The 72089-nt window shown below is 42.9% G+C and overlaps 2 protein-coding genes across 6 annotated transcripts; both read right to left on the bottom strand.

Moving 5' to 3' along the window:
• Nucleotides 1-14690: 14690 nt before the first annotated feature.
• On the bottom strand, nucleotides 14691-35817 carry LOC146058884 (gastricsin-like). 5 transcript variants are annotated; one of them, XM_083171093.1, is made up of 10 exons: nucleotides 35759-35817; nucleotides 32515-32671; nucleotides 31938-32055; nucleotides 31093-31211; nucleotides 28875-29074; nucleotides 17829-17840; nucleotides 16484-16591; nucleotides 15480-15627; nucleotides 15288-15386; nucleotides 14691-14843 (listed from the first exon to the last, which is right to left on the bottom strand). In XM_083171093.1, the coding sequence occupies exons 1-10, from the start codon at nucleotides 35815-35817 to the stop codon at nucleotides 14691-14693; spliced, it is 1173 nt and encodes a 390-aa protein (XP_083027219.1). The 5 variants fall into 5 exon arrangements, with proteins under 5 accessions (XP_083027219.1, XP_083027221.1, XP_083027218.1 ...); XM_083171095.1 differs by lacking the exon at nucleotides 17829-17840 and adding an exon at nucleotides 17921-17936 and having other exon boundaries at nucleotides 16484-16587; XM_083171092.1 differs by lacking the exon at nucleotides 17829-17840 and adding an exon at nucleotides 17921-17951 and having other exon boundaries at nucleotides 16484-16578.
• A 10766-nt stretch (nucleotides 35818-46583) lies between these two features.
• LOC146058885 (gastricsin-like) lies at nucleotides 46584-56115 on the bottom strand. Its single transcript, XM_083171098.1, has 9 exons — nucleotides 56060-56115; nucleotides 49809-49965; nucleotides 49525-49642; nucleotides 48607-48725; nucleotides 47864-48063; nucleotides 47635-47742; nucleotides 47356-47503; nucleotides 46981-47079; nucleotides 46584-46736 (listed from the first exon to the last, which is right to left on the bottom strand). Exons 1-9 carry the CDS (start codon nucleotides 56113-56115, stop codon nucleotides 46584-46586), a joined length of 1158 nt encoding a protein of 385 aa, XP_083027224.1.
• Nucleotides 56116-72089: the final 15974 nt, after the last annotated feature.

The raw sequence follows: 72089 nt of genomic DNA on the forward strand, positions 1-72089 counted from the left end.
CAATTACCAGCGAAACAAAAAGGCAGACTGAAATTAACATATGACTGCAATCAACATCTTATTGTCTGAGGTGTCGGTCTGTGTCTGAGTTTGGAGAAATCTACTGTATTGTTGCTGAAAAAAAACGTTCTCTGTAGCGCAGTACAGTATGTACAGTATGGGTATTAACTATCGTTTTTGTTTGTGGAAAAGTCCGAAAGATTTTGATAAGCACCAACTACTGTAACTGTATTAGTTTAAAAAAAAAAAAAAGAACGTTTAAAAAATAAAAATATAATGTAACCAACTGAGGATCGAACTACTGATACTGAGATAGTGAAGCCGTGCCTCTACCCGCTAGGCCACTATTGCCTGTGATTTTACTGCTGGCAGATGGTTAGCATGGCTTCTGCACCAATCAAATACAGTTCATGACCATCCAGTACGTCACTGCGGCTGCGAATAAAAGAAAAGAACTCTGTCCGTAAAGTAAGGACAAAATCCGTAGTGTAAAGTATGATACTGTAGGTCCTCAAATAAAGTTTTAAGTAGTCATCCAGCAATAGCAAAGGTTAGCATGTCTTCTGTACCAATTACATAAATGACCGTACGTAGCTGCTTCTGCGAATAAATACAAAACAATCTGTCCGTAAAGTAAGGACAAAATCCGTAGTGAAAAGTGGCTGGTTAGCAATGGTTAGCGAATTTTATCCCGAAACACGGTCCTCAAGGCAAGGAGTTTTACCTGAAAAGCTAAATCTATTTTGCGAAAAAAAACGTTTAAAAAATAAAAATATAATGTAATCAACTGAGGATCGAACTACTGATACTGAGATAGTGAAGCCGTGCCTCTACCCGCTAGGCCACTATTGCCTGTGATTTTACTGCTGGCAGATGGTTAGCATGGCTTCTGCACCAATCAAATACAGTTCATGACCATCCAGTACGTCACTGCGGCTGCGAATAAAAGAAAAGAACTCTGTCCGTAAAGTAAGGACAAAATCCGTAGTGTAAAGTATGATACTGTAGGTCCTCAAATAATGTTTTAAGTAGTCATCCAGCAATAGCAAAGGTTAGCATGGCTTCTGTACCAATTACATAAATGACCGTACGTAGCTGCTTCTGCGAATAAATACTGTACTAACAATCTGTCCGTAAAGTAAGGACAAAATCCGTAGTGTAAAGTATGATACTGTAGGTCCTCAAATAATGTTTTAAGTAGTCATCCAGCAATAGCAAAGGTTAGCATGGCTTCTGTACCAATTACATAAATGACCGTACGTAGCTGCTTCTGCGAATAAATACAAAACAATCTGTCCGTAAAGTAAGGACAAAATCCGTAGTGAAAAGTGGCTGGTTAGCAATGGTTAGCGAATTTAATCCCGAAACACGGTCCTCAAGGCAAGGAGTTTTACCTGAAAAGCTAAATCTATTTTGCGAAAAAAAACGTTTAAAAAATAAAAATATAATGTAATCAACTGAGGATCGAACTACTGATACTGAGATAGTGAAGCCGTGCCTCTACCCGCTAGGCCACTATTGCCTGTGATTTTACTGCTGGCAGATGGTTAGCATGGCTTCTGCACCAATCAAATACAGTTCATGACCATCCAGTACGTCACTGCGGCTGCGAATAAAAGAAAAGAACTCTGTCCGTAAAGTAAGGACAAAATCCGTAGTGTAAAGTATGATACTGTAGGTCCTCAAATAATGTTTTAAGTAGTCATCCAGCAATAGCAAAGGTTAGCATGGCTTCTGTACCAATTACATAAATGACCGTACGTAGCTGCTTCTGCGAATAAATACAAAACAATCTGTCCGTAAAGTAAGGACAAAATCCGTAGTGAAAAGTGGTTAGCAAAAATCCGTAGCGTAAAGTCTTAACGTGGAGCATTAGTCACCCAGTGGTTAAACTATGTATTGCATGGCGTGGTACATAACGCAGGACATAACGTGATCTGCAACTCGCGAGTCAGAGCCCTCAATGGCGCGTTGTAAACCACGATGTACCAGGCCATAACTGTATATCTTCTCACTTCGAGATGGAGGCACAAATGGTACATGGGTGCCATCCACAGCCCCTATCACATTAGGGAAGCCAGCAATTTGATGGAAGGCCTGCTGGCTTCTGCGCAGGGTCTCGGTGGCAAATGTCATGGCCATGAAGTGCCCCTTGCGCCTGAACATGGCCGACGTCACACGCCTCAGGATTCGGCAGAAGGCCGGCTGAGATATTCCAGCAAGTACTGCCACTACTTGTTGGAATGATCCTGAGGCGCAGAAATGCAACACCGCCAGCAGCTGTGTGTGAGGCGGAATTGCTGTCGTGATCCCGTGTAGAGGTTCCAGATCACTCTCAATTAACGAGAGCAGATCCAGAATTACATGTGGCGGTAACCGGTACCTAGTAAGTACCTCATCATCGGGCATAGCAAACAGAGTCACCCGTGTGCGATAGATTCTAGCACGTCCTGGCCTCCTTGGGCGACGAGTGGGGAGAGCCGCAAGTGCCCTTAGCCTCCTTTCCATGTCCCGCATCATTGCTTCAGCAACCTATAAAGAAATGAACATAAATACTGATGCACCTATGCACATAATGGCCATATCCCACTACAAATAGATTTGTAGGCTTCAATACGTACAATAGATGGCCGCCCTGTAAAATCCCGAAGATCCATTTGACTCTATAATGATGTAACAATAATATGAACTCAATACACACCGTCCTAAACACACAGATGCTTACAACATCGAACTACTAAACACTACTTGAGTATCAAAGGTGTCTGCATTTGTTGCCGACATCATGTACTATGAGACATTCCAGCTATTGCTGGGACATGTTGTCCTGCAATAGATGAACACACACAGGTTTAAGACCTGTGAGTGAAATAGTGAACATGTGACATGTTGCAATAATGCTACAAAGACTTTGCTGGCCCAACAATCTGTAGTCAGTGAGGCAATGGTGCATACATTCATACACTTACATTGTTAATGGATATCATATCTACAAGGACCATGGAAGAGCTTACCTTAGACCCTGACAAGTCCAGATCTGGAGACAAATGATTCTAGCAGCAACTCACTATTTATAGGCCTGTCACATGTGTGGTCTATAACAGTAGTGATGAGTATAGCATGACTTGTGGCCTGGAATTTCTAAGGGATTGGGCTACTTTTAGCTTGCAATCAAACGCCACAATACCACAGTAGTCATGAACCAAATGTCATGTCATGCTAGCAAATAGCATGTGTATTGTGCGATAGTCACAGGTGTATCAGAAGATTCTATGCAATGTTAGAATTGGTGACCAGTATTTCATGTAGAAGTTTCGCCAGGTTTTACACAATGGAATTTCCGCCACCGTATGCGGCGCGAAAAAACAGCGACGTACGCTCGTGCACGGAACGCAGCTGCCGCTGATGTCCGCCAAACAGGATACACAAACAGTATATAAAGGTGTATTAGAATGTGACAATGTTGTTGCTAACATGTCTGGATCACAACCAGAGGTGGACCAGGAGCTGCAGCAACTATTTGACCAGGTGGACTCCAGCACCACCTATGTGCCACTGCACATGCGGCCAGTGGGAAATGAGGAGGCTGCTGGCCCTTCTACAGCAGGGCAACCTGCACCTGACCATTCTACAGCAGGGCAACCTGCACCTGGCCCTTCTGCAGCAGGGCAACCTGCAGCTGTCTCATATGCACCATCAGAAGAATCTTTTGGAACACAACCGGGGACTTCACAAGATAGTACCATGGCCAGCACTTCAAGTGCAGCGACACGTGCCAGGGGGCGTGGCCATGGACGTGGCAAGGGGAGAAAGAGGGCAACAGAGGAACCAACTACAAGAAATAAGGCATATGAAGCACAGGAGCTTGCCATCCTGGTTCCCCGAGCACGTGATTTGATTGAGTGTCCATCAGAGAGGCTGACACACACACGCAGATGGAAGATTTGGGAAGAGATAACGGCAGAGATTAATGAAGTTGCGCCACAAGTTCGTGAGGCCGACCATGTCAAGAAGAGGCAAGTTGTTTTGTGATACATGTGCCCAGTAATAGACAAGTAATGATTGAATTCATGCTTAGATGGATTTTGCAAATGGCCGGTGAGGTTGTTACCATACACAGACATTATTGACATGTTATTTGGTTGAGAGTTAGAGTAGGGTGATTGTGAATGTGTATTGTAACGGTTGATATCATAGTTGCATGTAATGTTATCTTTTGGACATTAAGCACATGTCGTAATATGTAGCACAGAGCAATGGCAGCAACAGCAAACATCTGGAGTGACATGTATTAATATGTCAACTTACATTGCAGGTGGCAGGACTTCAAAACCAACCTGAAGAGGAAGATGACCAAGCGGTGGGAACACAGCCAGACATCTGGGGCCGGGCCCATGCCATCAGGGCTAGAGTTCACCCCCCTGGAGTTGATGGCCGAGAGCTGTGTATCACTTGAGGAGGTCAGGGGGGTGAGCACGATGGATAGCGAGGCCCCAGCTGAAGTGTTTGCGTCTTTTATTGAAGGTAAATATTTGTCATGCCATAAACTTGTGCAAGTAATTATCTTAGAATGTGTCCTAATTGTGTTTATCATTTTCCACAGACACCCCACTGCTTGGTGACGACTCTGGTCAGGAGGTGGAGGAGTCCGTGCCACCTGGCCCCAGTGGTAGGCCTGTGCAGCAGCAGCCATCGGCCCAAGCCGATTTGGCCAGGTTGGCCCAGATGCTTGGGGACATAAACCAGCAGGGAGAGTTGGCATCAGAACGGATGCATAGGACCGAGGAGATCATGGCGAGCTTGGTCAGCACCCAGCAGGCCATCGCTGGGAGCCTGCAGGCCATGGCTGAGGCGCATCAGGCCATGGCTGCAAGTGCTCAGGTGCTGGCCGAGCAAGCCACCCGCCAAAATGATCTCCTCCTCCACCATAATGAGCTTATGGTGGAGCTAGTTACCAGCAACAGGGTCCTAATGTCATCCGTTTCTGGTGCATTACCACCAGCAACACTCCCTGCTGGCAGGAGGGGTAGACCAGCCAACCCCTCACCAGCATCTGCTCCACCTGCCCCAGCATCTGGCCGTGCCCGAAGAGCTGCTGCACAGGCCAAGGAGCCTACCAAGGCCAAACGTGGTCGAAAATGAACTTGTGGCTGCATTAATCTCCACCGTTATCTCATCCCAAATCTTCCATTGTACTGTGTGTGTCAGCTTCTTGTGTCCAATCACGTGCTGAGGGTAACCAGATGAGCCCTTGCTTCAAATGTCCTTTTTGGTTCCCCTGTTGCCCTCTTTTGCCTGCCATTACTGTCAGCTGCACTTGATGTGATGTTGCTAAGTCCCCGGTTGTGTTCAAAATGATTCTGCTGATGGTGCATATGAGCCAGCTGCAGGTTGGCCTGCTGCAGAAGGGCCAGGTGTAGGTTGCCCTGCTGTAGAATGGTCAGGTGCAGGTTGGCCTGCTGTAGAAGGGCCAGCAGCCTCCTCATTTCCCACTGGCTGCATGTGCAGTGGCACATAGGAGGTGCTGGAGTCCATCTGTGTGCAATTATATTTGTTTTGTATTATAATTTATTTTGGGACATTCCTGCCATGGTTTGTATTTTTTGGTATCTTCATTTTTTTGTCATTGCATCACAGTGGCATTGACTGTGAAATGTATATAAATAAATTTCTTTACTTTACAACAATTGTGTGGTTTAATTAGTACATGTCGCATACACATGTGTATTGCTAGTATTAATATTCAGTCATGTCCATTGTTAGCAGGTTTAAAGTGTGTCCGAAGTACAGCATATGTGGGTGATTAGTAAGGTTTCCTTGAAGCAGCAATGGTTTCAATTAAAGCACTGACAAGCGTCCTATTAGTGAGTAATGAGTAAAGGAGTCGATTTTATTGGGTTCAGGTGTTAATGCTTGTAGTCATTAGGCGGTCCGTTCGCCTCCCGCAGGAACGAGTGGTGTCCGCAAAGCAATAGTGGCCTTTTGGACACCGCACATTTCTATCCTTTTTGTTCGCGTGCATTCGGAGTGGTATCCGAATGCACGCCCCCCAACATCAGTGTACTCCCCCGTGTCCGCCCATGTTTCCGCCCCGTTTTGCCCACTTTGAAACTACGCCCATGTGTCATTCCGCATGACGCCCATAATACGCCCATATTTCCCGAATGATTGCGGTGACCAGTTTTGTACGGGATTTGCCCGAACAGGTACGGAGTCAAGGCGTGGCACATGCGCGTAGCGTTCTCCACGCATGCGCAGATGCCTTAAAGACAAGATCCGAAAGTATGCGGTAAAGTACGCGTCAATCAGAATAAGGGCCATTATGCCACACATCAAAATGCCCCGTACACAATATGCCACACACCATAATGCCATATGACATTATGACACACATTATGCTACACATAATACCCCGAGTAATCCTGCATATGCCCACAGTGTTATCACTGCTTATTCATAACACCCACAGTTGGCTAAAGTAGCAGCGCTGCTTTTATATATAGATAATACCCACGGTTACGACAGTAGTAGCGCTGCTTAGACATAATGGCCACACCAGTTGCCGAAAGTAGTAGCGCTGCTTATACATAAGCCCATACCAGTTGGTGACAGTAGTAGTGCTGCTTATACATAAGCCCATACCAGTTGCTGACAGTAGTAGTGCTGCTTATATATAACGCCAATTCTAGTTGCTGACAGCGGTAGCGCTGCTTATACATAATACCCACATTAACCGACAGTAGTAGTGCTGCCCATACATACAGTATGCCTACACTAGTTGCCAACAGTAGTAGCGCTGCCTATACTGTACACCAGTTGCTGACAGTAGTAGCACTGCCTATACATATGCCCAAACCAGTTGCTGACACTAGTAGCGCTGCTTATACATATGCCCACATCAGTTGCCATCACTAGTATCGCCAGTTACTGACAGTAATAGCGCTGCGACAATAGTAGCGCTGCCGATAAGCCGGGAGGGAGCTCCCTCTGTGCTGCCAGTGCCACTGCCTCTCACGCTCATGCTCATAACAGGCGCAGAAGCAGCCAGCAGCCACAGAGGACAGCAGAGGAAGCAGTGCTGAGAGAGTGCCTATTCTGCCCGGAGCCTACCTGCTCTGCATCCTCTGCTGCACGAGGAGCATTGTAGGCTCTGGATAGTATTTGACTACTTTTGGGAAGTAGTTTCAAGAAGTTTATAACACAGTGCACTGTTGAGGGGGCATGTCTTAGTCTGGTCAGATGGTGTGCCTAAATCCAATTATAAGCGCATGTTCTGCACTGGCAAGTGAAAATTAACGTACTAAGATAAAGACATGGCTGATACTACTTGATAGATCTGCTGAGATCTAAAGAAATCGTACAGCATACAATGCCCAGCATGTACCTCCCATACCCTTAGTGCTCAGCATGCAGATGATATCCATTTAGATATCCATATACACTCCCCATACCCACATATATGCAGAGCCAGATTAAGGTCTAAATGGGCCTGGAGCTGAAAATTATCAAGGGCCTGTTATGCGCAATAATAGGGGAAGTGGCCAGCACCTAATAATGTGGGGGGGTGACCAGTGTTCTGGTTGGGTGGTCTGCTCATGGGTGTGTCTCTATTTGTGCACATACTTTTAACTAATTTAAACCATAAAATTCAGGTAAGAAAGTCCACAATTTTCAGTAAAGTAAGCAAAGACGTTGTTCATCCAAACGGCATATTTATTTGTTTCTTTGGATGTTGGTACAGAATATAAAAGTTGATCCTCAATCAAGGGTACATAGCAAAATCCCTTATTTTTCTGTTGATTCTCTGGCCCTCTGGGAATCTACCGTGTTTCCCCGATAATAAGACACTGTCTTTTTTTTTTTTTATCAAAAAACACCTTATTTTTGGGGTAGGGCTTATTTTAAGCCCGCAGTCCTCCTTCTTAAAATGCCCCCAGTCCTCCTTCTTTAACATGCCCCTAGTCCTCCTTCTTAAAATGCCCCCAGTCCTCCTTCTTTAACATGCCCCTAGTCCTCCTTCTTAAACATGCCGCAGTCCTCCTTTAAATAACATACCGTCACAGTCCCCAACAATAAAGAACTTTCCAGTTCTTATTGGCTGCGCCACTGCTCTGTGTTGTGCTGCAGCCACATGATGTGCGCGATGATGTCACGTGCCGCCTGCAGTGCATCCCTGGGACCAGAAGCTGAAGTGGAGGTGAGGGGGGTTAGCGGTGTTAACTGGGGTGGTGACGGGGTAGGTCTTATTATCTGGGAAACACGGTAGTGGTTGGGCTGCCATATTCTGAACTATTAGTCTATTCTTAAATTGGAAATAGGAAAAATGCAAAGTGTTTTGCATAGGGTAGAAAATGGCAAAGAGGTTGGCATATGCAAGGGCCTGGCACAGAAAAGAGGGACAATAGAATATACTTACCATCCAGCGGCGGCTGCAGATTTTGGGCTTCAGTGCCAACCATGCATCGCCATCCCTGAGAGCATTGCATGATATATATGAACACTCCCTGTCCCAGCAAAGTAGGCAGCACACATAAGGCTCCAAATTTATTAAGAAAAGTGCTGGTGCAGTTTAATGCATGCATATATAAATTATAAATGCAGACACTCACAGGATGCAGGGAGATATATTGCCAGGTGCCCTCCAACGGTGCACCTGCAGGATGCCGCCTCATGCCTAAGATACTTGCGGCGTGAGGCGGCATTCCAGTCATAAAAAAAATACTGAAGGCCAAAACTTGGTAGACAACATTTCAGCACCTTTTATGTGGTCACATAAGTTTACCACACCATATACCCCTTATACAAATCATGCAACACAATAGATTAACCCCCTAATACTGTACTTGCCTCTTACACATTATGCCTCATGGAATGATCCAAAATGCACACCGATTGAGCCAAAATACACACTATGGCACATGGATTGAGCCAAAATTCACCTTATGCCACACTGATTAAGGCTAAATTAACATTTCACCACATGGATTGAGCCAAAATACACACTATACCAAACGGAGTCGAAATTCACAATATGCTTCACAAACAGGGACATTGCGCACCAAAGGCGCGCATTAAAAATTTACACCATAATGCCCATTATATGTTAAGCCACACACCATAATTTCCATTATGTATTATGCCAAACACCATAATGCCTATTAAAAATTATGCTACATAAGTGCTGCTTACCTACGTGCTAATTGCCAGTGGTTCCATGCTCTTTTCCATGTGGCATTACATGATCATTGCCAAGGGGGAATACATGCTCGTGGTAACAGGGGGACAGCCGCCACTGGGCAGAAGTGACAGCCATTGACAGCCGGGCAGAGAGCGGGTGGGCTGCCCGGCTGTATTGAGAGCACTGCAGGTCCCGGCTATTTAAAATAATAACCCTTTCACACCAGAAAATGCAGGGACTTACCCAGGAATATGGTCCCAGGATTATGCAGGGACATTCCTGGGCTGGCCAGCCTAGTCCCTGCATTTTCTACTGTGAAGGGGAGAGAAAACCACCACCGTCTATACTGTATCTTCGGAACCAACTGACTCATTTACATGAGACCAGTATCATATTGAAGAACTTTTAAGTGGGCTTTGAATGATTTTGGTCCCATGAAACTGGGCCATTTGGTTCCAGAGAAATCTGCCCTCAGAAACATGAACAGCCATGAAATGATCGGTTTAACCACAATATCTCTGGAACCAATTAACCCATATAATCCAGCCTGGTTAAAGGCCCAGCGATTTGGGTTTGAATGAGATCAAGCGAGCTACTGTGATGCCAGGGGGACAGCCGTCGGAACTGGGTGGGGGTCGGAATTAGTGGGTCCCATGTTATCCTATGGGGAAAACGTTCCAGATTTGTCTGGCGGTATCTCCGGTTCCCGGGAGGCTAGTGATGCATGGCTGGGCTCGTTGAAAAGCCCCAGTCCTCATCTACAAAATGGGCCTATTTGGAGAGTGGGCCTGGATCTATAGCTCCATCAGGCCCATTGTTAATCCGGCTCTGCATATATGCCCTGTCCCTATACAGTGGCCAGTATATACTCTCCCACCCCCATACCTATTCAGTGCCCAGCAAAACCCATTATACCTTCACAGCACCTAGAATGCACCCTCTCATACAGTGTCAAACATACAACCCCCATAGTGTAGTGGCCAGAATACACCCCCATACCCATGTAGTGCACAGAATGCTCCCCCTATATTCACACAGTGTCAACAAACCCTCATTCCATACCCACACAGAGTCCATCATGTGCCCCCCAGCCATTTTTATACAGTGCACAGAAGGCACCCCCAAACCCACACAGTACCCAGCATATATCCCATACTCAGATATACCTGTCCTGTAAAAGAGCCATGCATTTCCTGCAATAGCCCCTGAGGAGCAGTACTGCAGAGCAGGGACGTCATCAAGGGGGGAATGACAGTACAGCAGTACCGGGCCTGGACACTATGACCCAGAGCTATGACCTCTGTCTGGAGGGCCATGGTCCCACCACCAACCAGTTGATGGCCTGCTGCTCACAGTCACTGCACAATAAAGTTCATTAGGTGTCCCGACTCATGACACGCCACTGGAGAAAACAGGAGCTACGTATCTTAGAAGCAGGGTCGCCATCAGGGGAGGTGGCCACCACAGTAATCTACTAAATACAGTTGGGCATAGGCAGCCTATGGAACTTGTCAGGGTGTTCTAGAGAAACGCTATATTGTATGTATCTGTATTGTCCCTTCATTCACTCCCAAGACCATAAAGGCATTGTTACCTCATGTTGCAGGCTGGCTCTGGTTCCACAAAATGGTTTTCAGCTGTGGGGTGCCATGTTGGGGTGAGGCTATTTCTCTGTATTATATATGGGGAAACATTCTCTACTGGCCTGCAGTAGCTGGAAGGCGGTGGAGGGACAGCAGTGTGGAATCTGGGACTTTTAACCAACTTTCTGGGGCAGTCTCCTGCAAGATGCAGTAGGGTAGGCAAGTATGGCTCAGGAGGAGAGATATTTTATGGCAACACATAGTATCTACTATTTATACAGCGCTTGGGTTAGACCAGGCATTCCCAACCATGGTCCTCAAGGCACACCAACAGCGCAGGGTTTGCAGGTGACTTAATTAGTATCTGAGGGATTCTGATTAAACCATCTGTGCTGAAGCCTGGATATCACTAAAACCTGCACTGTTGGTGTGCCTTGAGGACCGTGGTTGGGAATGCCTGGGTTAGACTGAATAATGGACACTTATTACATGTAACATGTAAAAATGTATACATTTATTAAACAATTTATACCATATAATAAATACAATTTAATTAGAGAATTCTCTAAAAAAAAAGGAAAAGAAAAAAATGTAAATATATATACAAAATTATTTCATAAAAAAAAAAAATGTACATATTTTGCTAGCATAATTGCTCCGTTTGGCAAGCTTCCAGCTCCTGATGAAGATGTGTGAACACGTTGAAACGCGTTGAGCCCCCCTTCTCCATTTGCTCCAGCCTGCACCTTGGAAAAACCAGATCCAACGAACTCTATTCTGGACCAGTCTGTTTCAAACTAAAGAGGATTTAGCGACAAGCCAAGGTATTCATATACCACCAAGACTGCTGAGTGAATTAGTTTCCTCCACTACGCAATACTCCGGGACACTTGCAATAGTATCTCCAGCTATAGGAGACAATATATCCCTACCCAATTTGGTCTGGTAACTATACACTCCTGGGTGCAATGAACTGTTGCAGCGCAGTGAGTGCAGTTGTAAGATGGCACCCCTTGTGTTGTTGATCTTCACAATTAGACCAATAAAGCCTTATGGTAATTTACTAAAGCATACAGAATAAAGTCCATATAATTCCAAGTGTTTATTACCCAGCGACTCATGTGCACCATGTAACCCCTCTGGATACCACGTCAGCTACAGAAGCTCTGCACAAATCACTTGGAAAATGGCGCATGAGCCCTTTACCCAGCACAGTAAGAACATCACCAGGACAATGGCAGTTTTCCCAGAGTGACTCCAGTGCTGAAAGAGTCACTGCACTGCTGGGCCCAGATAGAGATGTACACCGGCCCGTTCCTCTCTTAATATGCCCTTGCTTAGCATTCAAGAATGCATAAATTCTTACAACTCTCTGTAATGAGATAATAGGACTTTATTCCATTACTATTAAACTGGTGGATTATAAATGAATGTTTAAAACAAATTATACATTTATAAACAGTGAGTATGATCTTGAAGGATTTATTTTGTCTGATTTTGTGTAACCTTTTTGAAGCAAACCTTGGAACACCTATAAGAATAAATAATCTGCAATCGCCAGCAGGTAATAGTGCAGTATTACCCAAGACTCAATTACATCCAAGAATCAGTGAGCATGTATAATACGGAGAGTATGTTTTTGGAATCACTCTGTGTTCACTTTATTTGTTTTCCTCTTTTATAAAAAAAAAAAAAAAAAATCCACACACATCTCAGGATAGTCAACCGCCACACCTACCTATGACAAAGACAAACAAGTTGTGCATTCTGTCTCTTTTTTACAACACTGTTGCAAAAAACACTGTTGTAATCTGCTGTTGTCTGACTTTGGGAGAGAGTTATCAAAGCTTGACGAGAGGTAAAGTGGAGAGTAGAAATAATCTACTAGCTGTCATTTTTGAAACACTGCCTGAAAATGGCAGTATGTTGCTATAAGGCTATTGCTTTATCTTTCTACAAGGCTTCATACATCTAGTCCAGGGGCAGCCAACTCCAGTCCTCGAGAGCTGCCAACAGTTCACATTTTCCAGACAACCTAGCTGCTGCACAGGTGCACTCGTTACTCACTAACACATTTTAAAAGATCCACAGGTGGAGCTAATTACTTTAATTGTGATTTTGTGAGGAGATCTGGAAAACATTAACTGTTGGTAGCTCTCGAGGACTGGAGCTGGCTACCCCAGATCTAGTCCTTTGAATTAAACAGTGATCTGTACCCAATCGAAGGCTGACAGTGGTGTCCTATAAGAATTCTTCATCAGAAACCCCAGTAATGTTGTTCCTGGTACAAATGTGCTGTTGTGTTTGAGACCTATTGCCATGTTATACTCAAAGTCACATATATCTTTTTTTTCTAAATGAAACATGCATAAACACCACTGGTTCTTAAGGCTTATACACATGGGGCAATGTGTATGAGCCTGGTGTGCTGAGCGATCTAATCTAGTTAGATCGCTCAGCACACAGGGCTTGCTAGATTGCCCATACACACATAGTGATGTGTGTATGGGAGATCTCTGCTAACCAATGTCCTCTGATTTGAACACTGGCGATTTGAATAGATCTTAACTACACATAGTCTAGATCGAGTCAGGTGATGGCAATGCGTGGGACCACACATCGCTGTTGCTCGAGGCATACACACAGAGCAATCCATGCTTAATTGCATCTGTCAAATCACACCATGTGAATGCTCCTTTACCTTACCTTTAAGATACTCACCTCTTTTAAAAAGTCACTTACAGTACATTGTTATCTAGTTAATTGCATGGCAAGGGCAGCTGTAGGTTAGAAATATTGCAGGAGATCTCCTTTTTCAAAGATGTAAATTCATATATGTAGTATATTTATATCTGTTCATCTCTGAGTAAAATGCTGCATAAGAATAGAACTTCATAAATAGTAAAGTATATAAAGATTTAAATGTTACTTATTGTGTATTTAGTTTTCATTTACTATATTCATGATGCTTTTGGTGTTCAATGATAGTAAACAGTAATTCAATAGCATTAGAATTGTGTTTATTTGTTCAGAGCACTGTTTATTACATACTACAGTATATAATTGATACTTCAGTATCTAAAGATTGTGAATCCTATTGAATGTCATAGATACAGGCTGTAGTAATGTACAGCATGCCGATATTATGGGTCATGATATATTGTGTCATTAAGGTAAACAGAGAAGTTGCCCATCACAGGTGGTAAAAGGAATATATATATATATATATTCCATAGACAGCGGCACTCAAACAGACTTCAGTAAAGGGTAAAAACGTCCTTTATTATCCGACTAGTTTCGGGGGTTTTCCCCCGTCGTCAGGGACAGCAGCATGTGCTGGTCACAGCAACATTCATCATTCATTTTTCTCTTCAAGATACTATAAATGCTAAGGAAACTTTTTACTTTTGACTCACAATATTGTATTGTGTTATAGTGGTGATGTACATATTTTCTTTCATAAATTATTTGTATTAAGTATGGTAAGAATGGGCCAATGATTGTATACAGTGCAGGAGCATTAGCCCATGCAAGGCTTATAATGCTTCTGCTGTTGTCAGGATCGGGTGGACGAATCTTATGTGGGTGGACGATTCTTATGTACTGTTTAATATTTAAATGTTTGACCACAAAATCCCATAAAAGTCCATACATACAAATACGAATTCCTGTCAGAATTGTATATGTGTGTATAGAGTTGGGAGCAGGCCAAGCCAGGGACACACAGCATGGCTAACTGGGAGTGTTTACCCCGATCAGCCGCTGTATACATATATACCCACCTTAATAGACACACCTGCAGTCTTCATAATATAATATTACTTGACATATTATATGATTATTGAATATTTTTGCCATGTTATACTGTATCTGATTTATTATGTTATTATGTATGGTCTTTCTTCTGGTATTTTAGGGTATGCTATTGATTAGGCCATGGCTGCAAAGCCAACCTGGTTGTTGCCAAAGTCATAGACAGAGTAGTACTGACGAAGGAACACATCTCCCAGAATCCAGAGCGGCTGACCATTTCTGGAAGGCAGATATGTTGCTTCAAATCCAACAACACAGTATCCGTTGATCTGCAAAAGATTATGAAATATGAAGGTTATTCAGATGCCATGAACATCTTAGTCATTTTCCCCTTGCAACAGATGTACATAGTAAATTACTTAAATTTGGTATATATTATATTGAGCAAATCTAATTGGGTCCATACATCTAGAGACTAACTCCCTGTTCTGTTGACTCCGAGCTGCTGTTTGGCAGATAGGTGGACATCATAATTAACAATCTGTCTGGGAATCGGCAAAATCCTACATTTTAAACGTATCAGACCCACCTATCCAATCATTTTTGGGTCACAATTGACAACTTAAGGATTTCCGACATGATTTCAGGTATTGGCAGAGCAAATCATTTCCAGATAACTGCTTGATGTATGGGCCCCATAAGTTATTTAAATACAGTATAAAATTATAAATTTCAATGAATGAAGGGAGAACAGAGATTGTTTCAAAAGATACCTGTAGGATATATCCTGAGGGAGGAATAGAGAACTGTGTCCCACTGATGGTGAAGCTGATAGAAGGCAGACTCTGCACATTGTTGCAGTTGACCATGTACTGTGCAAAGAGATTCAGGATTTAATAATCAAGTTAGGTACAAAGTGGTTGATATCCAGCAAAATTGTGATTTTTCAAAAGCATCATTATTACCTCTCCGTTTTGCCCTTCCTGGGCACCAATATATTGGTAGAGATTACCCAGGTACTGCTGTGGAATAGCAAGTAGAGGAGTCCCTGTATCCACAATGCCCTGGCAACCCTGACTGCACCAGCCACTTGCCTGTCCATTAACAGAGAACCTGAAGGGGACAATAAAAAGTGCAAGTATGCCTGTGAAGCTGATACAGTGGTTTAGTTTATAATTGATCAATTATATATATAATCGTTGTATACCCGGTACTATTTAATCAATGTACTGACTCAAGTGCCCCCCGCATCCAACCATTGCAGTGGGAATACATATACATACACTGGCGCGGCACTCTAAGTTAGAGAAATAAAGCAAATACTCCACGACATGTACATCCTAACCGACTAAACTCCTACTAACAAACAGTCAAAGAACAGTACTAACAGCGACTAACAATCTGTCAAAGGAGTGTTCATGTGAAAAAATTGAAGTGTCTACGTATAACCAAAACTGTTTACTCTTGTAATATACATATATGTGTCTTTTATGTCATGTTTTAAAGTATTTTTATGTTTTCTAAATTTGACATTGAGTATTGTCAAAATAAATAAATCTTTATATAGCACCCTCTGAAACCTTCTTCTCTTTTCACATATATATATATATATATATATGTATATATATATATATATATACAGTATATATTTATATATATAAATGCATATATACACACATATATATATGTATTTAATATATGTGTCTATGTATATATATATATATATATATATATATATTTATATGTATATATATAGGGATAGACCGAGAGAAGCTACAGTATGGCAGTACCAACACAAGCATCCAAGTATCGTCCCCCAAACAAGTGCTACCCTTAAGTACATGTCTAATGGATACTTCACCACTGTACCTATGGGTAACTTCTCTACTTTATCTCTCTCAAAGGTTTCATATATTTCCCCCCTCTATTCTATACCTTCCCCAAACCCTATTTTACGTGTGATACTCACTCTTCAATAGCAATCTGCCAGTAGATCTGTTCAGTTACTGGGGTCCAATAAATCTGGCCAGAGTAAAGGCTGCTGTCCACACCTCCAAGTATCACCTCTCCAGACTGTCTGTGAGACAAGAGACATGCTTAAATTGACACTTACTGCTCAGCAATCCCTTCAGCCAAATATGCCGTTATGGGGAAAATAAAATTTCACTTGTTAGTTTGTGTTTCTGCAAACTCAACCATATAATCCCAAATTAATTTAGTTATGCTGAAAATATAAAGTTTTGTATAATCCATTAATAGCCATTGCTGGGGGAAAGCTCAGGTTTTGTGAATTGAAATCCTGCCTCAGAGATCTGGAAGTGGAAGGGAAATTTCTGCCTTGGAAATGTTAATTAAGCAAACCACTCCCATTATTATATACCCTACCTGTTGTACTGTAGGTTGTAGGCACCATAGAGCAGAAGCCATATACACTGCCTGCTATATGTGTTAGGCATGCATGAGGTTGGAAGTAAATACAGCACATGAAACATGTAATGTGCTTGTTTTTGTTTAACATTCATTAAAGTTAGAATCACCAAAAAGAGTATACAAACTTACAGGTACCACAAATGGGACAAGCCAGCTAGAACTTAGTATTGAATTCACGACAGTTGATATAAAAAAAGAGGCTCAGCAAAATCAAAACAAACAAATCCCCAGGTCCGGACAGGATTCATCCAAGGGTTCTAATGGAATTAAGTGGGAATTAGCAAACCCTCTGTATTACATTTTTGAGAACTGATTTTCATCTGGTAAGGTGCCAAAAGACTAGAGAATAGCAGAGGTAGTACCAGTATTCAAAAAAGGAAAAAGGGATGACCCAGCTAAAGACCTGTGATTTTAACATCAATAGTGTGTAAATTATTTGATAACATTTTAAGGGACAGTATCCAAAAATATTTAGACAGTTTCAGCTCCTGCCTTTAGACTTAAGGGGGCTGCAATTTCCTGAGTACTGCTTGGTGCAAACAGTCATTATATATTTGCAGGTTATTAGTTTGATTTGCTCTGTACCAGTGTTTGTATGCATTTACTGTAAATAAACTCATATGCACACAAACACAGGTACAGAGCAAAATTCACACTTTTAATAACTTTAATATTAATTAAAGTACACTAAATTATACTCTTAATTAGAGATGAGCGGGCCCGGATCCCCGAGATCCGACAGATCCGAATATCGGGGATCCGGGCCAGATCCGAGCCGGCTCGGGTGTTCCCGCCTGAATTCCGGACCAATAACGAGGCCGAACGTCATCATCGCGCTGTCGGATTCTCGCGGGAGCGGGATCTTATAAAAGACGCACGCGCGCCCGCCATCTTCACTCCAATCTTGGAGAGGGAAGAGGGTGGTTGGGAAGCTCCGTGTGCTCCGTGCTGTGCTCTGTGCCATGTGCTCCGTGACCTGACCTGTGCCCTCACTGCCCTGTGCTGTGCTCCGTGCCATGTGCCCCGTGCTGTGCTGTGCTCCGTGACCTGCCCTCACTGCCCTGTGCTGTGCTCCGTGCCATGTGCTCCGTGCTGTGCTCCGTGACCTGCCCTCACTGCCCTGTGTTGTAGACTTGTGGCCTGAGCCCTGTAGTGTGATTTAACTAACTAGGTGCTGCAGTGCTCACACGCAGGGGCTGCAGTGTCCACTGTCCAGGGGCTGTCTTGTGGCCCGTGCCCTGATGTGATTTATTTAGCCCTAAGCCCTGTGTTGTGATTTATTTTATTTAGCCCTGAACCCTGTGTTTTTTTTGTGATTTAACTAACTCAGTGCTGCAGTGCTCACACACAGGGGCTGCAGTGCTGCTAAATAGTACACTGTGTACAGGGGCAGCATTAATACAAGGGGCTGTGTCCAGTGTGACGGCCTATATCTTATCCATTGTCCAGTGTCACAAGTCACTCACGACATATATCCTGTGTCCTATCCTGTGTGACGACTGACGACATATCCTGTGTCCAGTGTGACGACATATATCCTGTGTCCAGTGTGACGACATATATCCTGTGTCGTGCTGCAGTGCTCACACGCAGGGGCTGCAGTGTCCACTGTCCAGGGGCTGTCCTGTGGCCCGTGCCCTGATGTGATTTATTTAGCCCTAAGCCCTGTGTTGTGATTTATTTTATTTAGCCCTGAACCCTGTGTTTTTTTTGTGATTTAACTAACTAACTCAGTGCTGCAGTGCTCACACACAGGGGCTGCAGTGCTGCTGAGTAGTACACTGTGTACAGGGGCAGCATTAATACAAGGGGCTGTGTCCAGTGTGACGGCCTATATCTTATCCATTGTCCAGTGTCACAAGTCACTCACGACATATATCCTGTGTCCTGTCCTGTGTGACGACTGACGACATATCCTGTGTCCAGTGTGACGACATATATCCTGTGTCCAGTGTGACGACATATATCCTGTGTCGTGCTGCAGTGCTCACACGCAGGGGCTGCAGTGTCCACTGTCCAGGGGCTGTCCTGTGGCCCGTGCCCTGATGTGATTTATTTAGCCCTAAGCCCTGTGTTGTGATTTATTTTATTTAGCCCTGAACCCTGTGTTTTTTTGTGATTTAACTAACTAACTCAGTGCTGCAGTGCTCACACACAGGGGCTGCAGTGCTGCTGAGTAGTACACTGTGTACAGGGGCAGCATTAATACAAGGGGCTGTGTCCAGTGTGACGGCCTATATCTTATCCATTGTCCAGTGTCACAAGTCACTCACGACATATATCCTGTGTCCTGTCCTGTGTGACGACTGACGACATATCCTGTGTCCAGTGTGACGACATATATCCTGTGTCCAGTGTGACGACATATATCCTGTGTCGTGCTGCAGTGCTCACACGCAGGGGCTGCAGTGTCCACTGTCCAGGGGCTGTCCTGTGGCCCGTGCCCTGATGTGATTTATTTAGCCCTAAGCCCTGTGTTGTGATTTATTTTATTTAGCCCTGAACCCTGTGTTTTTTTTGTGATTTAACTAACTAACTCAGTGCTGCAGTACTCACACACAGGGGCTGCAGTGCTGCTGAGTAGTACACTGTGTACAGGGGCAGCATTAATACAAGGGGCTGTGTCCAGTGTGACGGCCTATATCTTATCCATTGTCCAGTGTCACAAGTCACTCACGACATATATCCTGTGTCCTGTCCTGTGTGACGACTGACGACATATCCTGTGTCCAGTGTGACGACATATATCCAGTGTCCAGTGTGACGACATATATCCTGTGTCTAGTGTGACGATACTACCTCAGATACTACCTTGCAGACTAAATAAGTGCTGCACGAAACGCCCACTGCTCCTTGGCTGAACATGAGGAAGAGTGCTCAATCAAGCCAAACAGGGGTTTTGGTACTTGAATGGATCTTCTACCAGAGGAGCGCAGCTACTAGTATAGCTTTGAACGAAGATCGGTCCTTCTCTATTGGGGAAGAATAGATGTCATCAGTGACATCCAGAGTATATCCTCCTTTTGGGATAGTATGGATGGATTGATAAATGTTTGGGAACAAGTAGTCCCAACAGCTGCTGATGGTCAGTGTACTAGACCAAGTGCGTGCCTTCGGGAGGAACACATGCAATGTGGTGAAGTGGTGAGGGAGGAAATGGAAAACGTACGCCTAGCCTGTCTGATCAAGTTTGATAATGAGGTATCTTCACAAACCACGTGACCTCACGCCAGATAGGGGTCTTGTTAGATATTAAACTAATCAAATGTTCTCTTCTCTTGCTAATGGTGTGGAGGTTCTAAAAGAGGAGTGCAGCTACAAGGGGGGGGGGGTATTAAACTGCCACAATGTCTGCCCCTGTAGTGCTGCTCTGCTTCCGACATGTGCCAGGTTGGAAGTGTAAGGTCCACATGTATGTGATGCCCACTGCTGTCGCCTAGCTTAGTCATCCAGCTACCTCGGGATAACCTTATGGCCCTACTACAGTAAATGAAAACGATTTTGTGAGCTGTGAAGTGATCAAAAATGTCTAGAAATGAGTGGAAACTAATGTTATTGAGCTTAATAACACTTTAGGGGCAAAAACAGGCCTGAAAACTATTATTTTAGCAATTTTTAGCATTTTTCCAAATAAATCCAGATCCAAAACCAAAACCCGCAAGGGTGGTTTTGGCAAAACCAATCCAGATCCAAAACACGAAGGGAGATCCAGATCCAAAACCAAAACCCGAAAAAGTGGCCGCCGCACATCTCTACTCTTAATAAAGATCTACTCACAATTAACAGTTCAAAAAATATTATACAAAGTGGCTCAAATATTATAAAAAAAAAACCTCTCTGGTGCAATGCATACCTTCGTTCAGCTGCATCACACTGAGTGACTCGCTGAAGTCTCACTGCATGCTCACTGCAGAGGAATTACTTCCGGGCTGCACAGGCTGCAGCCCATAAAAGCACTGTATCTCCTGCAATTTGCACTGAATGGCTTCCTGTTGGAAGCTATTGCTGTGATCGCTCCATGTACTGGCAGCCCGAGAGGGGGTGGAGTTTCCAGCCCTGTGTATGATGAGCAGTAGCATCTTCCAGGAAGCTACTACATGCTGAACTCCTCCCCACAGGCATAGGCGAATCTAGAATTATAGTAATGGGTGGTCCCAGATCTACACATACCGGCAGGGGGACCTTTGCGCGGCGTATCCGCGCGGCAAAAAGGGGGCGTGGCCTCATGGGAAGGAGGCATTACACTTTAGACCATACACAGTAATGCCCATTACACATTTTAGCAAACTCCGTAATACCCATTACACATAAAGCCACACGCCGTAATGCCAATTACACATAAGGCCACACACCATAATGCCCATTACACATTGTGTCACACATCATGATGCCCATTACATACTATATAACAAACCGTAATTCCCATTACATATTTGCCCAGTGGCACGTGCCCCCCCTGTCATTTGTTTTGTAGCTGAGGACCAGGGCTTTCCAACGAGCCCAGCCCCGTGCCTCTAGCCCCCCGGGAACCGGAGATATCGCCTGGCAAACCTGTAACGTTTTTTCCCTATATGATAATATGGGACCCGTCAATTCTGACCCCCACCCGGTTCCGACGGCTGCCAGTTCCCGGCCTGGCATCGCAGAAGCTTGTGGTTGATGTCATTCAATTCCAAATCGCTGGGCCTTCATTATGATATCAGGCTGGTCCAAATCAGTCAATCGGTTCCAGAGATATTGCGTGTAAACCGATTTTTTTATTTTTGAAATATAATTTCATGGCTGATCATGTTCTTTGAGGGCAGATTACTCTGGAACCAAAAGTTCCAGTTTTACGGAACCAAAATCAATCTAAGCCCACTCAAAAGTTCTTCAATATAATACTTGTCTCATGTAAATGGGTTAGTTGGTTCCGAAGATATAGCCGGTTACATGAGATAACTGGTTAAAGGGGGGAGTGGTGGTTTTCTCTCCCCCCTTTCACCAGAAAATGCAGGGACTAGGCTGGTGTAAAAGGGGCCCACCTGGGAATGCATTTTCTGGTGTGAAAAGGGTATTATTTCAAATAGCCGGGACCTGCAGTGCTCTGAATACAGCCAGGCTCTGCCACTGTCAGTGGCTATCACTTCTGCCTGGCGGTGGCTGTCCCCCATTTACCACGAGCATTTATTCCCCCTTGGCAATGAGCATGAAATCCAAGCATGTAGAGAAGCAGCACTTATGTAGCATAATTTTTAATAGGCATTATGGTGTTTGGCATAACACATAATGGACATAATGGCGTGTAACTTAATGTGTAATGGACATTATGGTGTAAATGTTTAATGCGAGCCTTTGGTGGACAATGTCCCTGTTTATGAAGTGAATTTTGGCTTAATCTGTGTGGCATTATGTGAATTCTGGCTCAATCCATGTGGCATTATGTGAATTTTGTCTTAATCCGTGTGGCATTATGTGAATTTTTTCCCAATCCGTGTGGCATTATGTGAATTTTGGCTCAATCCGTGTGGCATTATGTGAATTTTGGCTCAATCCATATGGCATTTTATGCATTTGGCTCAATCCGTGTGGCATTATGTGAATTTTGACACAATCCATTTGGCATTATGTGAATTTTGGCTCAATCCGTGTGTGTTATTATGTAAATTTTGGCTCAATCCATGTGGCATTATGTGAATTTTGACACAATCCATGTGGCATTATTTCAATTTTGGCTCAATCCATGTGGCATTATGTCAATTTTGGCTCATTCCATTTGGCATCATGTGTAAGGGGCAAGTATAATGGGGTCTAGTATTTTGTTGCATGATGTGTAGAAGTTGTATATGGTGTTGACACGCCCCCTGTTGAGTGGCCACACACCCTTTTCCGAAACGCGCCTTTGGCGCGCGCACAACTACATCCTTCACTTTTGTCGCCATGGTGGGCCTGCGTACTTTAAATGCCAGGGCCTATTTTTAATTCCATTCCCACCCTCTCCTGCCGCTCTCTTAGCATGTACACTGGCACCACTAACACCACCCCTCCCCCACCCAAACCCTTTTATCATGGTGCCCCCCCTGTCATTTTATTCTGGATCCGCCCCTGTATTTGCCACATAAGTGCTGCTTACCTACATGCTCATTGCTAGTGGGTTCTTGCTTAATGGCACCATAATACCCATTACACATGATGCCGCACACCATAGTACCCATTACACATGATGCCGCACACCATAGTACCCATTACACATGATGCCGCGCACCATAGTACCCATTACACATGATGCTGCACACATAATGTCCCTTACACATATTGCTGCACACATAATGCCACTTACACATGATGCTGCACACCGTAATGCCCCTTACACATTAAGCCACACATTATGCGTAATGCCCCCACATACCGCCACTTGTAGCGTCCCTTAAGCAATGTCCCCAAAAGTGCCACTTACTGTAAAGTTTTATATGAGCCTTCGCTGCTGCTGCAGGGAGAGATGCCGCGGTGCAGCTGCTTCTATGGGCAGAGGAGCAGAGCGCAGCGCAGAGCACGCTCCCACTCCCCTCCTGGTGTCCCCTGTACCCGAGTGGACATTTGAAATATTGTGCGCGCTGTTGTTGTGCGTGACATCGGGGGAGCACGCCGGGCGCCGGCACCACATGATTAAAGGGGGGGGGCGGACTGAGTTGATATCGGGGAGAAGAATTGGAGTGGAAGCTGCAGGGGTGACAGTCATTGACAGCTGGGCAGAGAGCAGGGGGCTGCCCGGCTGTATTCAGAGCACTGCAGGTCACGGCTGTTTAAAAACATACCCCTTTCACAACAGAAAATGCAGGGATTTACCCGGGAATATGGTCCCAGGATCATGCAGGGACATTCCAAGGCTGACCCCTTATACACCAGTCTAGTCCCTGCATTTTCTGGTGTGAGGGGGAGAGACAACCACTCCCCTCTCCCTACCCCACTTTAACCAACCAGCTATATCTTCGGAACCAACTGACCCATTTACAGGAGACCAGTATCATATTGAAGAACTTTTGAGTTGGCTTCAAATGATTTTAGTCCCGTGAAACTGGACTGTTTGGTTCTAGAGAAATCTGCCCTCAAAGAACATAAACAATCATGAAATTACATTTAAGAAAAAAAAAAAAAAACGGTTTAACTTCAATATCCCTGGAACCAATTAACCCATATGAATCTAGCCTGGTATCAGATTGAAGGCCCAGCGATTTGGGTTCGACTGAGATCAACCTCAAGCTTCAGTGATGCCGAACAGGGAACTGGCAGCGGTTGAACTGGGTGGGGGTTGGAATGTTATCCTATAGGGAAAACGTTCCAGCTTTGCCTTTCCGTATCTCCGGTTCCCAGGGGGCTAGAGACACGGGGCTGGGCTCGTTGGAAAGCCCCATCCCTCAGCTACAAAATGGGCTAATGGGTGGTCCTGTGCACCCCCGGACCACCCCCTAGATTCGCCTATGCCCACAGGGTTGGGTTGTTGCTGTGTCTGTCCTGCTGCTGCTGGAGCCTGTAAGAGGAGGCTATCAGTGACACAGACAGCCTGCATCAGAGCTCTGGAGGTAGCCCATGCAGGTTGGTGCGCAAGATTGCACGTGGGGGGTGCGCAATCGTGGGGGGAAGCACTGGAGCCCTAGTGCTCTCTGTCTGTACCTTTTGGTGTTGAGCTTTTAAGTGGAGGGGCTGCAGTCCTGCAGCCCTATAGCAGGAACCACCACTGTATTTAGAGCTCCATAGTATAATCAGTATTAACCAACATGGGTTTGGGAAAAATCACTTTTGCCAAACAAATGTATTAGGCTTTTATGAGGAAGTCAGCAACAACCTAGACAATGGAAATGCTCGAGACATGATCTATCTGGATTTTGATAAGACTTTTGATATGGTGCCACATAAGAGATTAATAAATAAATTGGAGGATTTGGGACTAGGGGTGAAAAGTTGTAGATGGGCAGGAAACTGGCCGCAGAGTAGAGAACAGAAAGTTATTGTAAACTGTGCAGTATCAAGTATGATACCAGTACTAAGTTGAGTGCAACAGGGGTCAGTCCTAGGGCCCCTTTTATTACACATATATATATTAGTTATATTGGGGTGGGTATACTCAGCAATGTTTTAATTTTTGCTGATGACACAAAACTGAGCAGAGTAATTAGAACAATCAAGGATATCTTCACGCTTCACAGCAATCTTAATAAACTAGAAGGCAAAAAATTGGATAATGAGATTGGATAAATGCAAGGTAATGCATCTTGGGAATCATAACCAATGTGCTAGTTATAACCTAAGCGGGGTGGCAACTGGGTAAATCAGAACTGGAAAATGATCTAGGAGTCCAAATTGATAACAAACTGGGGTGTAGTGCTCAGTGCCATGTAGGAATAAATAAGGCGAACAGGATAATAGCATGTATAAGAAGGGGTGTGGAGACTAGCGACTCAAAATGTAATTATGCCACTGTACAAAGCATTGGTTTGATCACATCTAGTGTACAATTCTGGGCCCCACACTAAGAAAAAGGACAGAAGAACTGGAAAAAGTCCAAAGAAGAGCCACAAAGTTAATAAAGGGGTTGAAGAATTAAATATATGAAGACAGATTAAACAAATTAGGACTGTTTATGCTAGAAAAGAGACGTTTAAGGGGAGAAATGCTAAACATGTACAAATATATCAGGGGCCAATATAAGGAACTGTTAGGCACCATTTTTGTTTTGAGGAAGGACTCTATGACACGTGGACATGGGTTTAGACTAGACTAGAGGAGAGATTTCGTTCCCTTAGAATTAATTTTTTGTTTTACGGTCAGGGCAGCCAAATTGTGGAACTCTATTCCTGGAGATGTGGTGTCACCAGACACAATAAATACATTTAAAATAAGGTTGGACAAAAATCTATAGGGTTAAAACATCCAGGGGTAAATACAATAATCAAAATCTGTTTTTAAATATATCAGAATACACAACGTATAATAAGGGATGAAGCTAATAGATCATACATGCTAACCAAGGTTGAACTCAATGGATGCATGTCTTTATTCAGCCTTAACTAATATATAACTATGTAACTACAGTATGTATGTATTTTGTTAGACCCTGTAATTGATAGTGATAATAATAACTAGTAAAACACTGCTACTCAGGCAGGAACATATAAAACAGAATACTTTTATATTTCTAACTCCCTCATTTTTATAATATAATTTTCCCTTTGATTATCCCAAGCGTTTGTATCTATAAAGTTTGCAAATTTAGAAAAATTTCCTGGAAACATTGGTATGTTCCATACTTGCCAACTCTCCCTGATTGCCAGGGAGACTCCCTGAATTTGTAGCAATCTTCCTGACTTCCTGAAGAGTCTAGTAATCTCCTTGATTGCACTTTACTCACATTGGGGGCGATTCTCTATCACAGAAATGTAGTAAAAACCCCGTTATCAGGGTTTTTACCGCATTTCTGTATGCTGTACTGTGCCTCCGCATTTGCAACGCGAAGCTGGCGATTCCCTGCAGAAGCCTATCACAGACCCGGAAGTCCAGTGCCGGCACCGCATCGCAAGGGACAGCTCTTTTCGCAAGAGCTGTCCCTTGAGTTAATAACAGCATATGTTACAGCATATATGCGATGCCCGGTGAAGGGGGGCTGCGGATGTTACAACATCCCGCCCCTTGTGTCAAATTCCGACCCGATCACATGGCCCGTTTTGTTTGCAGATGGACAAAACCATGCTGCACTGCAGGTGAGGCAAATGTGACATGTGCAAAGATTTGAGGGACTTATTTTGTTTCTGTGAAGGGTAAATACTGGCTGCTTTATTCTTACACTGCAATTTAGATTTCAGTTTAAACATACCAACCCAAATCTAACTCTCTCAGCACATTTTATATCAGCCCCACCTGCATTGCCCTACCCTGCGATGTGGTATGAATTAGGTCCATTTTGTAGCTGTTTTATTAATGGTGGTGGGGGGGGGGGGGGGGAGGGCCCCATGGCCGGAATGGGGGAGTTTTTACTCTCCGACTCCGGCTAACAAGATATTAATATATCTTGTTATTGTCCCTTCCTTTTTTACCTCGGTAATGAAGGAAGTGTTGTAGCGGCATGAAAAGCACCACTATAATACAGTACATCTTCCCCAATTATCTCTATGGCTGCATACATTTTTTAATAAAGTTTTTTATGGGCACATATCTAGAACCACTTGACTAGACATGAGCAAGCGCTGAACAGCCTGACTTATACGGACTGTAATGGCAGCAGCCCGCACAAGCCAGAAAGGGCTGATTTTTCTCGAATGGATTCTCGCTGCCACATTAGAGTATTAGGTATGGGTTATATATAAGTCCCCCCACACACACACACACACACACACACACACACACACAAATTGTAGCACATCCCCCATTCCTTATTCTACCCATTATTGCACCTCTTAGTTACTAACTGCATTTAATATAATAATAATATTCAGTGCCTTTAGTGTGACTCCATTATCCATTTAATATATATCAGTGCCTCCACCTCCTCACTGATTGTAGCATGCACTACAGTCAGTGAGATGGGCAGACACTTTTATACAGTGTAATCCAGGCATGTCCAAAGTCAGGCCCGGGGGCCAATTGCGGCCCGTGCTGTCATTTCAAGTGGCCCGCAGCCTCCAGCTGGAAGCGGGCAGAGCTTCAGATGTGGGAAGCACAGCACAGGACACTAAAGGTGGGGCCCCGGCGAGAGCGCCTTTACCTTACTGGCTGCTGCAGTGAGGAGGTGACGGCCGCCACAGTCAGATGTGTTTGGCTTCCTACCCCTGCTGCTGCAATCGTATATCACCCTACTCCAAAATCACAGTGACAGCAGTGTTTGGGGAGGGGGGCAGCAAGGGGGAAGCTTGCTCCCGTAACATGCAGAGCAGAGGAGGGCAGCAGCGGGAGCCCAAGCATCTCCTGTCCTTGCAGTGCCTGCTTTGTCTCTCCTTCCTCTGGCTCACACAAGGGGCTGGGAAACATACAGAGAAAGGAGGGGGCAGAGTGGGGGACATACAGTGAAGGAGGGTCAGGCTGGGGGACATACAGTGAATGGAGGCAGTGATGGCCATTCAGAGAAGGGGAGCAGGCTGGGGGACAGAGTGGGGAACATACAGTGAAGGAGGAGCAGGCTGGGGGGACATACAGTGAATGGGGCAGGCTGGGAGAAATACAGTGAAGGGGCAGGCTGGTGGACATAGAGTGAATAGGGGCAGAGTGGGGGACCATTCTGATGTGATTAAAGATTCAAAGAATGTCAGGCTGAATGGTTGGCCCCCACACATTTACACTTCACCAAATCTGGCCCTTGTCGCAAAAAGTTTGGACACCCCTGGTGTAATCAATACAGTCACTAACTGAGGGGTGTAATAATGGGTATTATAAAATGTGGTGATGGAGGAAAATAATGGCTGGTTTAGGCAATGGGTCTTGCTACAATCAATAAGCCTGGGTCACTTATATACAATGCAGTAAGTGAGTGATGGTGTAATAATGTGGTATGCAGACCAGACCTGCTACATTCAGTGAGAGGTATATTGATCTAATATGCTAAAATTAAGTGATATAATAATGGAAATGAAAGGTGAGGGGACATGGTGCAATCACTGAAGGGGAAAGTAATATACTATTGTGGCATACTGGAAAGGCAGGGGTTACAAATACTGAAACATTTTAAAAGAAATGCAGCCTCATCACTGAGTGGGGGAGTTTATGGTCCAAACCAGTTGTTCCAATTTCTTGGACATGCAGGGGGATGGACAGCAAGTCTTAGGACAAAGGACACAGGTCTAAATTCACATCTGTCTACTTGGTTAATGTTTATTTTACATTGCATTGCTGCTCCAATTCAATGCTTTAACATTGTTCCATGCTTTGGTCCTCTAATATGATTTAAGTAAACTGCAAGTTCTTACCCAGTGAGATAGAAGCTGAAAAGTGGCTGTGGGATAAGATTTTGTTGTATCAGACCCTGGACAGCAGTTGTGGCTCTTTCTGCTGCCAATGACTGATAGGCCATGCCAAATATCCCATCAAATTTGGCATAATAGAAGAAGCTACTAGGCTCAGTGACACTCAGACCCAGCTCCTGGTTTTGAATAGACAGACCTTGTACCTACAAAATATCAAAGAATGAATAATGCCAGATAATGAGTTAAAAACACATGAATATAAAATCGGAATATATTAAATCCAGGGCTGTCGTGGGTAAAGGGAGGGGTAGAGGAGAGATTAAGCAACCAGGGGCCAGATGTATCAAGATTCAAAAAGTGATAAAATGGAGAGTGATAAACAGCCAGCCAGTCAGCTCCTAACTGCCATGTCACAGGCTGTGTGTGAAAACTAACAGGTAGCTGTTGATTGGCTGGCTGTTTATCACTCTCCTCTTTATCACTTTTTGAAGCTTGATACATCTGGCACAATAACTCTTAAGGAATGTCTAGCGATGGATGGGTTATGGACCATTCACAGGGCTTGAGCCATCTTTGATCCAAGGTTCAGTCATTGATGGAATAATGGTCCCTACTGGTCCACGGTCATCACAGTCATTTCCCCCTGGTTTGATTTCACTACAGAGGAAGTCTGAGGGATCTCCAAAAAGTAGCTCTATATATTGCTAAGTAATATGTTATTTTTAAGTTCTTCTATTACATGCCTGCAGTGGAGCAATTCATTATGTAGGTTAAATTAATGTATGAATAATGAATGAATGAATAATATATGAATGAATGTAAGAATGTAGTTTATCAATTCATTAGAAGCCAGTGTATTGTGAAGATACGTTTTGGATGATGACAGGGAGATTGATAGACTGCTTGCTGGAGCAGCCCACTAATTGGCTTGTGCCTTATGTGTATTTGACAGGTCCACTTTGGAGTGGGCCTGGATTCCCACAATTATTTGAAAATTAAGCTATACTGTTTATCCTTAAATGTCCAGTCAATGGGGAGTTTTTATTCCTGTAAACTCTCATTCCACAACCAAGATCACAGACACTGTAACAAATAGATATAGGGCGGTATTCAATGAGAATACCTGCGAGGTGCAGCGAATCCTTTTTAGGATTCGCTGCACATTCGCCACGTTCCGGAGCCGGCGGGCTCCGGTATTCAACGTGTCAGGGGCTCGCTGCCCCTGACTGGCGAATATATGAGCTCCTGCGGCGTATGCCGCAGGGAGCCTGAGGACGGTGGCAGGCAGAGAGATGGAAGTCTCTCTGCCTAGCCCAGAACGTTTGTGGGGGTTAGGTGGGCTCCCCGGGTGCCAGGCAGCACAGGCTGCCCCCCGGGGGTGCCAGCAGGGGACCTATATTCACTATACCCGATCGTAACGATCGGGTGCAGTGAATATATGAATATGTAATGAGCGGCTCCGGCGCCCCCTGCTGGCTGCTGTGTAAAAAAAATAAAAAATAAAAAATATATTTTTTTTAAAATTAAATATATATTCATGTGCTTACAGCACATGAATAAAAGTAGCATGCCCCTCCTCAGAATAAAATTCCTGATTTTTTGACACCAAATGTAAAAAACAAAACACTTTATTTTAAAAGTTCACATTCCACTTCTCCATAAAAAGATAGCGATTGCTACACGGTGAATCATGGCGAAAAAAACCTTGAAATGTATTCGCCATCTGGTCATTGAATAGGGTGATTCACCGTTTTAGTCAGAAATTCGACAAACAGCACAAATTCGCCATAAAAACCTGGCGAATCAGGCTCATTGAATACCGCCCATAATTGTAAAAACAGTGTATAGGTAGACAGTCAATAGGTCATCACAAGATGGTCGACAATCACAATGTTGTCATGAACAAAAGGTCATACTTCCACATGGACTCTGATTGGGAATGGTAAAGTGCCTGAAGCATAGGTGAGAGAAGTGAGCATATTCAGTACATTCATTTCGGGTCCATGTGCTGCAATCGGCAAATTGACACCGAAAAAATATGGAAAACTCATGTCGATATTTTTAAATGTCAACCATTTGCTTGTGTCAAATGTTTGGCTTTGTCGACCATGTCCCGTTTATGATATAATGATTAGTTCACCTTAATGATTACATTTCTCAAATAATTTTGAAATATACATAAAAATGCTTTTAGGAAACTCCATAGTTTGTGGTTACTTACAGTGACTGTGTCATAACCCAACACTCCAGTCATGCTGCCACTTCCATAGGACATTGCAAACTGTTGGTTATTGGAGCTATATGTGGATGACTGTTCAGGATTGAACAGTGGGTGATTGGCTAAAAATGTACAAATAGCATAATATCATCATTCATGGAATATTGGGGAATGTGTGTGTATACAGCAGTCTTATTATAGTGTATAACCTAAGGGTGGTATGTAATCCCGCCCATTACATCCGCCAGGCATAAATCTGACAAGAATAGGTTGACTTTACATGCGACCTATTCAATGTCGGGTCCAGTTGTCGGAATAGATTCCGACAGTTGGAATGTCTGTGCATCAGCAAAAACAGTCGCCAATAGTCAAAACCGGATGCGGAATCAACAATCCGGTGGACATTTTTGACAATGCAGATTCGACTTTTAACACAGTCAAATCTGCCTGGGCCAGTCCCAGCTGTTTTTGGCCGGGATTGAATACTGATGGCCGATATTTCCACCTGGTGGAATATTGGCCAACATGGAATACCCTCCTCAGTTTGTTGAAGGTTAACACTGAAGGCAATCGACTTAAATTACAACACTTTGATATAGATTCAATGAACATTATTCATTTTTATCTCAGTGTAGTATAAAGTGATTTACAAGACATAGAAATAGTAAACTTGCAGCCAACACCAAGCATAGACTGATCATTTAAAAGCTTTGCTTGACATATCATACTATATTCCTTATTATATATATATATATATATTTTTTTTTTTTTTTAAAACACTTCTGGAACATTTAATAAACAGATGTACTTTGCCCACTTGACCCTACCCAGCATTAAATAGTACCTACTGCAGGCTGGACTTTGACAGTATGTAGAACCAACCCATAGATTGGAGGAACCAGTGTCAAAAGCAACAAGAAAATTCTGGGGAGGTGTCCCAATGCTGATTTCACCAAAATAATAGTTCTGGAAGACAAAAAAAAAAAAACATGATCGAATAATATATACACAGTATATGTAATACAACACACACACACACATATATATATATATATATAGAGATCCAGGTGGACCGGCACTCCTGTTGCACTAGAAGCTTTCACTGGTGCCCCACAGCTTCAAGTAAGCATGTTCACAAGGTAAGTAGGTGCGGCACTCAGCTTTCTCATCCAAATAAAGAAATGACGACAGGACCAAGTCGACGTGTCGTGTCAACGTTTCAGTGCTTTTATTTGTGCACTATCATCAGGATACCAGGTATCCTGATGATAGTGCACAAATAAAAGCACTGAAACGTTGACACGACACGTCGACTTGGTCCTGTCGTCATTTCTTTATTTGGATGAGAAAGCTGAGTGCCGCACCTACTTACCTTGTATATATATATATATATATATATATATACTGTATATAGTTTGTACTTACATCTAAGTACATAGGCTCATAGGCAACTCCAAAGCTGTTGGGCCTATTGAGGCCATATTTTAGAGCTGGTTCTTTTATGTGAGTTTTCACAAAGTCTTGAAGAACACCTTTCTCCTTCAAGGTCTCTCGTATGGATTTCAGTCTCTTCAGTGGGACTCTTCGAAAAAAGAAGATGCATAGTTCTATCATTATTCGTTCACACATTCGTTTACTCATGTTAGTTTTTCCACATATCATAGAAATATAAACAAGAGGAGGTACTCTTTACCTAGATGGGCGCCCGTCGTGGTGATCGCGGGTACATTTATGTCTGGCCGCGACGCGACCGACGCGATGCCCGCGATTTCCCATTGAAACCCATGTTAAACATGGAAATCGTGTCGGTCGCGTCGCGGCCGGCCATAAATGTACCCGCGATGCCCGCGACGCGATGCTCCCGATTTGCCATAGGAATCAATGTTAAAAGGCCCGATGGACACGATTTTAATGTTCAATGCCTCAATGGACCCGATTTGGCCATAGGAATCAATGTTAAATGGGCCACAGAGCCCAAATAAGCACAATTAACCCTTAAATGCCCCCCCAAATTTTTAACGCCACACCACGATCCACGCCAACCCGAAGCGTGGCGAGCGCAGCGAGCCCGCGAGGGGCGGCGGTACGCGTCCTCCGACCTTTTCATGCCCTACTATCCACTAGGGCGTGGAGTGAGAATAGAATAGTGTGGCGAGCGTAGCGAGCCACCGAGCCCGAAGCGTGGCGAGCGCAGCGAGCCCCGCGAGGGGACGCGGATACCTTCACAGTTATACGCGTCCCCTCGCGGGCTTCACAGGTGTCGGTGGCGACGCGGACACCTGTGAAGCCCGCGAGGGGACGCGTTTACCTGTGAAGGTATCCGCGTCCCCTCGCGGGGCTCGCTGCGCTCGCCACGCTTCGGGCTCGGTGGCTCGCTACGCTCGCCACACTATTCTATTCTCACTCCACGCCCTAGTGGATAGTAGGGCATGAAAAGGTCGGAGGACGCGTACCGCCGCCCCTCGCGGGCTCGCTGCGCTCGCCACGCTTCGGGTTGGCGTGGATCGTGGGTAGGCGTTAAAAATTTGGGGGGACATTTTAAGGGTTAATTGTGCCTATTTGGGCTCTGTGGCCCATTTAACATTGATTCCTATGGCCAAATCGCGGGCATTGAGGCATTTTCCATGAAAATCGCGCTCAATCAGCCTTTTTAACATTGTTCCCTATGGGAAAATCGCGGTCATCGCGGGTAGCAGATTTTTATGTACCCGCGATTTACCCGCGATGGCCGCGATGACCGCAATTTTTACCCCCGACGCCCGCGATTTCAATCGCGGGCGCCCATCTAGGTAAAGAGTACCCAAGAGGAATTTATTTATTTAAAGATTTTGATGGCTTGGGCTAATATAGCAAATATATACTATGAAACCCTGTAAACAGACTTTGCAGTAGCATCTTTCAATGGGGTACTAAAGGTTGACAGGGCTTAGATCGACACATGGAATGGGTCAACATGGCTAAGCTGACATGGTCACAAAGGTCGATACAATCACTAGGTCGACGATGGAAAGATTGACTGTCAAAAAGGTCAACTAGAGTTTTTCACAGTTTTTTTTTCAAAACAGGTGGTATTTCGGTACTCTTTACCTAGAACGGCGCCCACGATTGAAATCGCGGGCATCGCGGGTAAAATCGCGGTAATCGCGGCATCGCGGGTAAATCGCGGGTAAATCGCGGGTACATCAAAATCGGGTACCCGCGATTACCGCGATTTTCCCATAGAGAACAATGTTAAAAAGCCTGATTGACCGCGATTTTAGCGTTAAATGCCTCAATGCCCGCGATTTTCCCATAGGAATCAATGTTAAATGGGCTACAGAGCCCAAATAGCCCCAATTAACCCTTAAATGTCCCCCCAATTTTTGTACGCCACCCCACGATCCACGCCAACCCGAAGCGTGGCGAGCGCAGCGAGCCCGCGAGGGGCGGCGGTACGCGTCCTACGACCTTTTCATGCCCTACTATCCACGTCGGCGTGGAGTTGAGAATAGAATAGTGTGGCGAGCGCAGCGAGCCACCGAGCCCGAAGCGTGGCGAGCGCAGCGAGCCCCGCGAGGGGACGCGGATACCTTCACAGTTATACGCGTCCCCTCGCGGGCTTCACAGGTGTCCGCGTGGCCACGGACACCTGTGAAGCCCGCGAGGGGACGCGCTTACCTGTGAAGGTATCCGCGTCCCCTCGCGGGGCTCGCTGCGCTCGCCACGCTTCGGGCTCGGTGGCTCGCTGCGCTCGCCACACTATTCTATTCTCACACCACGCCGACGTGGATAGTAGGGCATGAAAAGGTCGGAGGACGCGTACCGCCGCCCCTCGCGGGCTCGCTGCGCTCGCCACGCTTCGGGTTGGCGTTGATCGTGGGGTGGCGTTAAAAATTTGGGGGGACATTTAAGGGTTAATGGGCTCTGTAGCCCATTTAACATTGATTCCTATGGCCAAATCGGGTGGATTGAGGCATTTAACACTAAAATCGGGTCCATCGCGGCTTTTAACATTGCTTCCTATGGGAAATCGGGAGCATCGCGTCGCGGGCATCGCGGGTACGTTTATGGCCGGCCGCGACGCGACCGACGCGATTTTTCAGGTTTAACATGGTTTTCAATGGGAAAATCGCGGGCATCGCGTCGGTCGCGTCGCGGGCAGGCATAAATGTACCCGCGATGCCCGCGACGGGCGCCGTTCTAGGTAAAGAGTACCGGTATTTCATACCCTACCATCCACTAGGGCATGGAGGGAGAATACAATAGTATGCTGAGCTCAGTGAGGGACGTGGTACACTAATATGGTGTCCATGTCAACTTGGGTCAACATTCAGAACAAAAAACTTGAAAAACTCATGTCGACCTTCCAACCATGCCGACCTAAGCCTTGTCGACCTTTAGTGGTTGACCTAATGTATGTCGACCTTTATAGTGTGGACCCTATGACCCATACTCCTTTCAAAATGCGTTACCTGAGACAAATTCAAAAAAGGTATTTCCACCATATAAACTACAGATACATTCAATGTACTAGCAATAGTGCAATACTGTAAAAAGAATGTATTAGTAGCAAGTTCGTCAAAATCTATTTTTTTAAGAATTAAGGTCTGAGAAACACTGGGCTGCCCCAACAGAACTCTTTCTTGTATATAGTTCTTTCATTTAAGCTTCAGATGTGTAATAAGCTCACCTTACTTGTCCCTCAGATAAATGAAGGCAAATGAATAAGAAGATGACCATCCACTTCATGGTGACAGATTCCAGTCCAGAACTACCAGCTGAGAGATAATCACTGTACAACCCGCTTTTATAAAGACAAGACAGCTTTGTACTGGTAAGATTATCTCACCAACCAATGAACACATTGCTCTTATCAGCTGTATTTAACCTGATATTTATTCATTATTTGTGCCAAAAAGTCATATAGATAAGAACGACTGATTGACAGGAAAAACAAACACAGCAAGTGTTATAGAAAATGTTTACTTAAGGAACACGTTCATTCCAGAATTGGGTCATTCTGGCCATAGATGCAAAATTATGAGGATGAAAATGAGTAAATTGGCCCAAATTTTGCATACTCTGTAGGCCTCAACAATGGCCTCCAGAGTTTTAAATCTTATACTTGTGACTCCTGTCACAACTCTTGGATAGATGGTATGAATTCTTGACCATACTTAGTAGGATTTGCTAATAAGCTGAATTAAGAATCCATCCAGGGAGGCCAAAAGCTACTCAGAAGACTTATTAAAGATTAAAGGGGTGTACACATGGGGAACTAGCTGGGAGATTTTGACTAAGCAATTTTACTTAGTCAGCTGCCGGAGATAAGCCGGCTGCCATCCCCAGCAGCAGCCCATGTGCATTCAAAGAGACACTGCAGTGTCTAGTCAAAATATTATTGCCTACCAGTGTCTTTTGGCTAGGCGATAGCGACGCTGCAGGGCCACGTATCACTAACGGCTGCTGTGTACACAAGGGGAGATTCAGGCAAACTTTCCAAGCGATTTTGATGATGCAGTCAAAATCGCTTAGAAGAATCGCCCCGTGTGTACACCCCTTTAGGATACGGCAAATTGAACCTAAACTGACCATGCCGGGTTCATCTGGGCTTATTTAATCTCCTACACCTTTGGGAGAATTGATGAGACAGCATATTTGCTCCCCAAAAAACAGAGAGCACTTGCTCATCTTCAGATGGGAGAGAGGATTTTCCAATTTGCGTTTGTTCCTCTGGTGTCACAAGGGGAACTGAGAACCAGGGAGAGTATGGCTCAGAGTACATTGACACTACTCTCCGACAGACGTTGTTTGAACATACTTATGTAGGATTTTCTAGGACACTACACATATCCATTGAGTCTAATGAATCATGGGTTTGCACCATGGACCACCCACAAATTTGGGCTTGCTAAGCCTGATACTCAGGTGCGGCTCTCTGGCCTGGATACTATAATATGGATCTGGTGGACTCAGATAGCCCTGATGTAGAGAGAAGAATAAGTAACCATGAGGTTACTGGAGTGTAGTCAACAGGATCGATCCTAACCTGATAGGCCATGTGGTACCAGGAGATAGGCTAATAAAGTGAGAGAAATATGAAATGACCACTCTGGCGTGGTGGGCAAACTTCTACTAACAACTATAATCTCAGTGACACTAGTTTTTTAAAGTAGGCAAGTATGCCCTATTTGGTTCTAAGCTACAAAATGCAGCAGAAGTTGCAAAAGTGTTTGTGCACTACTGCTCCAATGTATTCCATATCCAGCTTACTAATAACTATATTTCCTCTTGGCTCAAAGACTTCCCCCATCCCATCTATACTGTAGATCAAACTCATTCCTTAAATACTCCCTTGACAGTGATATTCTAGGGGAATTAAATTGTAACTAAATTCTTCAATGCTGTGAAGGTGGCCACTTACCACCAAAATGTTTAGATCTAAACTGTGACTATTGCCAAACCGGGGGAAAGACCAGAATTATTGTAAAAATGGTATACTAATCACCTCCTATACATTGTGGTTATATCCAATGGTTTAGAGGGAAAATGATCAAATGTTTTAAAAGCACATGTATATAGTATATATTGCTTATAGCAACCAATTATATTCTAGCTATAATCTATCTGGTGTAGTTGCTATAAGTATTGCCTACACTTTTACAAGATTTCCCCTTATCCCCTTGGTACCACAACTAATTTATCAAGGACAGGTCAGGTTCTTAATAGGCATAGAGGCATCTGGCAACAGTCTTAGGGGTAAATTTACTAAGATGGGAGGTTTGTTAAAGAGTGGATGTTGCTCATAGCAACCAATAAGATTCTATATATTATCCTCTAGAAGGTGCTAAATAATTAAGAAGTAGAATCTGGTTGCTATGGGTAAACTCCCATCTTCAATAAAACGTTCATCTTAGTAAATGTACCCCTTAGGTGGAGGTGAAATCAAACCTTGTACAGAGATAAAGAGAAGAGAGATAATGTACCAACTAGTCAGCTCCTGTCATATTTAAAACACAGCCTTTAAAACGAGAGTTACAAGCTGATTGGCCGGTACATGATTTTTCTCCAAGGTTTGATACATCTCCCATTAAAATGTTGTCCCTCATGGAGTCTAACCCCAAATCTAAAATCAGATTTACTTTGACTTTCCCTGGATTCTGAAAAAGCAATTACTACCTCTGAGAAGCCTCATGTGGACTCCAAGTATACCACAACCAGCTTGGCTTTGTACCAGGGCCCTTCTACCAGGGTGTTCAGTAATGGATTTTCCTCATTTTAAATGAGCTATCCGCTCTTACCTTCATTCTTGCTATTGAGCCAATAGCTACTAGAGCCATTACCGATTCAAAAATGCTAATTAAATGCTTAGATTGTACCTCATACTAACTGTCATGGATCTGGTTACAAAATTCTCCAATCTCTAACTGCAGTCCATAACTTTATTTATTCCAGTACTCACTAGAGCCTGTCTGACATGTGTCTAATACAGAGTACATCAAAAACAATCACCTGGTCTGCTTACAGCAATGATTACAATCCCACAGTAGCTACCCCATGCACTTAGCAAATTATATTGCCAGCACGTAAGAATTTTTTTAGGTGCTACTCACTTCAAATAGGTAGACTACAACTACAGTTTGGATATATACAATACATGGGTTTTAATACTGTATACTATGGCTCCAAATACTTTACAGGACAGAGAGTATGTTCTTTTTTATACAAATAATCATGTATCTGAGACACACATAATACGTCATCTGTAGGTCGCTAGGCCTGATAATTACAGTATATATACTGAATACACACAAAATGGACCATGAAATCTAATAACTCAGAACATATTCATGACACCACCTAAATTGCACAACATATGATCCCAACACTGTAAATTCTGTTGCGGTAACTGTTCTTATTCTGGGTGACCTGTTTTATGTTTTTTGGGACTGCCTCATTAAACCTTTGGAAATACATTACTACCAGATCTTCAACATCTTCTTTACTTCCATTCAACTATCCCCAATTGTGGCTAACACCCACCCACCCCATCCATAGATTTGTTTTCAGAACACAGTGTGCCTCATTTAGTAGCAGTAACAAAGAGTATGCAGGGCTGCAGCCCCCCCCCCCCCCCCCCCCCCCAGGTAAACTCCAGCACTGTGATAGTCAGATGCAGTCTGTGAGACTGCATTGGCTTCACTGTGACTGGCAGCGGCTTCTTACTGGAAGTCCAATCTGCCAGTCACCCAAAGGTTCCAATGGTAGGTGTTCCCTCCCTCTTTGATGCCTCTCTCAGCTGCTGCGGTGTCAGCCCATAAAAACAGGTTCTGCGCATGCGCAATAGCGATGATGATACTGCGCATGCGTCAGACCCGGGATCGTGAAAATGCTTCTATGCACTGCAGCCGAAGCAGCCCATAGAGGCTGGGGCCAGCGCATGCACAGTACCGAAGAAGCTACTGCTCATGCGCTGGTCATGCAACCTCGATGGGAATCAGGATTGACAGCGGGGACCAGTAAGCACCGGTGGCAGCGGCAGGGATCAATGGGCAGTGGCAGCAATGTGGCAGCCCCCCTTCTTCACTGAGGTAAAAGCCGCCACTGGTCGTTAGGTTGACATATTTAATGTGTCAACCTTCTGCTTGTCGACCAATAGTGGTTGACCTTAAACTTGCCTACCTAATGATTCATATCCATTGCAAAGTAGCTATTGTAAGCAAATCGGCCACTGTTCAGTTATTGCACTTACAACTAAACCTTGCTGTTCGCACACAGTGTGTGAATTGCAATGGCGAATGGACCAAAGGATTAGTCGCAGAGCGATAGACAGGAAGACAGCGTTTGGGGAGTGGCCGTGTAAATGCAGGTGTGTCATGGCCATTCAAAAGGTTCTTTCTGGATGTGCATAAATGAGCAGTCCTCTGCATCTCAGGTGAGGTGCTCAGTACACATATCTACAGAGGCATCCATGATCTGCATCATGACCTGTTTTTCAATAATGGTACCAGTATATCAGCAATTATACGCCTTCGGACTGTTATGATGTGACAGAAGTGGGCGTTGTTATAATCAGATTATCTTCTGCCCATATTTGCATATAATAACTATTACAAACAGTATAAGATCTAAACATCTAAATTAGGCCTGATTTGCCTTTCTGGGGAGATGGACTAACAGTAGCCCTTACTGTACCTTTCCATCCTTTTCCATGGTAAACTGGTCCCTTGACATGAATATGTGAGTAAGGATAGTGGTGTTGCATATTTGCAGCCTCACAATTCCTTTAGGAGACACAACTTCATCAAGTCAGTACAGGGTCAACTTTAACATTAGGCAGCGGCCTAGGGGCGTTAGATCTGAGGGCAACCCTGAGTCTGACTACCACAAAATTAAGGATGACTCTAAGAGAGGCATCCTTGTTGAACTTAATGCAGATGGCATGCAGTGAACTTCTAAGCCGCCACCTCCACAAATTCACCTGAGGTTCTGGAAAGTTGGTACCGGTATGTGGGTGGTAGAAGCAAAAAGCTGAAGTTTTGCCTAGTGTGATGAAAAACCTTGCACCGGCCCTGAGTCTTTATGTAAATCATCACTGAACAGCTGAAAATATTTATTTTTAATTGTTAAAATGTTTTGGTTAAAAAAATGTTTTAAGTAAAATATGTAATATACTGTATGTGTATGTAAACATTTTTTTTCTAAATACTATGACCCCTATAAAAACTATAGATTCTATTGTCCATCTTTAAAAGCACCAGTCTAGTGACCAGTCCAAGCCAGAAAAAAAATATTATAAAAATGAATACATATTGAGTATCCCTTATCCGAAATGCTCGGGACCACAATGGTATTGCTCTGATGGTCCCCCGGTGATGATGTCACAGGCGCACCCGTGCACTCGCGCGATGCACCCCTGGGACTGGAGATGCCGCTGAAGAGGATCCTGAGCCAGACGTATCAAAAGGGGGGGGGACAGTTTTTTTTTTTTTGGTTTATGGATATTCGGATACGGGATACTCAACCTGTAGAACGATGAAAAATATGGAAGCATATTAATGCTCTAAAAATTGAAATATGAGTATGATTTTGTAGTGTAAATGATTGCCGCTTTAAAAAAACTAAAGATTTCTTACCAAATCTCTCACTTTCTGAATCTCTCATCTTATTAAATTTCACCCTTTAAAACTACGTTAGTAATTATATTAGCAACAAAGACATGGTATAATGGCAGTACATTGCCTTTCCTTATATGAGGTCAAAATTGACTACAATTACAATATTCATGGACATTGCTGCAAGACATAACGTGGCATGTGAAAGTAACAGCCTCATTCATTCATTTCTGTTGGGTAATGTCCAGTTCCTTAATCCAATCCACTTGACGTCACACTGTAACAAGTTTATTTCCATCTCCTCCTCATAATACACTTTTGACATGATCTATGATTTGCCAAAACAGTTGTGAGACCCTATGCCAGGCATTATTGGAGTGTCTAAAATGTTTCTTGTGATAACTTTTCAGTATTTTTTGTATGTTAAGCCTGGACTATTCAATATTGGGGCAATCTTGAAGGCCTTCTACATGGCTTCAGGTTCGTCCAGGTATATATTGGTCCATTGTCTGACAGACATGAAATATGAAATGGATAGTCATGGTATTATTCTGTTGTAGTTGAGTTTCAATTTCCCCCTAATGTGGTATATGGGTATAGGCATGCACACAATGTTCGATGGGTGTGGACACCTTCTCATGCTTGTCAGGAAAATGCCAGCCAGCCATTCCAATCAGGTGTCAGTGAGTGAGTCACTCAGTGATTCACAAGGTATAAGTGTAGCGGCAACCTCACCATTACTTCACACCTAACTGTAGTGGCAACCTCACCATTACTTCACACCTAACAATCCTCACCCCATAAGGAGCTGAGGACGAAGCAGAGCACTGTTGTGGGTACTCTTTTGGTTTTTTTTTTTTTTATTAACATGAATTAATATGAATTGGGAGCATACTAAAAAGAACCCACAACGTGCCGCTGACTGCTGCACATACAATTTATCTTATGTGCAGCCCATCCAACCTCCAACTCCGATCTGAGCGCACAGTACCACACATCGTATCGGATCGAATGTCAGATCCATCCCGATCTGTCAGAATCTGGTGAAATCAGGCCCAAATCGGACAAGTGTATGGGCACCTTAACTTTTCCAATGATCCTCTGTAGCAGGTTTGATACTATACATCTCTTCCTATGTTCCAACAGCTACTTCATAACTCAGCCTTGAGATGACAACCCTATTGAAATTTTACTGAAAGTCTAAATTGCTCTTCACAACTATGTTCTTATGTTTTTATATAAATATAAATAATACCTAGCTCCCTTAAAATACCAGAATAGTACTAGAACATTTGCAGACAAAAAAATATATATTCCATGTTTGCCTATAGATTGTAAACTTGCGAGCAGGGCCCTCCTACCTCTATGTCGGTTTGTTTCTACCGAGTTTGTTTAATCACTCTTTTCCAATGGTAAAGCGAATGGAATATGCTGCGCTATATAAGAAACTGTAATAAATATTTGTGTAGACAGAAAATTAGTATATTTCTTAATTGAAAGTTAATGTTCTTTCCTTATAACCAATGTTGTAGGCATAGTAATCTCCAATGGCTTCTATGGACCCACTGATGCTGAAACTAGGTCTATTTTTGTATAAAATAGATAAGATTCTAATGCACCTGAAATTAAATATTAAATAGACCTGTTTTTAGGGATGCTCTGGTAGATGAAAGGAAATTGGGGTTATTTGGTCTGAAGGGCATAGTTATCATTAACATATCTATGAGTGAAAAAGGTGGACTGAAGGACTGTTCAAGGTCAACCCATCCCATCGATAGTTCAGTATTTGAGTAGTATTTGAGTGAGGCAAGTACAGTATACAGGCTTCATGATAGAGGTGTAGATCTGGAAGTGATTTGGCAGTCTCAATCTAGAACGGACCATATTGGGAGGTTTGGAGGACCAGGCATTAAGATATGTTTTCAGAAAATATATGGAATTGTGCAAAATATGTACATTAGTTTAAGCAAGAGGGTCATTTTGAATGCAGCCGTTCGACCCATCCATGAGATGTTATAAGCAAGCCATGATTTAGAGAGTATCGATAACGACAGAAGAAGGGGGTGCGAGGTTAGTTTTAAAATTTTTAGTAGTATTAGCAGGGATTTCAGAATCAGAATCCTCTTTATTGACCAGGTATACCTGCATATACTAGGATTTAGATTTGGATTGCTGTGCAGCAGCCAATTAGATACAGTTAAACAGTGACAGTACAGATATACATAACACATACAGGTATACGCTAGATGTTCCCTGGGGATTCTGGGTGCAGGGAACATATATTTGCTGAGATGCACAGCGCCTAGGCAGCCTCTGGTCAGTTTTTGTGGTGTTTAGCTTATAATACGAGGCTGCACTGTAGGCATCCAGAAAAGAGCAAAGGTTTGGGAAGTGTTTCAATAGGGTTTGATACAATAAGGAGTACATCATCTGCAAAAAGACTAAGGGTGCCCATACACGGTGCGATAGTCACTATGCGTTTTGTACTAGATCGCATCACATCTGTTTTGCAATGCAATCTACAGTAGTACAAAAATTATGTGCAGTACACTTTTTGTGCTGTGCGATGTGATGTGTTAAATTGTATCGTGTATGGCCACCTTAAGTTTATGAGATGAAGGGACAACTTATAAAACATGAAAATTCATATCATTGGAAAGAGAGTCTTATAAGGTTGAAAATTCTATGAGTATTATAAGAGGATTGTTTCCCTGGGACAAACCCTGTCTGGTCCGGGTGTATCAGCGATGGCAGGATTGAGTTGATACATACAGCGATCATTTTGGCATATAATGGGATATCGCAGTTTAATAATGTTATGGGATCAGAGGCAGAACTCTGGGAGGCAATGAAGTCATCTGCCGCCGGGCTCCTGCTCCCAAGGGGGCACCTCTCCTCACCCTGGAAGTTTAAATCAATTATTTAAAAGCCTGAGTTCTGAAATATATGTGTTCTATCTATCTATCTATCTATCTAACTATATATATTTCTAAACAGAAATATATATTTTATATAAGGTTATATGGGGTGGGGTGGGTGTGTGTTTGGGTGGGGGGCACCAATTTATATCTTGCCTCCGTGCAACTGGAGCAAACTTATGCCACTGTATAGGATGGTAGTTATAACAGTATTCTGGGTCCTTCCCAGGTATAGGAAGAGTCGCTATACATGCTTTCTAGTAATTTAGTAGGGAGAATACCTAGTGTGGAAATCAAATAAAAGAAAATATGTTAAAAATTGTGTCGAAGATCTGGAAATCTGGAAAATAAATCAGTAATAAACCCATCTGTACCAGGGGCTTTACCATGAGGTAATGATGTGATGGTAAGCCCTTCTGTGGAGGACTGGGGTGTATTAAAGTGGTTAAGTGATCTGGGGAAAGAGAGTGCAAAATGATATCTCAGGGGTTCAATGTCTTCTCCTTAGAAAAGGAAAAGATATGTTTAATTTTATTTCTAGCCTGTTGGACTCTCAATTTGCAAACTAACATTCTACCGGATCTATTGCCGAATAGATCATGATTTTTTAAAAGCTCATGTACAGAGAGCAAAACTGGGCCACTATGGGAGTAGTTACTTCCTAGACTTATCTTTGGTGGTGGCAAAATATATATTGTACAGTAGCTGCAATCTGCATTTCTTGTTCATTCTGCTCTGATCTAAATATATTTTGTTAATCGCATTGACTTCTCTCCTGGATAGACAATTTGACAACAAATTTTGGTGGCTAGGCCATACTCCTGTATCTTTTCTGTGAATTTGCTGTAATTCTGTACTGCTGCTGCTGTGTCCATCCTGCCACTGGGCTGCCTCTTACCTCAGTTGCTGGTGCTCTTTAGTTACAAACACTGCTTGCAATACATATTTGGAAATGGAGGGTTAAACGTATTACTATGTAACACCAAAGGCATGTGCAAGAAGACGACATGAGGTTCTGGGACCACCTCCTCCACACTTTGATCTGAGATGAGGACTGTTTACCTGGAACTCCAAGGAAAGCAGGCTATGTCTAGAGACCTGGGGGGGGGGGGGGGGGGAGTAGCGACAATACTGGGATATGGTGGAAGACTCTTATTTAAAGTTTGTAATCAGCTGGGTGGAGGAGCTGGACTGACGGTGCCCATGTTGCCGGGTCACAGCCACCTGGTTCCCGACACCAACCAGACCCTGGCACCTGTACAATGTGGTTGTCAAAGGCTGGGTCCAGTGTAGTACTGCCCTTGTGCAAAAGGCTAGCTTCTATAAGCTTCATTGGCTGCAGCTTATAGAAGCTGTTGTTCATGTAGGGACTGTCTTCCTTCAGAAAGCCAGCTCTCTGCTAATCGCAAATTGGACTGGCAGTCCCAGAGGGAGGAAATACCTCCCAATGAGACTCAAACTGAGGAAGCCGCCAAGTTGTAACAGGCGGAGAAACGCATTTTTGTGAGAGCCTTGTTCTACTAGATCCCGCGGACCAACTGTTTTATAGAAGCTGGTGGATGTCTACGCCCTGAGGTCTGCCCACTACAGCAGCATCTATCCTGCAAAATAATCCGGAGTGCATTTCTGGTAAAAGGAGTGGAGAGACTGACCTAACACCAATACCAAAAGAGTGTAACATCTTTACAGTCATTTGGAATTTACAACTATGCGGGACTGGTAACTATAACACTGTTACTGCCTCTGGAGGAACTTTTAAAACATTTAAAACCTATTTAGCCATTATAGAAAGTCGCAAGTAGCCTTTATGAAATATTTGTTGGGTTGTGAGTCTTGTTTGTATATGATTGTTGTTCCAATTAAGTGCACTTTAAAAATTGAAGCTTCACTGGCACAAAGTGGAGTGGGGGATTTTATGGGGTGAGTTCTGTACTCCTGCAGCTCTTAAGTAAAATCTGCCACTGCTTTTAATCATTACACTGCATGATACAATAATAGACGCTTACAAATAAATGTTTGCAAAATGTTTTATTTTAATAAGTTGCTCTGACACAAATATGGACCCATCTGACTTTGAAATACTGCATGATATACAGCTTAACTATATATATATATATATATATATATATATATATATATATATATATAATTACAGTCTGGGTAGAACTTCCTTAAATGAAGCAAAGGCTGGGTGCCTTTCCAGCTACTTGGAGTGCCGCCCGTCAAAGATATATATTTATATCTTTGACATTCTTTAGTTGAATTTCTGAATTACTCAATAGAATACAGTACTTTTCTTCTTTGCCATTGGCCTCCATTAGTGTCTAGCACTGACTGATGTATATGTCGTATGTTACAATATAGGAATAGCTGTGTATAGTATTAATAGATGGTACCCTAACTAGAGTAGAGTTGCTAACACTTTAGGATGGGAATCATTATGTTGGTCTAATAAGTTGACAAGGCTCAGCACTGGGGTTGTCTATGCAGACTGTGCAAAACCCATTCTGTTGTTGCCCATATCGTAGACAGAGTAGTACTGCCGAAGGAAGACATCACCCAGAATCCAGAAGGGCTGACCATTTTGAGATGGCAGATAAGTCACCTCTACCCCGACAGAACAGTATCCATTATTCTGCAATTAAAAAGAAGAAATGATTAACATATATTTGACACAAAAGCACAGTTTCATTGTAGTTAAACAACATTCCCAGCAGTGCTGAGAGGTAGAAACAGTAGGAACACACGCTTAAAAAAAGAATGTAATGGCATTACTAACTATATCTAGTACTAACTAACCTGTCAGCTATTATAAATAGAGTACAGTATACATTCATGTGCATTTGGTCCTATCCAATTGTCATGTTAATGTCCTTTACCTGGAGAATATAGGCAGAGGGTGGGATTGGAAACTGGACTCCGTTGATGGTGAAGCTGATGGGAGGCAGACTCTGCACGTTGTTACAGTTGACCAGGAACTATAACAAAAACATTAAAAGCAACATTGTTTCATTTCTTATATATGGAATGTAATTATTACAAGCTGTTCATGCCCATGATGGGGTGCATTTGTTTATTTTGACGCCATGAGGTATATTTGTTTACAACTGTGCTTATAAAGAACACGGAAAGCAGCTGCACACATTACACGAGGTAAATATGGCGATATCTTATTTCACCATCTGCAAAACTCTTTCTGGCCAGTATTTACGCTCTGTTCTCCCCCCCCCCCCCCCCCCCCTGAATTCTCTCACCTCTCCGCTTTGGCTTTGCTGAGCTCCAAGATACTGCAGCAGAGATCCCATAAACTGTTGGGGCACAGTGAGGAGAGAGGTTCCGGTGTCTACCATGGCTTGGCAGCCCTGGCTGCACCATCCTGTCGCCTGTCCATTGATGGAGAACCTGAAATATATTTATAATGAGGATCCCTTTTCACTACTATCAGAGTCTTCAGATTTTCTATGACTCACTGCAGAGCTTATCAGTTTACACTAAATTTAGTTCCCTAAATGTCTGGCTTACAAATTACTCACTCATCAATGGCTATCTGCCAGTACAGCTCCTGAGTGACAGGGGCCCAGTTGATCTGTCCTGAATACAAGTTGCTATCAACGCCACCAAAAATCACCTCTCCTGATTGACTGTGAAGACATTAAGGATAAACATATGTGTCAGAACAATTCAGTTCAGCAGTATCATCATCATCATCATCATCATCATTCAATATTGCAGCTCACATTGAAATTGAAAGCAATACATTACCTGCTCATGTAGACACTGAATATAGGGTAAGTAAGCAGGTTTTGTTGCAGCATGCCTTGCATAGCAGTGGTAGCTCCCCCTGCAGAAAGGGCAGGGTATGCCATTCCAAAGATTCCTTCAAATCCTGCATACACAAAGTTGGTTCCTGGTTCAACCACACTCAGGCCAAGCTCCTGGTTTGTGATGGTCAACCCTTGTACCTGTGAGAGAGAGAACATGTCAGTGTGCCTACCTCCCAAACTTAGAAGAATCCATGGAGGAACTCTTGTGTGTGCACGAAATTTGGGGGCGTGACCTGATGGAAAGGGGGCATGGCCTACAAATCATTCACTCCCACTGGCAATGCCACCAGCCCCTCTGCCTATGGGAATAGACACTGTACGCATGCGCATAGCATCTATTCACTGCAGCAGGTGACATGGAGAAGTCACCACCCCCCCCCACAGCCGGACTCTGCCAGCCCAGGCAGGGTGCTAGTGTGCAGAATCAGAAGGGGAAGACAGGGAAAAACTCTGTCTCTTCCGATCCCATATCCCTGGGTACAGTGAGATAAATGGTACTGGGCAGCCTAGGTCCTATAGCAGAAGCACCTATGATAGCTACACCTATACCCTATAACTTAAAACTATGTTTACTTATAAGCAGCATTGGTTGGAGTTTTCCTTTAAGTATACTTTAGGTTTTTAATAATTTTTGCTAAACTCAGGTTTTGTAAGAGTAGTATCATGTAATCCATCACTTACTGTCACAGTATCATAGCCAAAAACTCCAGTGAGACTCCCGCTGCCGTATTGCATGGAGAATTGCTGATTATTGGATGTATATGTGGAAGACTGGCTTGGGTTGAACAGTGGGTGGTTCTCTAAATAATGAAGCAGAATAAATACAATCATGATCTAAGTGCTGGCATGTAGCTAAATTAAAAATATATTCCAAATGTCAATGCAAATGTTTAGCTCCGGGAAAAAGGTTATATACAGTATTTTATAATGATTCACCAAGAAATAGGAGAAAAGTAGTAGATGTTGGTAGAGATGTTTTAAACCTTGGCGAGAGATAAGGGGCCTGATTCAGACTTGATCACTGGGCTGCAAATCTTCGGAGCCCATTGATCAGATAAACACCGCCCCTGTGCATGGCTGTGAATGCGTTGACAGCTGTGCACACAGGGAGAATTCCATTTGCAATTGTTCACCACCTAATGGATTTCCCATTGTTCACAACTGCCAGGTAAGTCTAGACTGACAGCTCTGCAATGGCCCTGGGTAGATGGAGGCCACTACTGATGTCAGCGAACCTCCCTCTCAATGGCCTGGCACCACATACATTTTCTGGGGCACTCCAAAAAAACAGTGGGTTGTCCCCCACAAATGGTTGTCATTCATCTTGCAAACAGCCATGCCCACCACACACTTGGCTAAGTAACCTCTCGTACCGGGCCCCAAAAAGATCTCCCAGCAGCTCGATCTTTCAGCAGCAACTCTATCTAGTGCCAGTGGTGTAAACAAATATGTCTTTGCTTAATAGCAAAATTATAATGAGGCCTTCTATGCACCCATCCTTCTGCCCATTCCACCAAATCCTGAGTAGAACCAAGCTATGCAGTAACTGCTTTCATAAAGCTAAACCTTGTAATACATGTTATTCCTGTGTATACTCACGACAAGCTTGGCTTTGACAATAAGTGGAAGCAACCCAGAGGTTGGATGAGCCAGTGTCAAAAAGTACCATGAAGTTCTGTGGAGGTGTCCCAACACTGATTTGTCCATAGTAACAAGCCTGAAATAAAATTTTGTGTGTTACAATATAATCTGGATCTTTCCTAACTGAAAACAGTTATTTGATGTCATATACAGTATGTGAGGTATAGAGAGGCACATGTACTAAGCTCTAGGCAGCTGCCTAAAGATGTCTAATGGTAGAACCTGCCCTGCTAGTTACTTACATCCATGTACATAGGCTCGTAGGCCACAGCAAAATCAAACTTGTGGTTATAGCTGTATTTCATGGCAGGATCCCTCTTGTGTGTTTTCGTAAATTCATCCAGAACTCCTTTCTCCTTCATTGTCTCTCGAATAGATTTGAATTTTTTCAGAGGGACTCTAAATGTAAAAAACACAAAGGGATCAATCACTGCATTAGCACCTTAGCTATATCTACAATCCTGATCCTCAAATGTTTCATGGGCAAAATATTGGAAAATGAGGTTCAATGTTGATAAATGCAAAGTTATGGATCTTGATAGACACAACCAGTGTGCAAGTTATAATCTAAGAGGGGTGGCATTAGGTAACTCAGAATTAAAAAATGATCTACAGTAGGAGTCCAAATTGATAACAAACTGGGGTGTAGTCAGTGGCGTAACTATGAATTGGGCGCCCCCTCGACGTTAATGGGGGGCGCCCCCCGCCGCACCCCCCACCCGCAGCCTTACCTGTCTTGCTGGTCCCGTCCCGGCTCCCTTGTTGGCTTCATTCTTCTGCTAGTGAGACGGACCAACACAAAATGTCCGCCCCCATACAGCAGATAGTTTCAGAGAACTGCCTGCTATATGGGGCGGACATTTTATTGTGGTCCGTCTCACTAGCAGAAGAATGAAGCCAGCAAGGGAGCCGGGATGGGACCAGTGAAGTCAGGTAAGGCTGCGGGCGGCGGATTGGCGGGTGGCAGATGGGCGGACGGGAGGGGGCTAACTATAGCACCACAGCCCCCCGGCGCCCACACATGCACAGCGCCCCCCCCCCCCCCGCGGCCGCAGGGGCTGCGGTGCTATAGTTACGCCTCTGGGTGTAGTGCTCAGTGTCATGTAGCAGCAAATAATGCCAACAGGATACTAACCTGTATTAAAAGGGAAATGGAAACTAGGGACTTAATTGTAATTATGCCACTTTACAAGGTATTCGTTAGACCACATCTGGAATTTGCAGAGCTGGAAAAAGTCCAGAGAAAAGCAACCAAGCTAATACATGGGATGGAGAATTTAAGTTATGAAGATAGATAAACTGGAATTGTTTATGCTTAACATGAACAAATATATCAGGGGCCAATATAAAGAACTGTCAGGCACCCTTTTTTGCTTTGAGGGGGGAGTCTAGGACACTTGGTTAAAAACATAAGGAGTACAATCAATGATCAGAAATGGTCTAAAATATTAGAATAAACCATTTACAGTATATTCAGCTTTAACTACTATGTGACTATGTAACTATGTATTATTTTGGGATTTCCTAATTTTTTAAATTCAAACTATTTTTACATAAAGTAACATTTTCATCTATTGATAGTAACAGTATATAGTACAGGTTGTATAACAGCTGAAGCCAAGTTTGTTTAACGTGTCTTAGAAGTGCACATTCTATTATATGCTTGATCTTTACAGCTGTATGGAATGCTTCTTATTCATAGTGCGCTATGCAGACGTTTAATGATAATTATAACATAAGCTGAGTATGCAATAAACAATTTTTAAACAAATTTGCTGATGACAACGTTGTTGTGTCAGATTCGTGAAATAATTTAGGGGGTTATTCTAGTCCATTCTTTCTGACAAAATCCTTCTTAGATGGACAAAACCATGTGCACTGCGGGTGGGGCAGATGTAACTTGTGCAGAGAGAATTAGATTTGGGTGGGGTTTTTCTTCAAAGTGAGATCTATATTGAAGTGTAAAATCATGCAGTCAGTATTTTCCCTGCACAGAAACAAAATAACTCACCCAAATCTAATTCTCTCTGCACATGTTACATCTGCCCCCCTGCAGTGCACATGGTTTTGTCCATCTAAGAAGGATTTTGTCAGAAAGAATGAACTAGAATAAACCCCCAAGTGTGTTTTGCAACACATCATTAAAATATTAATTAACCTACCAGTATATTTTTGGAATATGGGTGGAGTCCGGAGTACCTGAAGGAAACCCAAGCAAGCACGGGGAGAATATACAAACTCCACACAATTAGGGCCATGGTGGAATTCAAACCCAATTTTGGTCAAGTTCAAGTGGCTGCTATTTCAGACACTCATTTATTTATTCCAATTTGAAATTGGATGAAAACTAATTTTTTGGAAAACTAATTTTCAAAATAGCTAAATTGTTTTTGGGTAAACCATTTTGGCATTTATATACACTATATTCCACTACAAAGTCCTATTTACATTTTGAGTTTAAAATTCGTTTTCATCTCCCAATTAAATGAAGGTAAAATGTACTTCAAAATGTTGCTTTTCTGTTGGAGATTAATGGCTAGAGTTTATAGATTTTCTCTTTAATTTCAACAAAAAAATTATTTAAACAGCAAAAACTAATGTGTGTGATCTGAAGCAATAAAAGGAGCAGACATATATTAGTGCAGTATATAAAATGTAATAAAACAACTCACTACAATAAAATCCAGATGACAAATAATTCAGGTTAATCTGTAACTGTTATTCAGACAAAAAAGTATCAGTTTATTCCTTTTTAAAACCTATATATTTACCTTTAATTTTCCCTCTGTAGAAGTCGAAAATTGATAAAATGCTTCGCATTTATACTGTTGAATTTTCATTTTCCAAATACTGCAACACTTTATAGATTTAAATCCAGATTAGTTAACAATTGAAACCTCCCCAAGATTAAGTGTTTAATTATGATTGTTGAAAATTGTGTTGTTGTTTTTGGTTTTGTTTTACTTTGGGGGGTATCTAATTAGCTGTGATAACGCAATCTGCATTCCATTGAAAATGACATTGCTAGAAAAAAACACATACTGTATTGTGAGTATGCGCAATCCCATTTTTTGACCTTATGTTATTAAAAAACTGGTAAACTCTATTTTTTTATTCAGTGAAGGTGAAAATAGGGAAATCAAATTGTACCCCAAAAAATTATTTTTTTACCCCAACATCTCATTTTTAGCTAATTAAATATAATGAAAAATGTCAAAGTGCCTAATAAGTCATTATGCTTTTTAAACAAGTTTCAACACTTTTTACTCCAAAATAGAAATTTCCCCAGTGTATCACCTGCTCAGACTAGCTGAAGAAAAATGTGTGATAAACCCTATGGAGAATTATCGCATGCAAGCAAAAGAGCCACATTTTCTGCAAAAAGGTTCTTTAAAGCTACAGTAATTGGATACCCCTTTATATGAAGCTGTGCAAATTATTATATATTAAGATTTTCATTAGATTTTTGTGTCTTTTGATATGCAGTGGACAATGGACCAACGAAATAGTCCAGAAAGGATGTAAAAAAGGAAGTCAGGCCAACAGTACAGTACAAATAAGTCTGAATTATTATCCATTTGCTATGAGCATTATCACACTTTATTGACCACAATAATTTTGTTAACTTATTTATTACCTGTATTCTACACTATTATGCACCTTCTTACATTTATTGTTTCAGATTGGATTTGTCAAGCCCTTTTCAAGCCCTATATGGACATAAATGCAACATGGCTATAACATGTCGAACATTGCATATAAATGATTGGCACTTTAAAAAAATGGAGAACTCGCACAGTCTTGCACTTCCTGCTTCTTCCAGGATATTACATCCCCCATTTCTCTTTTTAAACAAAGTACTTTGTTGTCTTTCTACTAAATCCTTATGTTTCTTAAAATCTAATCTATCTTTGCAATCGTAAAGAAGTGTCATTTTAGTGTACATTGCTATCTAAGCATGTCATATCGTCATGTTTCGTACTGTATTGAGGTAATTGTAAAGGTGTCATATTTTATTATCATTTATAAGAAATTGCAAATGAAATCCAGAAAAAAATAATTGTTTTCTTACAAAATTTTTGTCCATTTTTGTCCCCTTACAGGTACTTGCATGGCATATAGGTAGTAAATGTAAGGGTCCCCTGTAACATCCTTGTGTCATCTTAAATTGGGAGACAGCTCATGCTGTAATTATGGCTCTGGAGGTTTCAGTCTATCCAGTTCTCTGCAATACGGCTTGCCAGTCGTCTATTAAAAAGAAATTTATGGTTGCCACTCAGTTTGTGGTACAGTTTTCCGGTTTAAATATGAGCGATCTGGTAGTAAACCCAATCTCAAACTGAAGTAACAGGGTTATGGATTAACGGATCGACCGAGTACAGGTCGACAATAACAAGGCCGACCACTAGAGGTCAACGGTCTCTAGTCAGACATCTATACTTGTTTGTCTGCATTTACATAGACAGTGATGGTAGATCAATAGGAGCAAATCATCAATGAGAACCTGGTCGACAGTAGCAAGGTCGACACTGGCTTTTTGTCCCTTTTTTGGTGCCAAATGTCATAGGGGTGCCCATGGACACTGTGTATGTGCACAGTGTTCCCTTGCATAGCTCGCTACATTCCCCATGCTTCAGGCCAGTGCCACACTACACTCTATGTCCACTTGGATAGTAGAGTAGGACAAGTGGACTGGGACCAAAAAAAGACGAAAGATGCTTTCCTTTCATTGATCTATCATCACTGTCTATATAAATGTGGGCGACCAAGTATAGATGACTAACTGGACGCCGTGAACCCTGGTATTGTCGACCTGAATCTTCTCAATCCGCCTTCTGGATTCCAATAAGATTACCCTTTCAAAATGTCCATTTTATTTTCCTTTTTTTCCCTAGGAAATAGAGTGACCTACTTTGTTTTCCATTATGACTACACACAGAAATATATATATTTTTTATATGAATGAACCTGGAGCTGTATTGCGAGAGGAATGGTGGCTTAGGGGGTCTATTTAATAAGCCTTGGAAGGAGATGAAATGGACAAAGATAAAGTATTAGCCAACCAGCTCCTAACTATAATTTTTCAAACACAGAATGTGACATGACATTTATGAGCTGATTGAAAGGTACCTAATCTCCATCCAATTTATCTCTTTCCAAGGCTTAGTAAATGGGTGCTGTCAGCTATTATTACTCATACAGTCTTGGTAGATATAAAATTAATTAACAGTAGTCACAATTACACAGAAGCAGTGATGTCACTGAAGTCAGTGACACCCAGTGCACCAAATAGCCAGCAAGCAAAATGGGGAGTGACATCACTGGAAGTGCACGCCCTTGCAGCACATCCCTATTTTCAGTGCTCTTTGGGCCTCACCCCAGAGATTCTACCTGCACTTTCAATTGCCTCTCAGTCAGGGTCTGCATTATAATATCCCAGTGCAGGCTCCAGCGTATATATATATATATATATATATATATATATATATATATAATATATATACACATAGAGAAATGGGCATTTTGGTGTCATTCCCGCGGAGGTGACTCGCAGTGCATTGTGCCCAATAAGTGATGCCTTTGCACAGAGTTTTTAACATAATAGTGTCAGCAATGCTATGTGCTTTTACCTGGGAGAATATCATGCTCGTACCACTCAGGGAGTATCATATGATTAATCATGATCAGCTCACAAGCACTATCATGCTGCCCTCCACACTAACTATCATGCGGCCCTCCACACTAGTGTATGCTCGCCATTTCCAAATGAAGGCTGTCAAGGCCAGAATATGTGACTAATTATGTGAGTATAGTTTGTAACTCTTAAACAATAGTTGTATAAAGTACTAAATTGTTGAACAAACAGGAAGTATAAGGTCTCTGCTTCTTAAATATTAATAGATGCAGTCAATGACTTTCAGAAAAAGCACTCTATTTATTGCCATCTATAGGTATTATTTATTTATTACCAGTTATTTATATAGCGCACACATACTCTGCAGCGCTTTACAGAGAATATTTGAACAATCACATCAGTCCCTGCCCCAGTGGAGCTTACAATCTATATTCCCTACCACATATACATGCACACACAGACATTCTAGGGTTAGTTTTGCAGTCAAGTTTTGTTGGGAGACAATTAACCTTCCAGTATATTTTTGGATTGTGGTAGGAAACCGGAGTACCCGGAGTAAACCTAAGCAAGTACGGGGAGAATATACAAACTTCGCACAGTTAGGGCCATGGTGGGAATCGAACCCATGACCTCAGCGCTGTGAGGCAGCAATGCTAACCATTACACCATCCGTACCGCCCATATGTAGAATCCCTTTAAAAATAGAGCATTTTTGCCACAATTGGGGTAAAATCACACAGAATGTAAAATGTATGTATTTCTCTGTATATTACTGAAAAAACAAATATGTTATTATTAATGAGAATAAATCTTATACTACTCCACAAGATTGTTCCATAGATATCTGAATGTACAGACCTGACCAAGCCCTCTGAGAGCTGGAGACAAACCAGTGCAAGGATCACCCACTTCATGGTTTTGACTTTCAGGCAACACCAGTGCTTGTGAGATGCTCATCATTGCCTCTTATACCTCCGAAACCACCTTGCCTTACGTCAGAGCTCAAGATAACTGTCTGGCATCTAACCTTCCAAAGTTTTTGACACATATTTACTTTGGAACTCTATCAACTAGTCACTAGATCTGCTAATTGCATTTTAATGGACTGAGACATCTAATATTTTATCCAAAGTTAGCAAACATGATAAAAACAAAAAATACAAAGAAGCTTTCTTCGTGTAAATACTACAAATAAAACCCATTTTGCAAGAACAAAATAAAATTTCTAACAGCAACACAAAAATAGCTTTAGTGTAACTTTATTCTATTGCTTCAGAATTGATTCTGCGAGAAAATTGACTTCAGGTTTAATCACCAATCACATTGCAATGATCCAAGAAATTCAGATTTCAATCGGAATGGGTCTCCAAACCACAGGGTGGTCATAATTAAGCTTCACATATTTAAAGCATCTGCAACTAGATATAAAACTCAGAAATGTGTGGATTATTAGGTTGACAGTCAATACACTATTGGTCGATAGGCAAAAGTTCGGATTGGTCAAAAGTTCGACATGCAATAGGTCGACATGAACAAAAGTTCGACAAGGAAATGGTTGAAACAGGAAAAGGTTGACACATATTTTTCACAGGTTTTCTTGGTGTTTATAACAATATATGTTGACATGGATCCACAATTAGTGTAACGTCCCCTCTCTAAACTCGGCAAACTATCAGTTTCTCCCTCTATGCAGATATGGAGAAGTAAGAACAAATCAATTTAAAAAAAAAAGGCATAAAAGACTCATGTTGGTCTTTTCATGTGTCGACCAGTACTATGTTGACATTTTGCTTGTGGCAACCTTTTGTCCATGTCAACCTATTGCATGTCAACCTTTTCCAAGTGGTTGACCTATTGACTTTTGACATAGACACTGTAGACCTATTGACTATAAACACAATCAAAATTTTGAAAGGAGACTAATTAGGACATGAAAACCAGGATTTGCCAATAAGGGTCAATATGGCATTCTACAATGTGAGAAGACAAATGTTTTATTGCTGTGTTATTACCACTAATGTAAATGTTATTCTTTTGTCTGTCCATTTTCATTCTGCTTTCATATATAGCGGTTGAGAATACAACCACTGGTCTTGATACTAACTCCAAGATCTCCTCCACTTAACCCTAACCCAGCTCCAAACAACTCCTTAATCCACCTGGTAACCATTAACCATCACTTCCATGTCGCACAGATATGCATCACTGTTGTTTACCACAAAACCTATCAACAATATGGTCAACTTCTCCCCAGAAGCCTTTATTACATACTTCTCCACTTAACACTAAAGGCCTCCATACACTAACTCGATTTGGGATGATTTTCACCTGTTCCTGAGAAATCGGCCCAAATCGGGTCAGTGTATGGGGGCCTTGTGGTCAGTGCTGGACTGGGCATCGGACCTGTGTCGGAGGTTGAACCAGCATGCCGGTCCGACCTCAGACCTCCCTCCTGGCGGAGGGAAATATAAAGGACCCCATGTGATAGATCACATGTGACCCTGTTGCCCAGGAAAGTCTGGCTTGTAGGTGATCGGCTGGGCATACACTGCTGTGAGAAATCACAGTAGTGTATGCCCAGCTTTAGGTCCACTCCGGTGAGACATCAGATATGACCCAAGAGGTGTGGCCAGTCTGTGAGACGTGCCCACATTTCACTGTGCATATTTAGAATCTATACTAATGTTTCCCTGTATGACCAGGGTTCGGACCATCTGATGACTGTCTGTCAGCAGAAGCTTTTTGACAAGTACAGATACCACTGTATGGACATAACAAGTACATCTCCATTATATACTCTTCCATTGGAGCGGATATATTATTATAACTCACCTTGTAATAATTACGTGGAGGTGGAGCATAGCCCCGATAAATCATAATTGCTGGACTGGTATACTAAGTTATTGCACTTATGCGCACTTAAAAGGAACTGGGTTTAATTAATTTTAAGCTTATAAAGTTCTTTTTTTATTGCTTTATTAATATGTTCTGTTATTTTTATTGTAAGAATAAGTTTGTATGTTTCTTAAGACTCTATGTCTAAATACATGTGTGTTACAGTAGTGTTCCAGTGAACTACCTGGGAGCAGCTACTGTAGATTTATTCATTTAATTGTTTCATTTATTGGTGTAGAGTGGACAGTATATTATTAGCTAAGCAATACAATTGGTACTTCTATAATTGGTGTAGAAGATCCATCTGTTGCGCCCGATTTTCTTGTTGTTTTGTCGACACTATAAATCTATCCTGCAGAGTCTTTAGACTCTGATGCAATGCACAATTCCTTGTGCCTGATGTCAAACCCATGCATTTTGGTTACTTTTCATACAATTTATCGCTGGAATAGGAAGAAAAGTGACCATATCGCTGTGTAATCGCACTAGTGTATAGGAACTAACAGCTTTTTCAATACTGATTGATTTGTATGTTAAGTAATATTTCTTAGGATTTATCACTAGGAAAAGCTCTCTTTGAAAATATCATCTTTTTTGTTTTTCTTATATCTAAATTGTGGACTGGTTCATTAGCTCTAATCTTTCTGTTTTTGCCAACTGTCAGAGCCATAAGGATTGTGCAGCTGGTGCTGCCGGGGCAGAACAACCTGGGGGTGGTGCCAGCTCTCCGCTGCAGTGATCCCACATCTCTGGCTCACGGCTTCCAGTCTGTGTGGGCGGAGACGCTGTGTTATCTACCCTAGTGCCATTGAGTTGTGCTACTGCTCGGAGTGCCTGGAAGACGCTCTGAGCAGCAGCAAGTGAGATGATCAATTAATCCACCAGCTTCTCCTGTGTTTATTAGATATGATGGCCTAACAACGGCACATGGTGTGGATGATACTCAGGCAGTGTTAATTCTGTCAGGGATTTTCAATTTCGTTTTAGTCACTTTCCTAAAATTTGCCGAAATTAAATGTCACATTTTAGTTAAATTTTTACATTTTGTCTTAGTCAAGTTTTAGGCAGGGGTATTGACGAACATTTTGTGTGAAATTGACTAAGATGTGAAATACACTTCACAGGTCATGTTGCTATGGGCAACCAATCAGAAGCTACTACTTATTTATTTACCACCCTCTAGAAGATAGTAGACAGGATGTGATTGGTTGCCAATAGCAACATGACCTGTGAAGTGTATTTCACATCTTAGTCAATTTCACCCCTTATGTCTAATTTTAGTAATTGATTTAGTCATAGCTGTCCAGTTTATTGATACTGTAATGGATTAAGCTGAAGATAATTTCTCTATCATTCCCTTGAATAATTTGTATACCTTTCACTATGTGTTTAGTAATCTAGGTATCAAACAGTGCAACAAAATTGCTATTTCATAGTAGGTCATTTTTTTTTGTTTGCAAATAACAATTCAAGAATACATTTTTTTTTCCATTAAAAATGTAAATTTAAATAATTAAAAAAAAATACAACCTGCCTGGTAAAGTAAGTAGTACAGTACTAGTCTACTGCAAAATAAAATAAAGCTGTAAGGATGCATGTTATAATATATAGTGATTTAGCTAAGGTTATCTAAAGGGCCCTACATACGCAGAGATGTGTGCCAGAGATACATAACGGGAGATTCAGCACAAGAGATTTCACTCTTGTGGCTCATTTCAGACAATGAGCCACATACAGAGAGATTTATGTCAGAGATTCAAATTGGGAGATTCAGCACGGGAGATTTCAAATCTGTCACAGAAAGTGAAACACTGCACTTCATCACAAAAATGTTATTATTACTGAACATTACTTATAATACTTTAATAAGTATTCTTTCACCTCCCCCTAATATTGCCCCCCCCCCCCCCCCAAAAAAAAAGTTAATCATTGGTGGCTAGTGGTTCCCCCTTCACCGACCGACCCCCCCATATGCAAACTTTTAAACATTGGTGGTACAGTGGGAACGGACATAAAAAAAAATACTTACCAAGTCCGGGGTCCAGCGTCTCGTCCTGTCATACAGACAATAATTTTGTAAAATAAAAAAATGGCATGGGGTCCCCCCCCCAGGCATGACCAGCCCCGGGCTTTTTGAGTGGTCCTGGTTCCCAAAATTCAGAGGACAAAGTGCGTGGGGTCCCCCGGATTTTGGGGACCAGCACCAGGCTCTTGGGCTGGCCCTGGTTTCCAAAATACGGGGGACAAAATGAATAGGGGTCCCCCGTATTTTGGAGACCAGCACCAGGCTCCACTAGCAGGGGGTGTAATGCCATAGCCAGGGGACACGCTTGATGGTGTCCCGTGGCCAAAGCATTACCCACCCTAACTAGTCAGCCCAGGCCAGGAGTTTTTGGGGAGGTGGGGACCCCCCAAATAAGGGGGTCCCCCCTCTCCAGGGCACCCCAGGTCTGGGCTGCAGCCCGGGGCTATCCCCTGCACCCCTGGGCGGTGAGTGCAGGGTTGATAGCTTGTTTTAACAGTAATATTGTCTTTTACAGTAGGACTACAGGTCCCAGCAAGCCTGCCCCACATGCTTGTACTTGGGAGAACCACAGGTACCAGCATGTGGGGCATTAAAGGCCCGCCGTTACCTATAGCCCCCCTGTAAAGGAAATATTAAAATAAAACACACAAACACTGGTTTTAAAATATATTATTAATCTGATTCTTCTTTTTTCACCCAGGGGAGCTCAGCCCCCCAGGGCTTCTGCGGCATCTTCACCTGGGGGCGGCAGCCGCCTAAGCTCTTTTGCATGGCTGCCGCCTCCCAGGGCTTCTGCCTCTTCATCTGTGTTCTTCACCTGGGGGCGGCGGCCTTTTAAGCTCTTTTGCATTGGCCGCGCCTCCCAGGACTTCAGGAGCTCTTCTCTCCTTCTCCGCCGTCGGACTGACTGCTCCTACCCCGTCTCGAGCTGGCTAATATAGCCAGCTCTAGGGGGCGGGGCAATGACGCGGCGAGCCGTGATTGGATGGCCGCGGCCATTTTGAAATTTACATTTTTTTATTTTTTTTTACATTTCCGCCGCGCTGCCGCCCCGCTGCCGCTGAGAGGAGAGGTGAGGTGGGGGTGGCGATGGGGATGGGTGCTACTGCTGGTGGGGGAGGGGGGTCAGGGGTGGCGGCGGCGGGTTCTGCGGCGCGGGGTGCGGCGGGTCTGCGGCGTCCGCAGTCACTCGGCCCTGCTCATCTGCCCGCAGCCACACATGCGGGAGATGAGCAGGAGCTTTCTGAGCGACTGCTCTGAATTGAACAGCCCGTCCGTTCTGAATCTATGACAGATTCAGAACGGCAGGTGCGCGCATGTAAATCGCTGTGTGGGCTATATACACAGCGATTTACATGCATCTTCAGGCATTTTCTGAGCGATTTGTTAGAATCGCTCAGAAAATGCCTGAATATCGTGCTGTATGTGGGGGCCTTTAGCTACACAAGCTGACTGAGTGATTCTTATGATAAAGAGTTGTTGCGCAGCCGCAGCACAAGTAAGTAATTCTAGGGCCAGAGAGGATGGATAAAACTGTATAAAATACAGTATTATTAATTAAAGAATCCCAAAATTGAATCAGTCAGAAATGTGGTGTCCTGAGGAAAATGACACAGCATTTTCATCCAGTCAATTTTAGTCATGACAACATGGACAAATATTTAGACAACATTTTCGTTATTAGAAAATTTCTATTTTCGTTGTCACATTTTAGTCACAGAAAAACCTTCGGTGACGAATAGCTTTAGTCTTAATTTTCGTCTACGAAATTAACACTGTGCTCAGGGCATAGTGTGGCCCTGTTACGGGGATCCCATCTATAATATTGTTTCCAAACTCCTTTAGTCTGTACATGAAGCTAAAGAAATTTTATTTTCAATTTAATTTTCTGTAACGTATTGCCTCTAGATTTAGCTTCAGTAACTCGATAAAGGGGAGAGAATGCGGCTTGTGATTGGTCCACCTGCTCATAGTACTCACAGCCTCTCTTCCCTTGGTTGTTTATTGAGTTGTATATTATACAGCATTTTTCAAATGTAGTTGGATGATAGTTTATCATCAAAATATGTGGAACCCTTATTTCTTATTAACTTATTTATCAAAGTGAAAATTTATATTTTACAAATGTATCACACTGACACTTTAGTTATCACTATGACCCTTTTTTAAACAAAGATATAAATTATGTTAATATTTGATTTTGGCAGAACAAGCAATGAACAAAGAAATGTGTCCTTTGAAGTCTTGTTGATTTTCCTTAATACAGTAAATATCACAATGCAAAGGGCAGATGCATACACAATGTTTATTGGGCCAAATGTATTAAGCCTTAACAAGTGGAGACTGGAGAGTGATAAAAAGTGATAAAGAAAAAGCCAATCAACTCCTAACTATCATTTCTCAAACACAGCCTGTAACTTGGCAGACAGGAGTTGAATAAGTTGGTTGGCTGGTACTCTTTATCACTCTCCACTTTATAACTTGTTAAGGCTTAATACATTGTATACATAATACATCACAATTTTTACGGTTTTCTAATCCAGACAGTGTGTGCACCCCAAGAAGGGGCAAGGTCAGTCTCTCTTTCTTTCTTTCTTTCTTTTTTTTTTGTAAATAGTTTTTATTGACAGAAAAAAGTGGTTTCACACATCAAGGTCAGTCTTTCTATAGGTTGTGCTCAATCACCCCTCACAAACACTTATTTAGTGTTGCCCATCTGGCCCATCAGTAGCACACATATTTCCAGATTTCCTGTAAATTGAAGCAAACATTGCAGTCATGGGAATTCCTGAAACTGGACTGTCCACCAAAATCAGGGTGGTTAAGACATTGGCAGGGCCAGACTGGCCAGATGGGCTGGTATGACATCCAAAGAATCATAATGGGAAGTAGGTGCATAGATGGTTAATATCACTATCTCTACTATTTATTTCGTTTTTTATATAGTGTACCTTATTCCGTTGCACTTTAAAATTGGAAACAGTGAGAAAACAAACTGGGTAGTAATAAAATGACATAGAGGCAGGAGGGCCCTGCTTGCAAGCTTACAATCTGTAACTAACCTCTACTAACTAAATGTATGGATTTGGGTAAAAATAATTCCACACATACAGTACTCTAAAAGGATGTTTTTTTTGGTCTTATGCTCAGGCATGTCAGTGGCCTACTATTTATCATGGACAGGAACTACTGCCATTGGTGGGAGACTTACTTTGACACAAACATCCTCATTATCAACATTCTCATTAATGACAGACCCACACATATCACCCTCACATGCTGAACCACTTTCACAGTAACATCTTCAATTTCTATGTCACCATCCCCACATTTGTAGACAGTGCAGAAATGGTGGTATAAGGCTTCTCTGAAAGTACAGTTTCATAAATATCAGACTTACACATTGTTAACATGGACACCCCTAGACTTTGTCATAAATGTCAGACTCACACATAACTAACATGGACACCCCTAGACTTTACTCAGACAAAGTTTATTTTTTTAGCTATAGGGGAAATTTACTAAGATCGACAATTACGGATGATCTGTGGTACGAACGCTATGACCGGGATAGGCAGTAATTGGACGAAAATATGAATGGAGTATATGGCAAATTTACTAAGTTGTCATATGCTCCTGATTCCTATTTACCGATGGCATAGGCATTTGTATTTGGCAGCCGTATTTAACGGCTGCCAAATACGTATGGTGCGGCAGCATCGTGCGGATCACTCAGATATGTTCAATGCTGCCCTGGGTTCCCCCTGTAGTTCTATAACCAGCACCAGGCTCACGGCCCTGTCCTGGTTTCCAAAATACAGGGGGAAAAATGAGTAGGTGTCCCCCGAATTATGGCAACCAGCACCGGGCTCAAACAGCCAGCAGTCTAATGTCACAGCTGGGGGACACTTTTTTATACAAGTTCCCCCAGCCAAAGCAATAACCTGTTGGGAAACACCCATAGACGCCCACAGCCCAGGGGCACAGGGGACAGCCCTCGGTTTCAGCCAGTGTTGGGGCTGCCCTGGAGTTGAGGACCCCTTTATTGGGGGGTCCCCACTTTCCCAGGGTCCCGGCCCATGCTGACTAGACACAGGTTAATGCTTTGGCAAGGGATGCTTGTATAAAAAGTGTCCCCTGGATGTGGCATTAGCCTGCTGGTTGTTTGAGCCCAGTGTTGGTTGCCCAAAAAACAGGTACCCCTACTCCTTTTGTCCTCCATATTTTGGGAGCCAGGCCCGGGCCATGAGCCTGATGCTGGTTATAGAAATAAAGAGGGACCCCCAACTTTTTTAACCTTTGTATTGTTGCAACCAGGACCAGGTTCAATGAGCCCGGGGCTAGTAATTGACGGGCTTAGTAAATTTCCCCCAATGTTCTTATATTTTTTGGCACTGAGTTGTCTGTTGCAAAGGTGGCACCTCTACTAAGCTGGTCATATACTAGGATGACCTGCATTTGATGTATATAGTATGCAGGTTGTATGATCGATCGAATGAACAATCGTATGTGCTATAAAACACATGCAATCTGCTTACTTCTGCAAGCCATCTTGACTGATCATGCTTGCAGCACTCAGTTCAGTGACCTCTCGAGTTTCGAACCACATATCGCAGCAAAATATCTTACAATGTGCACACAATCGATCGCACGGCCTATTGAAATATTGCGTTATAGCTTTAGAGCAAGAAGGTGTTACATTATTATATGATGTTACAGAAGAAGATGCCTAACAGTGTTTGTCCCTAGTTTGCATAATTGGCTTAATAGGAAAGGTAGCACTAGCTAGGTATGTATAGCATGTTTGCAATTTTACATATTTGGCAATACATTTTCTCTTTATTATTAGAAGTGATGTTTTCTTTATTAATGTGACATTTTGGGCTTGATTCAGATCTTTGGCAAGGCATTTACACTGACAGGGGAAGGAAAGGGTCTTGCAGGGGGTGGCAGCAGGGGAATTCCCCCCTCGGAACGCAGGCATGCCGTTGCCGGTATGGGGTGGGAGGCTGATGTTGGAGATTAAGCCTGTTACAGGAGCCCTGTTGTGGAGGAGGGGGCTCCTGCCATGTTAATAGACTGCAGGTTTTGTGCCCTGCATGCAACTCTGTTCGCAGTGGAGCTCAAGCACAGAGGTTAGAGCAGGCTGAACCTGAGTGCAGGCTCTTAATAGGCAGAGGAATGATCTCAGTAATTCCCCTAGGCTTTTCCCATCCTCTCAACCCTCTGTGAGCTCACCCCCACGCTCACAAGGGGACCCTGCGGGAAGCAGGCTATGTAACGTGCTGCACAGGGTGTGCACAAAATGAGTGCTTTTATGGAGCAGTTTATTAAGGTACCTGAGGTTACCACTCCCAGACACCCGTTGTCTACCCCACCTCCACTTAATCTTGACTCTGAGGAGGAAGAGGGGGAATGTCCCGAGGACATGGGGAGGTCTTGGGGAGGTCTTGGGGACAGAAGGAGGATTTTGAGACTTTTCCCCCAGGGGTGGAGGATTTGATATTGGCTATAAAACAAGCTTTGAGTCTTGCAGATGTTGACAGAGTTCAACAGGAAGGTGTTTTTAAGAAGCGCAGGAATGCGGTGACTTTTCCCTCTGATGAGGGCATGAAGGATGTCAGTGCCCGCCCCTCTTTTCGGCCAACTCCATCCAAGATATAAGTAAGTATAGACTTACTTTTATCCACAAACGGAGGAAAAATCAGAGACCATCGAATGATTTTTATTGTCCGGGTGGCCGCATGCAAGGATATGTGTTCACGTACACATCCCCTCGTATGCTAGGGAAGGGATTCAGGCGGCGGGTGGGCAGTGTTTACCTGTTCGCTAAGCTGCAAACATACGCAGCCTAGCAAACAGGTCTGAATAAGACCTATTGATAAGATTTCAGGGAGAATCTTTAAACTGCAGTCCCCTGGGCCTCCTCTAGTAGAAGTTGAAGTACTATCAACATGACAAGCAGTAGCCAAAGCACTAAAACAGAATTGATGTTCCGCCTCTTCTATTGTCTGATAAATATCGACTGAAAACAATGCTTAACAATGGTGGCACCTAATTAACATTATTTGAAAACACAATGCCTGACCTGAACAAGACGCAAAAGATGCGACGCAAGGTGCTTCTAGTAATAGTGAACTGAACATTATTTTACAACGCAGTGACAGAACATGAACACATTTTTTTTTCCACACTGCGAATTCTGGCACCTAATGAATATTATTTTTTAACAGAATTACAAAACATTTTTTAGTTTTTATTGAAGTCATCGTACAGAAATGCAAAAGTTACAAAATACTAACAAATATGTAAGGAGCTTATAATAACATTACAATATCAGGCAAAGTAGATTGGCGTATCAAGCAATGAAAAGGCCTGTATAAAGATATGCCTACATATATTCACAAGTATCAAAAAAAAAGTTTCTATACATATTACAATCGAACAATCTAAAAAGTATCATATAAAGAGAAGAATATGAAAATAGAAAAAAGGGAGAGGTAGAGAGAGGGAAGGAAGGGGGGTTATTACCCGGGCATGCATTTATAAGTTGAATCCATGTCTAACAAAGTAGAGTCATGTACTAGTGTAACTTAAGTAGGAAGGGGAGTCCTTAAAGAGGAGTCATGGTGTCTAGATAGCACTGGACATTTTGGGGGAAATTTACTAAGATAAATTCATAGAAAAAAATCGTATTTTCATAGGGAAATGTGAATTTTTTTGTCGTATTCGTATTTTTGGCATTTACTATGCCAAAAATAAGAATTTTCGTATTCGTATTGATGGGACATTCATATTTGTATTTACAAATAAGAATGAATACACCATTGATAGAATATTACAGAAATCACCATTCAAAAGAATGGTGGTTCCTGATTTACTAAGCGGCGTATGTTCGTTGTGGTTTCGGGTGCTGCCAGATTATTTTTTTGCCAAGAGCTGTGGACTACAGTACTTCGGTTTGAAGAGGACAGATCTTTGCCATAGGAGACTTGTAAGTATAATTTCCTTCCACAGGTTCCACCATGGATTTCATCGGATACCGGACACCGGACCCGGAGCCCCAGGTCCAGAACACCGGACCCCCGGACCACCAGACACCCAGGACCAGGACACTGGACCACCGAACCAGGACCGAGGGCTACCTACGGGCTCAAGATAGGTAAGTATCAGTATGTGTGGGCTTTGGATGTAATTAAGTTTATTTTTCTTGGGTGTCAGTGTGTTTATTTGACTATTTTTACTACTGTGCCAGCGGGCAGACTGCCTGTACGAATTCGTATTAGCGGCCTTATATACGGCCGCTAATGCGAATGGTTATGCCATCGGAGGGTTACAAAGAAGTCGTATTTGACTGCTTTGTAAATTTTCCTCCGGAACACGAATTTGCATACGACTGAAACAGCCATATGCAGTCGTATTCATTCGTATTAAGAATACGAATACGAAATTTCGTATTTGTATTCTTAGTAAATTTCCCCTTTTATATTTAGCAGAGCCAGATAGGGACTGATCATCCATAAACATGTAAAACTCAAGTCACGTGAACCATTCCACAATGGTTGGGGGAGAAGTAGATCTCCAGTGTACTGGGATAACAGCTTTGGCTGCACTGTTCAAGTGCTTCAGCAGAGATTTTTTGTAGGTGGAAATAGAGCAATCTATCTTATTGAGAAGCCAAAACGCAGGATCAGTGTTGACGTCTTGACACGTGATTTCTTTGGTCAGAGAAAACACTGAGTTCCAGAAAGGACCGCACAGTCCCACCAAATGTGGAACGGGGAACCCACCGCCAAATTACATCTCCAAGATAATGCAGGTACTCCTGGATACATCTTAGCCAGTATGGAAGGGCACCTGTACCATCGAGCTAGGACCTTATACTGGGTCTCCACTATCAAATAGCTCACAAAGCAGGACATAGTAACATGAAAATTTTTCCCAGTCCTTAGGGCCTAACTGAATACCCAGATCTCTCTCCCAATCTGATGTGAAACGTGTGGAAAGGAAATGTTTGATAGGGAGGTATCTCCAGATTTCTGAGGAGGGCAGGTCCCAAGTCTCACTAATTAGTGGGAAAGACAAAACATCAGTGGGGGAAACCAATTGGCCAATGAATATTACTATTTTTATTGTTATCTTTAATTTATATGGTGCCACAAGGGTTCCGCAGCATCTAACAATTGTAAGCTTGCGAGCAGGACCCTCCTACCACCATGTCGGTTTGTATCTACCCAGTTTGTTTAATCACCCAGTTTGTTTAATCACTGTTGTTTTCAATTGTAAAGTGCAATGGAATATGCTGCACTATATAAGAAACTGTAAATAAATAAATAAATGAGGAGAAACTATTAAATAAATTACAGTACACGGCATTGTAGGACAAGTACATGGTAAATATAGACAGTTGCATCAGGGCACAAGACACTGAAGCAATTGTTAGGGTAGCAGATAAAAAATATTCTAAGAAAAGCACGTGAGGAGAGAGGGCCCTGCTCATGACAGCTTACATTTTAAAGGGAAGGGGCAGGCAGACAGGGGTAACACAGAAGGGGGTAACATGGTTTATTTACAGTTTTTTTTTTTAACAAGTGTCTGCGCTGAACAAACAAAATAGTGCCTTACAGTTCTGTATCCAAAAGTCCAAAGTACCTCTATGGATTTTTGAAAATGACACAGTGCCCCTTTAAGTTAATCTAGAGCTTCTACTGCAATTTTTTTTATAGTTAATAATTTGTATTATTAATAATAATAATAATAATAATAATAATAATAATAGTAATATGAAGAAGAAGAATTTTATTCATAAAGAGATCTTCTCCAATAGGACCCGAGGGGGAGAGGGGGGGTGATTCAATTATGGCACTCCCCCATTGCTGGGCATCTATACGAATTGGCCTCAATCAATGCTAGTCAATTGTTTCTCAGATCAGACCCCATTAGTAGTTAATGTGCTTAATAACTTCGGGTTTAGCCAAGCAAAACGGGTAATCCTATCTAAAGCCTTGCTTTGAGTGCCCAAAACATGGATCTTTTCTTACCTTTTTTTTCATTCCTCCAGAGGCTGTGAGAAATAATGGGACTGCCATTACTAATGGGCATCTGATAAGAGAAACAATTGAATAGCTCTGATATTCCTATAAATGCTACAATTTAACCAGCCCCCAAGGTACTTATCAGATAGCAGTGCCGTAACTAGACATTTTGGTTTCCTTTGCCAGAAAGGTAATTGGTGCCCCCTGCCTTCATACTCAAAATAGGTACATTATATATAAGTTGTGCAGAATGTAGGGGCGTGGCTTCATGGGGAAGGGGCATGGTCACATATTAGTACCAGTTCACATTACACCACATAGTAGTGTCCATTATTCACAATACACCAGTGGCGGAACTAGAAACTGGTAGGCCCAGGTGCAAGTATATGCTTTGGGCCCCCACCCCCACTAAAGAAAAACAAGGTGGTTAGTATGTTATTTCAATGAGTGCCCATGGCTCACACAGTCTTCCTCACATGACCCCCTGTGTCCCCCAAATGGCCCCACTGTCTCACTAACATGCCCCTCCACAGCAACATGTTCCCCACATCACTACACTACATTCCAATAAATGCTGCATATATCATTACACAACATCACCAAAATACACAGCAATACATAACTACACAAGATCACCACAATACATAACTACACATCACCACAATACACCGCAATACATACAGTAACTATACAACATCACCACAATATGCTGCAGTACATCACTACACAACATCACCACAAGTCGCTGCAATACATCACTACACTGCCAAAATCTGCAGAACGCAGTGCCGTGCCCTGCCCGTAGCCCACATCTTCTATCAGCCCAGCGTCTGCCTGCTGAACCAATTCTGTTACTGTAAATGTAATAACACACCCTTTTTCCACTGGCTTTGCCCATATCTCCATTCACCCTGTAACAAAGCATTTGACAGCTGGGCAGACCTGGGATGGGTCTAGTCCTCAGAATGGTAGGGAATAATCAGGTTAAGTGGGAAGACGGCTGCACTGTTGCAGAGGAAATGACGGCATGCCTGGTCCTGCAGAAACTGTCCCCTAAAGTATGGCTTCCCCTCCTACATCCTGAACTGCCCCATCCTTAGTTATGGGCATGTAGTGACTAGCTGGCTAATGTACTTTAATGCAGAGGTAGATATACAAAAAAATGACAGGAGGGCACTGTGATTGGGGAGCATGGTTGCTGGTGTTGCCAGGTCGGGAGTATGGATGTAGCCATGATATTATTGTAAAGGTGGGAGAGAAGGAGGAAAAGTGGGAAGCAGGAGGAATATTGGGAAAATGAATAGTGGGAAAGAGGAAAGCAGAAAAGAGGAGGAAGAGTGGAAGAGAGGAGGAATAGTGAAGGGGGGAGGAGAGGAGGAATAGCGGGAGAGAGGAGGAACAGCGGGAGAGAGGAGTGGAGGAATATTGGGAGAGAGAAGGAATAGTGGGAGAGAGGAGAGTAGGAACAGCAGGAGAGAGGAGAGGAGAAATATTGGGAGAGAGAAGGAATAGTGGGAGAGAGGAGGAATATTGGGAGAGAGAAGGAATAGTGGGAGAGAGGAGAGGATGAATAATGGGAGAGAGGAGGAATAGTGGGATACTGAAGAGTAATAATTGTGGGAGATGACCCCCGTGGTAGATCCCCACCAGCCCCACTCACACTGTTTTGATATAGCCCCCCCCCCCCTGCTCTCCCACATTCAGCAAAACCCCCACACATGGTAATTGTACCTCTCACAGCTTGTCAGCTGTGACGTGGTCAACCATCCCAGCGAGGCACAGCACGCAGCTGTAGCGACGATCTCCGCACAGCACAGTGGCTGGGTCTTTCACTACGGGCACATCGTTCGTGGCAGCGGCGGCCGGGTCTTCCAGCTCAGCGGCAGCAGGCTGAAGCCACGCCCACCGCTGGGTGCTGTCCTCTCCCGCGGCGGCTCCAGGTATGAGGTGGGAGTCTTGTTTCATGGCTGCCCTGAGCCTGATGGGCGCATCCCAAAGTCAAGCTCCGCCCCCCATCGCAGCTGAACTTGCGCATCATCATGCGCGTTCCGCATTTTATGGGGTTCCACTTCCATAGGATTGGGTGGGCTTTGTGGGGATTAATGGGAGACTGCAGAGTTTCAGCAAATATGAAGTTCACAGTTGTGGGCCCTTTCATTGCCGCGGGCCCCTGTGCAATGCACCGGCTGCACCGCCGGTAGTTCCGCCCCTGCAATACACCATACAGGGCCACTTGTACACATTCCACTGCAGCTGCACACCAGGTACATGGCATTTCAGCAGCACGCACACAGGGTCACACCATACTGCACCAGCAAACACACAGGGTTGCAATGCACTTTAGGTACAGTGCAGGTTGCAGTGCTCATCAGATACAGTGCAGGATACAGTGTGGATCAGATACAGTGTGGGATATAGGCCCTTATTCTTGTCTATAACAAATAATGATTACCTTTATTTATAACATGATTAAGCACTTTTCATTATTGTTCAGCATGTATCTATATTATAGGATATTATCAGAATCTTAAAGGATTATATCTGTATAAATGGATATCGTATTCACATAAAGTGGACTGCGCATGATAATCACTTTAGTTAAAACTACGATCATTCAGGTCTACTCATGGTGTCATCATTGTTAGCTATACTTAACAGACATCTTCAGATGGACATCTATGTCATTTTAACTCACTCATTTCTTCTTTGAGCACATTATATGTGTATATGTTTGTTCGTTGTTTGTGATTTTATCCTCTATTTTTCATTGCTTGTACCAATTCCCACACAAAAACATAGGGAATATAAATGACAATACTAATAAAAGTTACATTTTAAAATAACTATTAATATCCTAACAGTCCTTTCCCTTCTCCTCAAATTTTGTTTGACACTTGTAGGGTGCCTTGGTTTGGTGGTCCAGAACCAGTTC

This window comes from Crinia signifera, chromosome 2 (genome assembly GCF_055691185.1).
Source record: "Crinia signifera chromosome 2, ASM5569118v1, whole genome shotgun sequence".
Classification (NCBI taxonomy): Eukaryota; Metazoa; Chordata; class Amphibia; order Anura; family Myobatrachidae; genus Crinia; species Crinia signifera.

What these genes read in the sequence shown, in the direction of transcription:
- LOC146058884 (XM_083171092.1), bottom strand. Translation starts at nt 35,817, where the DNA reads ATGAAGTGGATGGTCATCTTCTTATTCATTTGCCTTCATTTATCTGAG. An exon ending in TTATCTGAGGGACAAGTAAG is followed by an intron (nt 32,672 to 35,758) that starts GTGAGCTTATTA and finishes CTTTTTTCGAAG; the next exon opens with AGTCCCACTGAAGAGACTGA. An exon ending in TTCAGCTTCTATCTCACTGG is followed by an intron (nt 17,952 to 28,874) that starts GTAAGAACTTGC and finishes CATGGCACGGAG; the next exon opens with CACAGCACAGGGCAGTGAGG.
- LOC146058885 (XM_083171098.1), bottom strand. Translation starts at nt 56,115, where the DNA reads ATGAAGTGGGTGATCCTTGCACTGGTTTGTCTCCAGCTCTCAGAGGGC. An exon ending in ACGAGCCTATGTACATGGAT is followed by an intron (nt 49,643 to 49,808) that starts GTAAGTAACTAG and finishes ATTTTATTTCAG; the next exon opens with GCTTGTTACTATGGACAAAT. An exon ending in TTGGCTATGATACTGTGACA is followed by an intron (nt 48,064 to 48,606) that starts GTAAGTGATGGA and finishes TCTCTCTCACAG; the next exon opens with GTACAAGGGTTGACCATCAC.